A 65,118-nucleotide genomic window follows, 5' to 3' on the forward strand; every position below is an offset into this window, starting at 1 on the left:
CTTACGGGTTTATGGGGGGAAAAATTCGAAAATGCCAAAAAGTAGAAAGAGAAAAATAAGAATCACCAAAATCTCTCCTTGAGAATCAGGCAATTTATATGTTGGCTGATCTCCTCCTGGTTCTTTTTTCTAGCATGTATTTATATAGTTTTATTCTTTTTCTAATGGAGATATATTTGGCATATAACATTGTGTACATTTTATATTCACTTTATTCTTTTTACCAAAAAAACAAAACCCTAGAATTATACTGTTTAATAACCTTTTTCCCTCCCAACAATATATTTTAAACAGTTTTCCATGCTCTTGGAGATTAATATTTACTTTAGTACACTTCTTTTCAGTCTTTTTTCCATGTGATCATGAATAAGGTATATATTTTATAATTAGAACCCACATGGATCATATATAGGGGTAATTTATACCTTTTATTATTTTTTCTTATTTAAAAAGTACAACTTCCGTTGTAAATCAATGGAAAATACAGATAAGCAAACAAGACTACATGTGAAAACCTTATAGCCTCATCACTCTGAAATAACCTCTGCTGACATTTTAGTTTACAACCTTCCCATCTACTTTTCTGCATAAGTATGTCAGTCAGTCAGTTCAGTTGCTCAGTTCTGTCCGACTCTTTGCGACCCCATGGACTGCAGCACACCAGGCTTCCCTGTCCATTACCAACTCCCAAAGCTTGCCCAAATTCATATCCATTGCATCGGTGGTGCCATCCAACCATCTCATCCTCTGTTGTCCCCTTCTCCTCCCGCCTTCAACCTTTCCCAGCATCAGGGTCTTTTCTAAGGAGTCAGTTCTTTGCATCAGGTGGCCAAAGTATTGGAGCTTTAGCTTCAACATCAGTCCTTCCAATGAATACTCAGGACTGATTTCCTTTAGGATGGGCTGGTTTGATCTCCTTGCAGTCCAAGGGACTCTCAAGAGTCTTCTCCAACACCTCATTTCAAAAGCATCAATGGCATACATGTGTAAATATATGTAAACATACATTTGAAAATAAAATTGGAGTCATACAATTCATATTATTTTGAACCTGCAGTATCTGTTTACTTAACCACATTTCTTACGTTGATTATAATTGTTTCATCTGCAAATGACAGAAAACCCAAAGTTATAAGTTCATTACTCTCTCTAGGAAATGGTGTCCAGAGGGAAGCAGCCCAGACTGGTACATGACCATCGGAGACTCAGGCTCCTTCTAACTGGGGCTCCCCATCCTTAGCGCGTGCTTCCCACTCACAACCTAAGAGCTGTGCCAGAGGGAAGAAGCAAAGAAGGAGCCCCTTCTCCTCAAAGAACACTTCCTGGAATTCACACGCATCACTTCTGCTTATACCCTACCAGCCAGTACTCAGTTCCACAGCCCCTGGGAAATAGGATCTTTTCCAAGGAGGGCTTCTATTACTATGGCAAAAGGGGAGAACAGATTTTGGGGGACCACTGGCCTCTCTGCCGCATTTCACAAACATCTTTCCAATGCAGGTAACTCTGTATTCTGTCTTTTTTCTCTTATTTTTTTGGTGAAGATTTCACCACGTCATTAAATATTCTTCAATATCCTTACTTTTTAATGACTGCTTAATAGTCCCTAATAGGCATATAGCATTGCCTATAGATCCAGTGCCTTGTTACTTGATGTTGGGTGGTTTGCTCTGATAAATAAGCCTCTTCTATGGTTAAAACTTGTCAGAGGAAGAGATCCCAAGCTTTCCTCTCTAACCTGTGTGTATCCACCCAAGACATTTGGCTGAGGAGTCGGGTAGTATCTGCCTTGAAAGCTGGCTTATGTTTCTACACCTCCCCCCCCCCCACAGGGGAGCTTTATGGCAACAGGTGTACCCCACTGCTTCCACTGCAGGGGAAGTCACAGGGGCGAGAAAAGCTTAGGGGCAGTTCTGCTAGGGGAGGGGGAGGGGTTGGGGACACGGGGGGTGGGGGTGGTAGGGCGTGGACTCTCAGGAGCCAGGGAGGGCCTGATCCTGACGAGGCTTAGGGGTCTAGACAGGCCCCATTTCATTTTCATGCAAATCCAACATATGATTTCTGAGCCCCTGCTCAAGGCCGTGTCCTGAGCAAGGCTCTAGGGATGTCTCAGTGAACGCATGGTCCCTGCTCTCCAGGAGCTTAGTCAACTTTAAATTCTCCAGTGTTAGAGCTCAACGTGGAAAGTTGCCCAAAACACAGAATCGTAGGCCCCACACCCAAAAATCTGATGCAATAGATGTTGTTGGGCCTAGAATCTGCATTTCCTTCAGTCTCCCCAGTTGACCCCGATGAGGGTGACCAGGAAACTTCTAGGGGGTGAAATACTAGTCAAGGCTCTTGGAGAAAGTCTCTTATACCAGGCAAACCTGGAGCCTCTATCTGCTCAGTCTGTGAAAGTGAAAGTCGTGTCCGACTCTCTGCGACCCCAGGGACTATACAGTCATGGGATTCTCCAGGCCAGAATACTGGAGTGGGTAGCCTTTCCCATCTCCAGGGAATCTCCCCAACCCAGGGATCAAACCCAGGTCTCCCGCATTGCAGGTAGATTCTTTACCAGCTGAGCCACCAGGGAAGCCCAGGGATACTGGAGTGGGTAGCCTATCTCTTCTCCAGGGCATCTTCCCATTGAATCGAACCGGGATCTCCTGCATTGCAGGCAGATTCTTTACCAACTGAGCTATCACGGAAGCCCACACTCAGTATGTACTTCTTGCCTTTACTGAGTTTTAGGCGATACTAAAATAATGAGGATGCCTGCCAGATACACCTAACCCAAACCCTACTTCCATCCTTTGGTAGCTGAGTGATCTCAGACAAATTCTTTAACCCCTCTAAGCTTCAGTTTTCCCATCTGTAAAATGGGGATAATCACAGTGCTTCCCATGGGAAAATATACATTAATGCTTAGCAGAGAGTCCAACACTCAATAAATCCTAGATATTAAACTAATTAAAATTAATTTATTAAATAAAATTGCCTCTAGAAAATTAATTACATCAAGGGAGACAAGGTATATAAAGCTTCCTATACAATGCCTGACTCATGGTGTTAGGCACTCGATAAATGGTTATTATTATTATTAACATCCTCACATTCATTTCAATTCTAACTTTTATCATCTCTGAAGCTGTACCCACCACACAATTTTATCCTCCTGGTAGCAATGAGAAAATTGTGGATTCACGGCTTTAAAATATGGGCTTCATGTCTGCTCCTAGGACCCCAGCACGAAAGAGACTTTCTCAGGTCCTTCTGGAAGGATGTCCAGGAGGCAGATAAGTAAGCATGAGTGGGAACCACAGGCCCCTACTTTCAGCTTTTAGGGGAGCCCAGGCCTGGCCCTGGGCAATTCACGCAGCCCCAAGAGTCAGGGAGCGGTAGAAGCCCAGGGCTGCTGTGGGGTAGGAAGGAAGCAGCAGGTTGCTGTTGATAACTTCCTTTTGAAATGTTCACGATGACATGGTTACCATGGTGATGCTGGTGACTCTGAGCAAGCTGTGGCCCTCTATTGAGTTGTGAGTCAGGTTCAGTTTTGTTTATTAAAAAAAGAAAACCAACACCCTGACCTGCGAAGGACAAAGCAGAGCTCCACATGGAGGCTGCAGCATTCAGTGCTGGGGGTGATTCAGCAGTGCTGCTCAGCGGCCACCAGTCTCCTGGCATCAGCTGGCCCAGCCAGCCACAGGGCCTGGAAGAGCTCACAGGGGTAAGTGGGGAGGCCGGCTTCTCGCTCCATGGCCCAGGAGAGGCAGCACAAACAGAAGCCACACTGCCGCTGGAAAGCTCTTCCTGAGGAGCAGATTCCATTTTCTCAGCTCTGACCCAAGCGCCAGACTCTCCCAGGTGGCTCTGCCCTACGCTGGTATGGGAAGCCACAGGGCCCCCGGGTGAAGGCCAGGGCCCGGTCCGGAGGCGAGCGGCGCTAGCTGACCCCCCACCAGTGGGCACACACTAGCAGTGCCCTCCGTGAGGAGCAGGGTCCTAGGAGGACAGGGGAGCCTGCAAAAATGTCTACTCAAGGCCTGAACTGGGGAGCGATGCCCCTTTCTCAGCACTCCTGCAGGAAAAGAGGCGAAGGTAGTGAGAATTTGAGCTGCAGGAGAGATGTCTAGAGGAGCCCGCCTCGTGTCAGCGCGCCACGGGGAGGCCCACAGTAAGAGCGCCAGAGACACACTGCATTCTTCCTGAGCTTGGACACTGTCCCAGAATCCCAGACCTATAACTGCAGGGTTCTTCAAACCTGCTCGTGTGTTTGGGCTCACTGTTGATCCCATTGACGGCTGTCCTGGAGGGCCCACCTCCTGTTCAGCTCTGGACTCCAAACCCTTGTCTCCACCCACTGTCCTCAGCATTGAGCGGAATACTGGGTGCTGATGTCAGGGTTCATGGATTGAAGCCTTCCTTCTGCCACTTATTAGCACAGTGACCGAGCCTCTGGGCCTCCGTCTGTAATACAGGGACAATAACCATAATAGCACTTACTCCCAGGGCAGCTATGAGGATGAAATGCGACAATATTTGCAAATATTTATCACAGAGCGTGGCTGGCACAGTGAGTGCTGGAGAACGGTTGGCCGTTGTTAACTTTGATCTGGACCTTATCACATCCCGCCCGGATAACAGCAGCAGCCTCACAACTCTACTTGCCAATCCTGCTCTTACTCACCCGCAATCTATTGTCCACACCACAGCAGGGTGCTCTATGGAAAAATGACAACCCCGGTCATGCTGTTTTCCTCTGTAAAATCTGCCAGGAACTCCCGTTTCCCTTCAGGATGGCTCGTAGCGTCCCTTAGGAGACCAAGATGTCCTGTAGGACTGAGCACTTGGCTACCCTCTCCAGCCCTACCCCTCACCACGCTCTCACTGATTTGGAAAACTTCAGCCATACCCAACTGTTAGCAGTGCCCCAGAGGTGCCAGGCTCTGCTGTACCTCCAGTTTTTTGCCATTCTGTTCCTTGAGCCCAGAATGCTTTTTTTCTTTTTCTTCACCTAGCAAACACCTGCTCATTCTTCAAGACTCACATCAAGAACCCCTTGTACTGTGAAACGTTCCTGTCCTCCCTTCAAATGTAGGGCAGACCACTCCCTCTTCTGAGCCACTTTGGTTCTCCTCATAAAGACATTTTATCACTTTATGCCGTAATTGCTGCAACTCCTGTCGGTGACACCTTTCAACTTCTTGAGGACAGCACTGATTTTTTTTTTTTAACCTTTTCTTTTTCTCTTTTTGCTGCGCTGGTTCTTTGTTGCAGCAGGCGGGCTCTTTGTGGTGGCACACAGGTTTCTCTGATTGTGTTGCGTGGGCTTAGTTGACCTGCTGCCTGTGGAATCTTAGTTCCCCAACCAGGGATCAAACCCACATACCCTGCATTGGAAGGCGGATTCTTAACCACTGGACCACCAGGGAAGCTCCAGTATCACTGATTCTGATGAATGCCTGTATCCCTAGAATATACCAGAGTACCACAGCAGTCACAAGAGTTGACTGACAGAATGAATGAAGACAAAAACCCTGTTTATAGAAGAGAAAACTGAGGCCCACATAGGAGCAGTGACTTGGCTAAAGTGGAGTTCAGAAGCCGTGTAACACCAGCCCTTCTGATACAGGGACTGTGGACAAGTCATTCATCCATTCATCACTATGAAGCAGCCATCGCACACCGGACATTGTATTGCCTCCTGGGGTACAAAGAACAAGGTGTAGTCTCAGCCGACCAGCAGGAGCCCACAGGCAGGTGGGACAGAAAGACAGGTGTATAGACAGTCCCCACACTTCTTACTGTGAGCTGGGACTGAGGCTACAGAAGGAGCTATGGGAATCCCAGGGGCCCCAGTATGGATGGGAGGAGGGAAGCCCCTGTTTCCAGGTCTTCCACGCCCTCACCCCAAAGTCTGGAGGTCAAGTTCTCATAGACCACCCGGCCAAGGCAGCAGCCCTCTAGGTTCACCTGTCACCACAAGTAAACAGATATGCATGCAGGCTCACACATACCTAAGACAGGCGGCACAGGCGAGCTTGCCCCGTGGGGCAGGACAGCCAAGAGGACACATTTGTGCCTCGAAGCAGTGATGTCAAGAGCTGTCCTGGGAGTGAGGACAGATGAAATCAGACAGCAAAACATTTCCTGACACTTGCCAGGGCACAAAGCCCCTCTGGATACCAGGTCTCATTGGAGGCCCACCAGGAGGGCTCCGACAGACAAGACAGGAATTATCCTCTCTCCTGTTTCTAGATGGACAAGCTGACATTCAGAGAGACCTCAGTGACTTGCCCAACCTCGCTGCCTGGCCAGTAGAAGTGCCAGAACCAATTCCCAAGCTTTGCGGGGCCACCAGTTGTGCCAGGCCCTCTGCTGGGCGTGGGGACACTGAGGCAAGTGGCACGCAGTCCCTGCCCCTTGTGGGAGACAGCAGCATCGTTGGGATTCTCAGGTCTGACAGAATCTGTGTTTAAATCTCCACGTCTCGTCACGTGAGTGGAGCCGGCTGCCAGCCCCTGCCACTTCCATTCTGAGTCCGGCTCTTGCTCAACCCCTCCAGTTGCTCCCATCACACTCAGAATAAGCTTCAAACTCCTCAACAGACCCCATAAGACCAAGTTCCCGCTCCCTTACCCAGCGCACTTCCTATCACTGCCCACCTCTCGTCCTATGGGCCTCCTGACGGTGCCAGGAACAAAACAAGTACCTCCAACCTCTGACCTTTGCCCTTCTCTTCCTTAGTCATATGGCTAATTCCTTCCCTCCACTCAGGTGTCTGTCTCTACACATAGGAGGACACTGCTGGGTCCAGAGTGATGGCCCTGTCACTCCAGACAATTCTTTTCTTCAAGGCTGTATCTTTATGCTATATAACACGATACAGTATGTATTTGATCATTTGTTAATGACCCGTCTCCCCGACCGATACAGCCGGGTAGAAAGGCGCCCACCTTGTTCACTGCCACTTTCTCAGTGCCTAGAACAGGACACATAGTAGGACCCCAATAAATGTTTATGAACACGAATAATCCGCAGTTTCCGCTCCTTTGAAATGATACCCACAGCACATAGTTGTGAGGATTAAATGGTATTAGAAGATGCTTAGCCTTGTGCCTGGCACTTAGTTGGCATGCAAGAATACTATCCTTCTTCTTATTATTTTAATGTGCGCAGTCTCATGGGGGAGACTGGTGTGAAAATAAAATTACACAATGAGTTAACCAAGCTCTTACTTCCGAGCCCTCTCCTCCACTTTGGGGCCCAGGCAGAAGCCCCTCCATCTGCCTAAAGGTCAAGGCCCAAAGCTCTTGCCCTGTCTGCTCAGGTCAGCCTGGGGGTCTGGCTCTGATGCTTGGGAGACCTCTGGGCCCCTCCTGGGCTGGGAGCAGTGGGCAGAATCCAGACCAGGCCTCAGAAACCCTTGATTCCTGCCCTGGGAGCAGGCCCCACATCAAAGCTAATCTCAGAGGGGCGAGTCCTCAAGATAAATGGAAGATTAAAGAAGGCGAGGTCTCCATAGGCCACAGGGAGAGGCAGCCGGCAGGCGACCACAGCAAGAGGCCCTGACGCGGCCCTGGCAGCCGCCATCTTGGGGGGCAAGAGCCAGGAAGGGCTCTGAGGCCTGGGCAGGTGGAGCCAGGGAGCGGGTACCTTAGCCAGAGCCTACCCCTACCCCCATCATTGCACCTGGGCCTGTCCCTCCAACCCCTGCCGACAACTCCTTAACCCTTTCCCAGCCGGGCAGCTGCAGTGATGTACATCAGAGGAAACCCTGGGCCTCTCTTCGAGAGAGTTTGTTTGGTCATTGGGTTCGGTCATTGGGATTTGCTCCCTCCAGCAAGTAAGCCTGTAATGAGGACCTCCTGGCCTTGGTCTTCCTCCCCAGGGAAGGTCTGTAATTAGTGCAGGAGGCGAGGCTGGGGAAGCTCAGACAATGTCATTTGAACCAGGATGAGACAGGGCTCAATTGCTAGTCTGTACTTTTTTTTTTCTGGTGCCATTTCATATACAAAACTCTGGCGAGTTTAACCCTTTCTTGGCTGGGCCCCGATGCTGGGGACCTGGCGTACCATCCTTTCCTATGTCTCATGGGCCATTCTCACCTCCCTGATACACAGGCCTCAATTCAGGTGAGCCCTGGTTTCCAGCTGCGCTAAAATCCAACAAGCCTGCAGGGAGTGTCACCAGATACGAAGCACCAAGCGGAGGGGGCCCGGAGGAAAGTCTCCCATCGTGCCATCAAAGAGATTACAATCCTCTGAGCAGCAGAGGCATGCAATTCGGGGGACACGGGTTCGATCCCTGGGCCAGGAAGATCCCACATGCTATGGAGCAGCTAAGCCCGTCATCATCACTACTGAGCCTGCGTATTGCAGCTACCTCAACCCGTGTGCCCTAGGTCTGTGCACCGCAAGGAAGAGTAGCCCCCACTCTCTGCAACTGCAGAAAGCCCACTCACCACAAAGATCCAGCACAACCAAAAATAAAATAAATATACATAAATAAAAAGAAATGCACAGCAGGGTAGTGGGGACCACCACAGGGCAGGGAAGGAGGCTGTGTGGGGGCGGGGCAGACAAAAATAAGCTCAGAGAAGACTGAGCATTCTGTAAACAGGGACTGAGGGGGCCATCTTCCCAGAGCAGGGCATTTCCGTAGCCTGAGGGCTGGACCCACAGGGAGAAGGGAGGCAGGCAGAGCCCTGGCAGCTCTGAACCAGCCCCAGGCTAATGCAGATGTCAGAGTCTATTGGGATATAGACAGTGCCTGTTGCTTCCTGCCACAGGCTCCTGAAGCACTCGTTCTGAATCCCTAAACTACATACAGTTCATCTCCCACTGGACCACCACCTGTCTGATCACAGATGTGGTACCCTACTGCACTTCCAGCAATCTGAGAACTTTGTCTATTCACCCCTGGTTTCAGGTGCCTGAGCACTGAGCCTAGCACTCAAAAGATACCCAGTGAAGGTTCCTTGAATCAATGGCTGGGCTTGGATGAGAGAGTGGAGGCATGGGGAAGAATCCACCTCCACAGCCTTTCCCAAAGGGGATGCCAACTGTGGCCCCACTGTCCCTGCAGATCATATCAAAATCTCCCTAACATATAAAGAGCTCCTAGAAATCAATAAGACAAGACCAGCCACCGATTTTTTAAAAGCCAAAGAATACAAACGGGATCTACAGAAAAGGAAGCATAAATTGTTTGAGGACATCTAAAGAGACTCTCAACCTCATTAATGATAAGAGAAAGGCAAACTGGAAACCATGCAAAAGTTTGATAATGTCCATCATTTGAGAGGCTGTGGAGAAACCGACAATGTTATATACTGCTGGTGGCAATGTAAATCGATATGAAATGTTTACCAATATCTATGGACATTACCAGCTTCCCGGTGGCTCAGCGGTAAAGAGTCCACCTGCAATGCAGAAGTCGCAGGAGATGTGGGTTCAATCCCTGGGTCAGGAAGATCCCCTAGAGGAGGGCATGGCAACCCACTCCAGTATTCTTTCCTGGAGAATCTCATGGACAGAGGGGCCTGGTGGGCTAGGGTCCACGGGTCACAAAGAGTCAGACACAACTGGAGCACGCATGCACATGGACATTACAAATGCACATTATGTTTGACCCAGCAGTCCCACCACTGAGATTTTATCCCACGGATACACAGTACCTGAGCAAGACTGTCATTAGAGCATTATTTGCTACATTAAAAAACTGGAAACAAGCCAAATGTTCATCAGTTGGGGACACATAAATAAATTATGGTACAGTCACACAATGGGTAGCTATGTAGCTATTTTAAAAAAACGAGGAAGTTCTCTATGTACTAATGTGGAAGATTTCCAAAACAGAGAAAGTGGGGGGAAACAATATAGAACAGTGTATGCTCCTTTTCAGTTAAAAAAAAAGAGAGATAGAAGATGTATATAAAGACACACACACACGCCACCCACAGAAGATGCCCAAGAAAGTAATAAAATTAATCATATGTTGGTTGAAGGGTGGGAACTTAGCGGTTAGGACATCGGATACAGGGATGAGAGGATTATTTTTCATTATATTTCTTTTTTTTTTTTTTAACTTATGATGTATTAGCTATTCGGCAAATTTAAAAAGACAAAACTAAAACCAAACAACTCTTCTTCCTAGATGTTGGGGGTTCTGGGTTCTCCCCAAGTTGCTGAGTAGAGAGGCTTTCACCTTAGCTGTCTGCTCCTCACTGTCCCTCCCAGTCTCTGCTAGGCTTTCCTGAGGCCTTGGCTCCCCATAAACGGTGACTCTCCTCTGCACCTCAGCAACACAGACTGTGAAGTCAGACCAAGACCCTGTGTGACACTGGGCCAGTGTCTTCCCCTCTCTGAGCCTCAAGAAAACAGGGTAATTATGGTGTCGGTCTCCAAGGCTTAAATGAGAAAACACAGAGGATGTGCTTAGCAGAGACCCTGGGACATGATAAGTGGTCAGGTATAAATGCACCAGACTCACTGTTCATATTCTTTATTTTTATTGGATTGTTGGTCTTTGTCTTATTGATTTATAGGAGCTCTTTATGGATTCAGAAGATTGAGGTACGCACTGCAGGCTGGCAGGGCGTGCAGGGGCAATGGGCACACAATAAGTGGCAGTTTGTGAAAATCATTATTTCCATGATTATTTCTCCTCCAGGCCATGTGTGCTTGAGTCTGAAGGTGTTCCACATGGAGACCTCCGGGCTTATCTGGAAAGTCCTGAGCAAAGGAGTCTTTACTCATGGTCTCCATGTTGCTATCAGTGTGACAGTGTCCCCTGGGTTGTCTGACACGCATTTGCCACTGCGGCTTTCAGAATAACAGCATCCCTCCCCCCTAGATTTGGCTCATCCTTTGTGCCCTCCCTAGGTTTGTGGAGCACATGTGTGGTGCCACCCCCGTAAGGAATGGATTCACTGGGATAAGTAAGTATAAGGCCTCCCCAGGGAATCCCAAAGTCTTCATCCAGGGGCTGCCCACAGGAGACACATCCCAGGTGGGCAGGTCCGAAGGGCTCTAGCAAGGGATCAGGATCCAGATGCAGGATACGCAGGCTTGGAGCTCCTTACCCTGCTTCTTGGGACGCTTGCTGCTTGCTTGTCATAGAACCGAGAAAAAATGTGGCTCCCCTGGGCCCCCATCCTTTCCTTTTCTCCAGGGAACTGGTCTGCCCTTCAGCTCTGGAGGCTCCAGAAACGTTCCTTGGAGCAACTGGAACATATATTTGTTTCCACTGGTGATTGCGACGGTCAGCTCTGCCGGTTTTCTGTTTGTTCTGTTTAGCTATGCGGTCGGGGGCTGGTCCTTGAAGACAGGGGATGCCCAGGATCCCCAGAGCCCCCTTTTTGACCTGGGATGGGAACCCCTACCTGAACCTGCTCTTGAAGGAGTGGAGACTGGATGAGGGCTGGTGAGAGTTAAAGGCTGAGTCTGCAAAGACTTCAGGCTCCTCTCAACTCCCTGAAAGCCCCCTGATTGCTGTACAACTTGTCCAGTCCAAGAATCTGGCTCAGTTAAAAGATTAGGTCTAACAAATCCAAGATCAAATTCCCAACAGTCTAGCTTCATACCTGCGTGACCTTGGGCAAATAACATAACCTCTCTGAGCCTCATCTTCTTCATCTACAAAAGTAAAAATATTTTTGTATTTACACCTTATCTCTCTTCAAGGTGTATTAAAGTTACTTGAGAAACCTGACAATGTAATTAAATGGCTTTTAATAGAAGGGAAAAAAGATATGAAGAAAGGGGGATTCAAAAGCTAAGAAGAAGCCAGGGAGGCAGTTAGCTTGTGAAGTGCATCCCCATGAGAGCCTGCTGCAAGAGGCTGGCCCCAGCAAATTCCTCTCTGAGTTTCCTGACACCCCAAGTGGAAAAGGACATGCAGTGAGTTACAAAATCCAGAGTGTACATTTGGTTAAAAATAGACCCACCTCTCAGAAGCAGCCAGTTTTTCTGGGCCCCAAACTCAAAGAAAAATATTCTGACCTGTATCCCCGAAAATGGCAAGTTGCAGAGGGGAGAATTTGTGCGCAATGAGGGTGACACTATCTCCTAGGCCTTCGTGTGCTTGAAATGAAATAAAATGCCTGACGGTGACCCTCGGAATGGCCAGCGCTTGGCAGGTGCTTCAAACGTGCCTACTTTCCTTCCTCCTACTCGGTTCTCCGTCTTCTCCCAGGTAAGAGTATCTGTGAGATCTCTCATGCACACAAGCAGTCAGCTATTTAATCATTCGTGCCACATCAAGTCGCCTCAGTGGTGTCCGACTCTTTGCGACCTTATGGACTGTAGTGCTCCAGGCTCCTCTGTCCATGGGGTTCTCCAGGCAAGAATATTGGAGTGAGTTGCCATTTCCTTCTCCAGGGGGATCTTCCTGACCCAGGGATCCAACCCACGTATCTTATGTCTCCTGCACTGGCAGGCAGGTTCTTTACCTCTTGTGCCACCTGGGAAGCCCCATTTAATCATTCAGCCAATATTTATTGAACACCTACTATGCTCCAGGCTCTGAACTAGGCAAACATCAGAACCGCCCTAAACCTCACTAGTATCTCCCCCACTGTCCCCAGATCCTGGATCTCAGAAGCTCTCTCCCTGCCCTGCCACCCACCCTTAAGGATGTCAGGACTCTGCCTCCCCTCCAGTGTGCCTTAAACCCCAGGGACCCCCTTCTGTGGCTTCTCCCTCATTCCCCACATAGCTTCAGGCTGCTCCCTCCGACCACCACATTCATGGAGCTCAGCCACGTGCAAAAGCACAATTAATATTCCACTCAGTCTCTCCCCCCCAACCCCGCCCCCAGCCCAGCCGCCTATTGGAACAAGATGGAAACCAGATTTGCAGCCGCACGCGCTGGCATGGACGTGCACAGCGGGGTGGGCCCGCTCCTCCCCGTGAACGGGCGCTCTCTTCTCCGGAGGATCGTACATGCGCACGGATGGCAGGAGCCCCACGTGCAGGTCCACACCTCCAGACGCGGGATCACCCGCCCAGCAGCGGTCACACCACCGTGGGCGGCACACTCAGCCTCTCGCCAAATCGATGCCCGGAAAACACACGGGCTCCTCACTCACAAGGCCCATATTTGCTTTCTGGGCAGAAAGAGACAGAATCATAGCGGTTCAGAGCCGGTAGGATGGAATTTGAGAGACTATTCCGTCCAAAACCCTCCTCTGACTGGGAAGAAGCTGAGGCCCTTGGCTTAACCTGGACGGCGATCAGTCCCCGCTGAACTGAACCGTGCCTGGTGGCATTTTCGCAAAGCGTTTGGTTTAAACTCGCAGCGCTGCCTCTCCGCTTCCCGGTGACGAGCCATTCAGCCTCACCAGCCTAGGAGGCTGGGGACAGCGAGGCTCTGTACCGGGCAGAGTAGGGGTCCTTGGCAAGGGCAGAAGGTCATCGGCAAAGTCAAGCCTCTGGCTTTCCAGGCCTCTGCCCTTCCTCTGAGATCCACAGTCCCGGCTCTGTCAGCCCCCGGTGAAGCAAGAGTGGCAGGGGAGCATCCCCGACGACACGATGGCTCACTGAGGCCGAAGACTAGCTCTGTCGGCTTTTCTCCCCTGACTTTACACTTGGGAGAGCGAGCAGGATGCAGGACGATATGCCTGCGTGTACGTCCTGGGGGTTGGAGCCAGCAGCCTGGGTGACAGAGGCATCTAGAAGCCCAGCTGGTGCAGGTGATTCGAGGCAGAAGAAAGAAGGGGGAGATCAGAGCAGGACGCGGAGCAGAGCAGGAAGTGGGTGGAGCTGTTCCCCAGGCCGCGGGGCGGGCCCTGGGCCAAGAAGGGGCGGGCCTGCCTGCCCCGGGATGGGAGGGCCGAGCCGAAATTCAGGGAAAGACAAGCTAAAATAATTACCAGGAAAAGGAGCTGGAAGGGAGACAAGTGTTTTCTTAGTCCTTAAGGAACTTCAGTCTTCAGAGAATTTGGAGAGGGAAAAAAAATTCTATCTCTAAGGCCCTTCTCCAAGGTAGGGTGGCCAGTGACTCACTCGCCGCTGAGGAAGGCCCTCCCCTCCACGCCTGCCTCTCCCTACTGAGCAAACCCAGTTCATCTGGGGTGAGTGGAAAGGGCCCCGGGTGAGGAGCCCGGAGGCCCGGATTTCAGGCCCATCTCTGTCTCACTGAAGCTGGCTGACCGAAGGAAAGCCTCCGAGGCCACGAGGGCTTGGTTTCCTGCAAAATAAAGGGCTGGTTAAGTCCGGTGAACTCGCTGAGCCTCCGTTTTCTCATCTGCAGACCAGGGATGATGATAATATCCTGTTTCATCGAATCTAAGATGTTATCAACCGTACGCCATTTGTTTGGTACTGTACATTAAGAAGGAAAAAAAAAAAGACACTGTCCATTCAAGCATAACATGCTCCCGATTGTAAGACACTTTCTGACTTCAGAGATGTTCAAATGTGTTTCTCAGAATCAGTGAATATGATATTTATCTCCCCAGCGTGTTCCAAGAATTAAACGAGATGATACAAGTCAAAGTATTTTGTGCCTGGCACAAAGCAAATTCTCAACACCACTCAGGTATTTTACGGTTCCTGGTGGAGTGGGGAAGGGACCACAGGCCAAGACGATGGCGAGCTGGGGGTCTGAGGTGCACCCTCACCCTCCTGGCAGGGCGCCACCCCAGGGACTCCACTTCTACCCCAGTGGGAGGTACAGGGAGGGCAGCCATGTGGCCCCAGTGAGGGAGCCACAAGAGAACAAAGGGCCCCGTCTGTGCCCCGGAAGTCAGCCTGATCTCCAGGATGAATATGCTTTCATTTCTCAGAAGTTCCTGGTACAGTGTGCCAAAGCGTTTTTCCCTTTACAATCCAGGCAAACAAGGCAGGTTTACTTTGGGCAACCTTCTCACCACCACCCAGGGCCTGCCTGCCAAATGTAAACACCCAGCCTTGCACCCTCCTCGAGGCTCCAGGGCCGAAGCCTGGAAAATCAGAGCACCGGGCCTCCTAAGGAGGCAGGCCCTTCACCCCATCTCCCCCTACTCTCTACCGTTCCTGGCCTGCTAAGGATACATCTGGAAAGTGCTTGGAGAAGACAGGACCCTAGGCATCATTAATACCTCTCCCATTTGACAGATGTGAAAACTGAGACCCAGAGAAGGGCAGTGACTCTCTAAGGGTGTCAAAGTGTGGGAGTACCCAGCCAGGCCCCCTACCCTCACAGACACACACACACACACACACACACACGCACATGTACACACCTTCCCTGCTCACAGCTCGACCTGGCAGATGCCTCTCTCCCCACCTGACCTACAGTGTCTGGGACAGGCAGGAAGCTTATCTCTGAACCTTCTCTCCTGTGCGTCACTGCCTGGGTTGGGGCATTTTTATGCGTTACGCTTCACAGCTGGAGCTGCTGCAGACAACACCAACCGGATGTTGCTGAGCCCACAACCGGAGGGGCTACAGTCTGTGAGCTTTTCCTGACCTAGAGCATTTGGGGATGTTTGAAACACCAATCTGGGCTTCCTTTCCCCACCCCTTCAGATGTACAGAAGGCGCCTGAGGCTCTGAGGTGTGGGATCAGCCCTGGCCTCAGGACAGGCCTGGAGGAAGCAGACCCTCCCTGCTGGGTCAGAGCCCAGGCTGCAGACCCAGTGAGCTGTCTAGTCTCCTTTTCTGGAAAATTTAAGAGATATAGATAACGGGGCCTTCGATGGCCATCCAGTGCTTAAGAATCCGTGCTTCCACTGCAGGGGCGCAGGTTCAATCCCTGGTTAAGGAACTAAGATCCTTCATGCCCTGCGGTATCGGGCGGTGGTGGGGTGGGGGGAGAAATAGATACAGAGGGGGCAGCTGCTATAGAAGCCTTCAGGTGGGCCCTCAAATCTGAACAGGCATAGTTCTTTTTACCACTTGAACAGTGTCAGTGTATATGTATATATGGCCTCGGGATTTCACATTCATCTTCTCTCTCCCAGGTCACTGCCTACCCCTCCCAGTCTTTCTCTTGCTTTCTCTTCTACTTGCTGTTCCCTCTATCTGGAATGTTTTTCCCTCCATTTTGCCCCATAAATAACTTCAGTTCTCAGCTCACACATCACCGCTTCAAAGAAGCCTTCTTTACCCACTCCATCATACCACACTATTTCCTTCATAGTCCTATCACTATCTGAAATTAACTATTTATTTATTTTTGTGCCCATTTCTTCCTCATTCACTAGAATATAAGTTCTGAATCATCACTGTGCCCCAGGGCCAGGTCTAGGGACTGTTCACAGGGGCTCAATAACACCTGTAGGACGTGTGCAGAAACCTCCTGCCATCCTCACCTTGGCTGGTGACGTGCTGGGCTCTGCACCACCTGTTTCTCTTCCCTCCTTCTCTCCTCCCCCTATTGCCTCCCCCTAGAAATTCTCTTGGAAGCTCCCACCTCTCAGACTCCACAGGAGGTGCCAGAACCAGAGTGTCTCCCCAGGATTATTTTCAATGGTTTCCTGGGGTATTCACCTGGGTAAGAATCAGGAAAGAGAGGACACTCTAATCTTATTTATCTAAAACTATATAATCTTCCCCAATCACTTAAGTGGTGCCTGTGTCTCTAATTACAGAGAAGGCTGGGAGGAACACAGGCACAATTTCCAGCCAACCTCAGGCAGAGGGGCACTTTTGCTCCTCCTGGGAGCCTGCAGAGACTCCAGCTCAGGAGCAAGGACTCCAGACACCTGTAGTCGCAAAATCGCCCACCATGGACTGGCTTGTCCACCTAGCCAGAGATCACAAACCCCCCCACACCGCCCCCATGAAGGGTCAAATTCTCAGTGTCTGACTGCTCCCCAGTTGGCCAGATGTGACACACCTGGGGAAAACACCCAGAGTCTCAGCACCCTTATTCTACCTGCCACTGTTTAGAGAGTAAACTGATTTCTTTCTGGCCCAGCCTAACTTTCAGAGGGCTTCCCCGGTGGTCAAGAATCTGCCTGCAATGCAGGAGATGGGGGTTCAATCTCTGGGTCAGGAAGATCCCCAGGAGGAGGGCATGGCAACCAACTCCAGTGCTCTTGCCTGGAGAATCTCGTGGACAGAGAAGCCTACAGTCCACAGGGTCTCAAAGAGTCAAACACAACAGAAGCGACTTAGCACATAGCACAGCTTCTCAGAGTTGCGTTGCTGGTGAACCTGTCCCCAGAGCATGGGCTATATCCCCAGCTTCTTAGGAGCAAACTCTCCAGGAGGTCCAGGAGCTAATAGTCATATGACAATCTGGAGGGTCAGAACTTCATTCTCCAGAACTATGTCAACTGGATCAGGAGATGGGCAGAAAGCCACGTGCCTGCCAGCCTACCCCAGGCAAGCAAACAGCTGCTATCTCAGCCTAGGTGTGCCCTTTCCCCACCTTGGCACTGAGAGAGCAATCTGGGTGACATCTCGGGCTTAACGGCAATGACATCTCCGCTTCTTAAAGGCCTTTTGGTTCCTGAGCTAATTAAAAGCTCCAAACAAGGAGGATACACTTAATCCTATTAATGACTTCTGGGCAGGAACCATGAGCCCAGCCCTCTGAGGGAGTGCCTTTCTGGCCATATCCATTTGCTCAGGTGCCTGGTGATTGTTTATCAGCCCTTTCAAGAGATTAAGCTGTACTCTGGAGCGAGTCACTTAGGTAATGGATCCAGGGGGCCTGGGAGTGTCCCGTGACCATGGAGCATGCAGCCAGCCCATATCTTGGCTCACACAGACTACATGGCCACTCTTCTCCAACTTCTAGCTCTTCAGAACCATTAGGGGTACTTGATGAGAAGAGAGGTCCTTACCTCATCTCTCCTGCACCCCCACCCCATAACTTTCACACACAGGAAAGCCTGATACAGTCTTTGCTCTGGGGATCTCAGAGTCCAGAGGGGTCAGAGACACAGGAGCAAACAATGACAATCAAGGAGGTATCAAGGCACGCCATATCCTGTGAATGTATAGCAAGGGTAACTGCTTCAGTCTGGGGTCAGGGAAGGCTTCTTGGAGGAGGAGACTTGAAAATGCCCCCAATGAGAGGAGATTTGTGGAGGGGCCCATGAGATGGAATTCTCTGACTTTGGATTTGGTTCAGACTCCTGCATAAGCCTAGAGGAATAGAAATAACTCAGCTCCCTCGTGAACTTATGGGAGTGTGGTTGGCAAAGCCTTAAGAAGCTGAGGTTCAAGGAACACGGTTACTGGAGCTAGGAGATGTTTGCTTCAAGCCCCTACCTTGAGCAACAGAGATTTGCAAGACTAGCTCGTAGCTGTCTCTTTAAAAGAGCAGGCAAACGATACTCTAGGCCACGCCCCTCCTCATTAATATGAAACTATCGTGAATATTGATGTGGGAGGCGTGGCGCCTCGGCCAGCTGGGCTAACCAGCCCGGGGTTCCCGGCTTCGCAGCGAGGAAAAGTGACAGAAGCCGTGCAGAGGGAGACGCAGAAAGAGCGGAGCGCCCAGCAGCCACCCAGTCTCGGGGGGGAGCGCTCAGCTCCCCCGCCCCCGGCTCCCACCCTGTCCGGGGGGCTCCTCAAGCCCTCAGCCCCGCTCCCGGGTTCCCCATGGAAGCCAGCTGTGCCCCGGGAGGAGCTGGCGGAGGAGGAGTCGGCTAGATGCCCGCGGTGCGCCCGGGGCCCCTGAGCGCAGCCCGCTCTGCGCCGCTGCCCTAAGGCCTCCGCGCCCCCCGCGCCCCCGACCCGGGGCCGCGCCGCCTCTGCCCGCCCCTCCCCCGGGGCTTCGCCCGGGACCTGCCCGCCCCCACCCCCCGCCCGCTTGCCAGCGCTCGGGCCGGAGCTCTGGGCCGGGCGCGCCGCCGCCCTGGAGTGAGGGGAAGCCCAGCTGTAGGGGGGGTCTCCGGAGCCGGCCGCGATGGACGCCGTCTTGGAGCCCTTCCCGGCCGACAGGCTGTTTCCCGGATCCAGCTTCCTGGACTTGGGGGATCTGAACGAGTCGGATTTCCTCAACAATGCGGTAAGATGAAGGGTCTGGGCTTCGCCTTCCACCACTCCTTACGCCTCTTCGCGGTGCACCTGGGGCCTCCAGAACTGGACTATACACATCACTGGGCAGAAGTGGGGGGAGGGCGGCTCGGCGCTGAGTCCCCTTGAGTGACACGTACTTAGGGCTCTGAGATTCGGTGACACCATCTCTCGACACTTCCCTGGAACCCCGAACCTGGACCGCAACCTCTGAGCTTGCGCCAGACCGCTCCTCCTGGGGGCTCCGTCCGTGTGGATACACTGGCCTCGGCCTTCCAGGGGAAGGGAACTCGTCGAGGAGTCGGGGCCATCCGATCCCCGAATATGGGCTCAATAGACACCGATTCTGCCCCTGCCCGGTTCTCCTAGTCGTCCTCCAGCCCCCAGCCCGGGGTTTCGGGGCCAGGCTGCGCGCAAAGTGGCGGCGCCCTTCCCTGCGCCTCCTTTAGGACCTCGGTGGCTCTGCCTCTGGCTCTCCGCTGGGGGGCGCACAGGGGAGTGTTCGAAGGGCCAGAGACCAGACGCCCGTTGCGGGGTGCGGAGGGGAGGGGGCATCCAGAGCCAGACCCTGATTTTGAGCCAGACTCGGAAATTCAGGGGTGCTGCCGTGCCTGCTCCCCAGGAAATCAGGCCAGAGATTTCCCCCAGGGAGGGACCTGACCGTCAACTGGTCGGGGGCAGCACAGGGTGATCGCTCAGGGGGCGGGAGGTCTTTCTCTAGGTCTGTTCCTCGGTCCCTGGAGTCTCTCTCTCCCTGTGGCTTGTAACTAACTATCCGTGTCTCCCTCCCGGCTTGTGCTTCTCTTCTGTTCCCCCACCCCCACCCAAAGAAACGTGGCTTCTTTCTTCTCTCCTTCCTGCTCTCAGGGCTCAGCCTTAAGGCGCTGGGGTGGGGGGCAGGGTGGGAGGTGGGTTCTGTAAGGGGAGAAGATATTGGGGATCAGAAGGGCCTGCAGAGTTGAAACGTGGGCACCTTGGGGGATCTGAGGGGATCTCCACCCCAGGCAGTGAATTGCCTCTCTCTCTGTGTCTCATACACACAGTAATCATCTCAAGGGTCTCTATTTGCTGACCTCTAACTCCTGGGAGTACCATGAATTTGGTAGACTAGAGTCAAGTGCATGGACTTAAGGGAATGGCATCTTGGACTTCCACCTGAACTGTCCCATGCTGCTGGTGGGTAAACAAGCCCAAAGACAGGACCCCGAGTCAGGGAGGCAGGGGGTGAGAGGTCCCCTGGTCCTCCATTAAGCAGCAGATCCAGGTCACCCTGTTCTCCGAGGAAGGTCCCGGGTGCCAGTCAGAGAAAGCACACTTCTGCAGACAAGGAGGAGGGGAGAGAGCTTGACCTGGTAGCGGGGAGACCGGAGTTCTAGTCCTGCCTCTGCTTCTGCCTCTCCCTGGGAGCCTGGGCCACGCTTTCCCGCCTGTGGCTGTTTCCTCATTTACAATACATGGAGAGGTTGGATCAGTCTTTCCAAGGATGCTGTGGCCCAGGGATCTGGGGTTCCACACACCCCTCTTGAAGTTGGTGACAGACACTGGTCGGAGGGAGGGGGCTTGCTGGAGCGCATGCGTTTGTTGGTGGAGCCCCCTGTATGGTTCCCTGAGCCCGCAGCAGCTCTGATTTGGGCTTTCTTCTGAATGAACTCTGCTGCCTACAGCCTCCTGCTGTGGCTGCATTTAGCCTTGTGTCCCCAGCTGCTCATCTGGGCCTTGGTCCAGTGCAGGAAAGGATGTGTGATTGTGATCAGACAGTGGTATCCAGTACTGGGCCTGGGGAGGAAAAACTCTGCTGAGGGAGCTCCTTATCTCAGGCCCAAGCAAGGCCAGGTGAGGCAGGGGGAGAGGAAAGAATTTCTAAGAGGAAAGAAAGCTCCTGGGATGGGAATCAGGTAACTGGGTTCTAGCTGTGCTTCTGCCACCAGCTAGCTGGGCAGTTCAGACAAGTGACTTTTCTTCCTGTGGGCCTTGGATTCTTTATCTGAAACATGGAGATATAGAAGGCTTTCCCATAGTGTTATTATAGAGATTTAGTGAGAAAATTGAAGATTAATGTAGGATGATGCCTGCCAGGTAAGTTTCTGTAGGTAACATTCTCTGGAGACTAACGGGGATGGTGGTGAGGACTACTCCGGTAGGAGTTGCCGGAGTTGCCGTGTGTCCCTTCCTTTTCCGGTGCCTCCCTTTAAATGTCTAAGGTCCCTCCCAGTTGGGAAGCCATTCCAACCCCATCCCCAATGCGCTCTTCTTTTTGCATAAAGATAGGAAAGTGTTTCCAGGGTTAAAGATGGGAATGGGTGAGATCTGTGTGCTTCTCAGTCTGGCAGATGGAGGGTAGGTTATTCACTATCCTTAAAAATCCAGATAAAGGCCATGAAGTCACAGTAGAAACCAGGTATGCTCTATTATTCTATTAAAAAGGCAAAAATCAAGGATGCTCACCCTGAACACACATGTGTAAGAAATATGCATTCTCTTAGAGACAGGAGAATGAGTTGCATACTTTGCATAAGTCTTGTGTGCTTGGAGGTGGCCAGAGGTGCTGTATTTTTCCTTCTATGAGGACATCTTTATCCTGTGGCAATCTCGTCTGTGTGATTCTCAGAGATATCCCTGGGAAGGAGCTGCCTTTCCTTTCCGATGAGGGGGCTTCTCCTCCCATCCCCTCCCCACTATCCCACAGTTCCTGATGTGCACACCCCCCCCCCCCCGCGCCAACTAGAGCCCTCTTCCCTGGAACCCTGGGACCCCTCAGCCCCTGGGCAGGTAGGAGAGAGGGCCTGGTGTTCAGAAAACTGGGATAAAGGGCTAGAGGGAGAACAGGTCATGTCCCCAGAGAGAGATACCAGCTCCATCCTCTGGCTCAGGGGAAAGGATGACTCTGGTTTCTCTAGAGGGAAATGGCTCTGCATCCCAGAGAAGCCCCACAGCTGGGAGGGTGTGGGGAGGAGGGGAAGGCGGAAGAAGAGTTCTGTTGTCTCTGAAGGGCGGGCGCAACAGGAAGCTGCAAGGATGTTTGCCCAGCACACTCATTCACCTCCCTGCAGCTGGGGAGGCCAGGTGTGGGAATGACTGGGACCAGGGACCAGGCCTGGAGAAGAGGGGCGTGAGAGCTAAGCTTGATCCCCAGGCCCCCAGCCTGGCTTCTCCTGCACTAAGCAGGGAACCACTACCATCACCACCCCAGCCTTTGGGGGATTTAGGGAGATTAGAGAAGTATGTGCATTTGGGTGTTTCTTTGTCTGTGTGTGGGCCTTTAACAGCCCTTAAAAGGGGAGGGGTGTGTGTGTGTGTTTCTCTTTAAATTTTTACCAACAGGAAAGAGGATCCAAGGAGGAAAGAACTCTGGTCTCCAAATAAAATCCACTAGGAAAAAACTAATAGAGAAAAACTAATGGAGGAGCCCAAATCTCAGAGCCCCCATTCAGGAAGGGAGATCACTCCAGACACCTCCTCCTCTTCCAAAATGCTGAGTTTGTCGTGGCAGCTTTGTATTTTGTTTTTGCTCCCCCTCCACCCAGCTAGGATGTGAGCTCCTTGAGGGCAGGTATTTATCTGTCTTGTTCATTGCTGTGTCCCCCCAGTGCCTAGCACAGTGTGTGGCACAAAGGAGGCTTCAACCAACCACTGCTGATGAATGAAAGGGAACCCAGGCCAGGCCGCACATTCTTTAGGGAAGAGGAAAAAGGATGCTCACTTCCTCCCAGCCATCAGGGTCCTGTGGCCCACACTGTCTCTGAAATTCAGGAAGATTTCCAATAAATTATCATTGCCTTGCATCATCCCTACCCTCAGTACAGACTCCCATAGCTCCTGGTCTAGGGCAATCCAGAGCTGACTGATCCACAGCAGATTTGAACTTGTGGCTTAGGCCTCATCCTTGAGCACTGGTTGGCTCCAGGGCTTCCAGCTTCCTCAGTTTCCCACTGTTCAGGTTGCTCTGGGATACCTGGATCTACACTCACCCTGCCCCAGGGCCTGTGTACATGCCAGGGCCTCTAGTCCTGCCCCAGGGCCTGTGTACATGCTATTCCTGACCTCTAGAATGCTTTCCTTTCCCTTCAGCTCTCTCCATCTCATCTTCCTCAGTTTAAATGTCACCTTGTTAGAGAAGCCTTTCCAACCACCTTAAGTAAACCCCTCCATCATTTCATTTCAGTCCTTTGTGGCTGTTGTTGACCATTTTGCATGGCATGTAGGATCTTACCTCTGTGACCAGGGATCAAACCCCTGGCCCCTGCAGTGGAAGCCTGGAGTCTCAGCCACTGGACCACCAGGGAAGTCCTTGTTTCAGTCCTTTAATTTCTTAATAGCCCATATCCCAGTTTACAGTTATCTTATCAGCTTATTGTCCATTTCCTCTGTGAGTAAGCAAGCTCCCTGAGAACAGAGACCATGTCAGTTGTGTTCATCACCATAAACCTAGCACAGTACCATGGCACAAAATAGGCACTTAATATAGTAAAACTCTGCCTTAAGACAATAAGCCAAGCACAGAAATTTTCAATCACGTAAAATGCGGAGTTATGTTATTATAGGGTCAATGAAAAGTAGTATTTTTCAGTTGGTCTGTACTATCACAAAAAACACAAAAGTAAAGATGTGAAACCTTAGTACATGCAGCAGACCAAACTAAGGACGTTCCAAAGAGCACAAGGCAGTCACTTCTACCAGCTCCACAAAGATAAGAGTTTTGCCCACCTTTATTTGAGATTGGGCCCCAGGTATAGGACAGAAGCCAAGTTTGGGTCATGTTGCAGTGTACTTTGCTCCATTTCAAGGGTTTACTGTATTTGTAAAGAAAATGACTGCAGATCAAGGCAGTCCTTGTAAGGGAAGGGGAGACAGTTTTCGTAAAGACAAGCCTGAGTGTTCAGGATGTGTACTGATAATTCCAGAGGGGGCCCTGGATTCTCAGGTCCTGGCCTGGCCAGCCCTGAGGGTAATGGGGTACTGGATCCCACGAAAATGCTGTCTATGCCCCATTTTGCTGTGAGGGCCCTCCGGCTTCCCTGGACTGGCCGGAAATTTGCTTGGTTATTCTTCAATACACACATCCCATCTTTTAACAACTGGGAGCTAAAGGAGCGCCAGTGCTGGTCACCGTGCAGAGTGACCTCCAGCCACTCACGACCGAGTGAGAGAGACAGACAGGGACGTGGACAGAGCGGCACCGCAGGTGCCACGATGGAGCCCCCACCCCCCCGCCCCGGGCTGCTGGTCTTGGAAGACTCAGACGAGATGACCTCCACTCCCTCCCTCTCCAGTATCCCCATCCTTGTTGGCAAAGGACTTACCTGGAGGCATTTCAGGAAGGAAGACTGGGGCTGTGTCCATTTTACTGAGCCTGGTGTATAGGCATTATTGTCCCTTGTGAAGATGAGAAAACTCTCACTTACGGAGGAGGGGCGATCTAAATGCTGTTCTCAGGGCAGGTCCCATGGAGTCAAGGGGGGAGAAAGACCTGTCTTCTCTACCCTTCTTGTTCTGATTTGAACTTTGCCCTCTAGGGCAAGTAACGTTTGAGATCTCAGATAGCAGAGGGGCCTCGCCTTCACCCTCGCCTACTCCCATCCTAGAGCTTTAAGGGCAGAGCCAACACATTGCCTGGCCTGTGAGAGGAGAGACCCCACATCCCTTCCCCTACCTTCTCTTCATCCTCACTCCCTAGCCCACCTAGGAACTTGGAGCTTTGCTCTCTGCAGCTCCCAGGACTCCCCAAGAAGGTCTGGGTAGCCACTGTACCAAGACAGGGAGGATGCAGGACACCCCACTTTGTGTCTTCCCCTCCCCCATTCGGTGTTTCTCCTGCAAGTCCGGGTACCAAGTCCTCTCAGAGCATCCCTCTGTGGGACACGGCTTGCCCTTGAACCTCCCTCAAGAAACCAGCTCCAGATGCCGGAGAACAGACTGTTCTTCTGGACATCTCGGCCCTCCAAGGGGGCAGGGTGGAGGAGGAAGGTCTGGGTGGAGTTAAGTCAAGACCACGAGCATTGCTCTGGCTGGAACACGATGTAACCCGCTTCAGCAGGCACAGTAGGTAGTAGAACCCTGGAGCAGGACTGAGAAGGTAGGCCTGAGGATGTCTGGTTCAGGGGCAGCTGGGAGGGGCAAGATACAGCCCAGATCTCTGACCATGAGAGAAAACAGATCAAAGGTGATATCCTTGGAATGTCAAAGATCCCAGACCTTATGACCTGGACATACCATGTCGTCCGAGAGGCCAGCTTCACGGCTGGAGCAATACTGGGCTTCCCTGCTGCCAGGCTCCGTGAGCCTCGTCTCCCAACTCTCGCAGGACAGAGCCCTCACTGTGGCTGCCCTGACCCCTTGGCTCTGGCCCCAGGAGCCACTTCACCCATCACAGAGCGGCTGACACATCTGGGCTGGGCTGTGTGGTCCGACTGAACAGCTGGACAGCAGCAGCAGCTGTCCCCCGCTTCCCCCTTCCAAAAGAATAACAGAAATGAAAGCAGCAGTGGGGAAAGGCAGGCTCTTCGGGCCCTCACGGAGAGCCAGGAGGCAGTTTTCTTTTCTTCTCTTTTTAATGTTTATTACTTCTTTTTGGCTGCGCTAGGTTTTCACGGATGCGTGCTGGCTCACGCTAGTTGTGGGAGCAGGGGCTCCTCTATTGTTGCAGAGCATCGGCTCTAGGAGGGCTGGTTCAGTAGTTGTGATGCAGGGGCTTCGCTGCCCCACAGCATGTGGGGTGCTCCCCACCCCCCAGCCAGGGATTGAACGTTTGTCCTCCGCATTGACAGGTGGATTCTTAACCATCGGACCACCAGGGAAGCCCCTGGCAGGCGGTTTTAAAACAGCAATTGAGAGGACTTGCTGGGAAAGCAGACAGGGCTAAGCCTTTTCCCATGTGTTCCCCTCTGCCAGGAATGTCCTCATCGCTCCTCGCCTCATCTCCCTAGCTCACTGTGTGACCTTGGGCAAGTCACTTCCCCTTTCTGGGCCTCGGTTTCCTCATTGCTGAACTAGACTGAGAGTTCTTTGAGGGTAGGGCAATTATTTTTGTCTATGGCCTAATCATAGCCATAGTGATTGAGTGCTCAGGAGATGTTTATTTATTGAATAGATGGAAGGAAGGAGTGAGAAAGGGTGATGGATGGATGAACAAGGGGGTGGGTGGGTAATGGGAGAAAGGGTACTTCCACCCGTCCAGCTTTGATGGTACTTCAGGTGGCTTTTGTTTATTTATCAAGTAGTGAAGCTTCACCTAAATCCCACATATGCCTTTTACTCTATCATGGGCCTTTTCTTTCTTTTTTTTACAAGTTTTATTGGCATATACTTGATTTACAATGTTGTGTTAGTTTCGAGTTTACAGCCAGGTGAATCACTTATACATATGTGTATATATATATATATATATCCATCAGATTCTTTTCCCATATGGGTTATTACAGAATATTGAGTAGAGTTCCCTGTGATACACAGTAGGTCCTTGTTAGTTATCTACTTTATATATAGTAGTGTGTGTATGAACCCCAATCTCCTAATTACGGTGGCCTTTTCTATTATGAAATACATCATGCACATAAGAGAATATATATAATGCATATATAGGAATTACAGAGTATAATAAAATGGACACCTAGGCACTCACTACCAGCTCAAGAAAGTGACCCAGCTCTCAATATCCTGGGCTGTCAAAGTTGCACGAGTTGGTGGAAAAGTTGAGCAGCAGACTCTAAATCCACACTCCACTCTGTGCAGATCCTGGATAGGAATCCTCCTGAGACCTGGTGCCTATTCCCAGACCCCACCTGACCAGACAGCACATCCCAGGTCAGACGGCAGATACCTCGAAAGCCCTGGGAAGCCAAGCCATACCTGAGGCGGGGTGGGGTGACCATTAGTGGCCGATTTTAGCCCTGTCCGGACCTGGGAGCAAACTGTGGCTCTCACCACTCATCATCTGTGTCAGTTTGGACAGGTGCCTTAACCTCTCTGAGCTTTTTTCCTCATCCGTAAAGGAAAGATGACTAGCACACAGGGTTCTTAAGGACTCAGTCAGCTAACTCTTGCAGAATCTAGCACAGCGCATGGCATATGGCAAGCCCCCTATAAACAAAACAGTAGTTGTTACTGGTGTTTTTATCCTGATTGTCATTGTCAGAAAGGCAGGTCCCCAGCACAGCCCTTGGAGGAATGTTCCAGCTTCATCCCTTTGCCGATCCCTAACCATGGGGATTTTATTTGCCTGTCTGTTTGACCTCTCTGAAGCTGAAAGGCTGTCTTCTTTGGGTAAAAGCAGAAGACCCCAGGCCCTTTCTCAGGGCTCTGTCTCCCTGGACATCAGGAGAGGGATGGCCAGCGATGGGCAAACCCGGAACACCAGGTGAAGACCCAATGCATGGAATGGGGGTCCATATTTTGTATCTGGCCCTGTACTAGTTGGGGCTGGGGCAGCAGAAAAATCCATCATTCCTTCCACATCCAGGGTTGTCATGTGTTCTTCAGAGCACAAGCTCTGCAATCAGAGCTTAGGTTCAAATCCTGGCTCAAACAGTTGCTCACTTTCACTTCTCTGTGCCTCAGTTTCCCCAACTGTTAAATGGCAGTACTAACAGTACTTACCTGATCTTCTGAAATTTAAGTCAGGTACTGCACGGAAGGAGTTAGAACAGTTGTTGTTGTTCAGTCGCTAAGTCGTATCCAACCCTTTGCGACCCGATGAACTGTAGCACACCGGGCTTCCCTGTCTTTGACTATCCCCCAGAGTTTGCTCACACTTATGTCCATTAAGTTGGTGATGCCATCCAACCATCTCATCTTCTGCCACCCCCTTCTCCTTTTGCCTTCCATCCTTCACAGCATCAGGGTCTTTTCTAATGAGTCGGCTTTTCACATCAAGTGGCCAAAGTACTGGAGCTTCGGTACCTGGCATATAAATATTAGCTATTATTATTATTATTATTAGGTTTACTATATGCCAGGCCTATGTGAAGCCCTACAGTGGGTTCAAGGATAAAATCCATCCTATACCCGACCCTCAAGGTGGTTAAAGTTCAGAAGAAGAGATGGGCCCCACTGTGGATAATTAGAGTTCAAGGCATGATATTAACCAGTGACCTAACCATCTATGAGTGCTACAGTGAAGATGGATAGGATTCTTCCTGCTGGATGATCAACGAAGGCTTCCTGAGGGAACTGGCACCAAGTTGCACCTTAAAAGATGATAGGAATTAGAATGAGGAGATAAAGGGTAAAGGCCTTCCAGGCACAGGGAATGATACAAGCAAAAAGCCCTGCAGCCATGGAGCTTCCAGCAGGTTTAAGGAGCCATCCAAGCAGGCTGGAGGGAAAGGAAAGAGGAGGTGTCCCAGCTACAGAGGGAAGTTGAGATCAATCTGTAACAGACCTCCAATGCTGTGCTTAGGAACTGGGAGTGTTTTCAGCTGGCAGAAGGGAGCCAACTCAAGTTTTCAAACAGAGGTCTGAGCTGGACAGGGTGGTGGTCCCAGCTGTCCTGAACCGTCTCAGTGCTAGGAGGTCTAGGGTCCATTAGGATAAGCCAGCTGCCCGCCTGTCTGCATGAACAGGGCCTCTCCCCCAAGACAGACAGCACCGTGGGCCCTCTCTGTGCCAAGCAGGTCGAGGCAGCAGCAGACCCCAGGGCCCTTCTCTCTTCTGATTTCTACCCCCTGCCCTGATGTGACTCACACACTGGCCAAGAGCACCAGTTCCCTGCTGACTGTCTCATCCCCAGCACTCAGGGCCTGGCTGACCTAGGGAGGCCCAAGGCAGCTCCACCCCTTCAAAGATACAAGCTGTCCTAGCTCTGATCTGAACCATGTCCTGCCTCCTGGCCCAGCCCCAAGACTTTAAGGGGGTTCCCTTACCCCCGCATTACAGTTCGAGACCCTCCACTATCAGACCAAGCGTGTCCTTATTGACCTCAAAGGAACCTGGAAGGATCTGAGCCCTCCCTCTGAGCCCAGCCCAGGTTGGTACCTCCTCTCCTTGGCCCTTCCACCAATCAGCTGGGACAAGATACCCAAAGCCCCTTCCATCACCCTCCCAGAGAGGAGGATCAACCCTGCCCTCTACCACCCCAAAGCCTTCACCCCTCTCTCTCCCAGGGCTGCAAATCAGTTCCACATTTGGGATCTGGCAGGCATTATCTGCTCAGAACTTTCCCCTCCCAGTTAGCTCAGGCTTCCATCTCCCCACCATCGGTCATGGTCAGCCCATGGGGTGTGTGGAAGGGGAAGGGCTTTTTTTTTTTTTGCCTTTGGCGACCCCTTCAGAGGCCTGAGAGGGAGCTGGACTGAGGCAAGGTACCAGAGGGACAGTGGACGCGAGGCTCTCCCAGGGAAAGATGAAAGAGGAAGGGTAGGGGGTTGGGCAGAGGCAGAGCTTGAGCAAGCAGATGAGGGGCTGAGGGGCTGGGGGTGGTGAGGGAAGGAGCGAGGTAGTTCCCAGCTCAGCACATTCCTGAGACATCTGGACGTGCTGGAAGGGCCCCAGCTGGCCTGGATGGCTGTGGCTCCAGCTTCTCCACTCTGTGATGTCAGGACCCAGCATTTTCCTCTCCTCTCAGAGTCCCACTGGCCTAGGGTCCACCTCGGGGCCGAGGGCTGGGGTCTCCTCCCTGGACCTCTCACCCCAGTAAGCAAGAAAGAAGCCCGTGGGGCAGTGGAAGAAATGCCTGAGTCAGAGGAGGGCCTGGCCTGATGCACGAGGCAGATATGAAAGACCCAGGGGTTTGCCCAAGCGACTGACTCAAGGAGATTCCTCCTCTGGGCTGATGCCTGCCCCCTCCCTTCTCCTTGGAAGGGAGATGGAGACCGAGCGGACACTCTGGGAACGGCTGTGTACCTTGAGCGATGTGATCCTGGGCAAGTCAACTCCCTTGCTTGACTCTCCGTTTCCCTCTCTGTAATAATAACAACAATAATAACTACGCTGGAAAGGAGCCTTCTACGTATCCTGCACTGTACAAAGCACTTGACAAATGTGACCTCATTGGACCCACACAGCAACCTCACAGGTGCTGGGGTAGGTATAAATACCCCTAGTTTATAGCTGAGGCAGAGGCTCAAAGAGGTTAAGTAACTTGCCCAAGGCTACACAGCAGGCAACAGAGCCAGGATTAGAACAGGGTCTGTCCGCCACTCTCGCTCATAACCATGAAACTCCACTGCCTCCACAAGGAAAAGGGGATGGACGTGATGATGCCAGAATTCCTTTCAACTCTTAAGATTGTAATGATTTCTTTTGGCTATCGTGGAGCTCTTTGAGAAGGGCAGGGGCAGGCATTAGTCACACGCTGGGTGGGGGAAGGAGGGTAGAGGCCGCTGGCTTTGAAGCATCAGATGGGTCAGGCATCTTTGGAGGTTCCTCCTCCAGAGAAGTCCAACCCCTCGGAGTCACAGCCTGATCCCCAGCTGAGCCCAGGGGTCCCACACCTTCCCTGAAGGAAGGGAGTAAATAAGGAGAGAGAGAATGCAACTGCTTCCAAAAATAAAACCTGAGGACAACTCAAACAGGCCGGGACCGCTGAGGAAGCCAGAGGCCAAACGCCGAGCGCACAGAGGAGAGGGAAGAGGCCAAGGGAATTCCAGCCAGGGCCCAGCGGCAGGCTCCGGCCCGAAAGGGCCTTCCAGCTGGCCAGGGGCCGGGAGAGCAGCCTGACCGGCTGGCCTCTGGGCTCCATTTATACTCTTGGGCCTGGCTGGGGACAGTGCCTCCAGCGCTGAGGCGGGGGCTGTGTTCCCCGGGGACCTGGTCTGGCTGGGGCTTAAGAGAGCAAAGCCTTGGGAAGGAACAACCCGGAGAATGGGTACAACGGGCCCCACTAGGGAGGAGCTGAGGGAAGGCGTCCAGACACATGGAAACTCTGCCTGGAGCAGGAGCAAGCTGGCATCAGAGCGGAATTCAGGGCAGTTCATTCCTGGAGGCTCAGCTGCAGAAAAGAAGGCCTCCGTCCCTTTGCTCCCTGGCTCTTTCCTTCATTCACCCACTCGCTCCGTCAGTCACTCAGCAAACAGCTAAGCACCTATGATGTGCTGGGACTGGTGCTAGACTTTGGAGACACAGATGAGAACTGGACACAGCAAGACCCAGAGGTGACACGGCTGGATCATTTCAAGCTACACTAAGGAACTTCTCAACTATCCTAAGAGCCAAAGGGAATCATTAGTGGATAGTGAGCAGGGAAGTCACATCATCATATTTATATTAGAAGATCCCTCTTGATGCAAGGTGGAGAATGTTCCAGAGACAGATCAGAGTTCAAGCCTTGGACCTACCTTCAGAAATGGGTGGTCATACTGCTAGTCAGGAAGCCTTCTGTGAACAGGACCTGGGCTTGGTTCATCTCTGTGTCCATAGGGTTGGCGCACAGTAGGTCCTCAGTAAACCCTGAACAAATGCATAAATGATGAATAAGTGACAGGCAGAGGTACTCACAACTACACTAATGAAGATAAATGATGAATAGGCGGATGGGATGAGACACCCTTATTCTCCCGCAATCCCCAGTGCCAGTCCTGGCATTTAGTCTCCAGTGTCCTGAGCTGCCCACAGAGATCCTCTGCCCACTGCCTATGGACCAACATCTCTAGCAGCCAGACCATGGGCTGCTGTGCCCTCAGTGGTGCCAGTCACAGCTAATCCCAGCCCTGGGCGGCGGCGCTAACTGCCATCACTTCCTCCTGCCCAGACAGTACCTGGCACCCGCCCCAGGGTTGGGCCACAGCACATGGGCTGCCTGGTTAGAAGATGCCAGGGGCTGGCCAGGAACCTGCAGGCCAGCTCCCCACTTTCCTGAGGGACCTATGGCCTGGCCAGGGATGGGCTCACAAAGTCAGGAGGGGGAGCTGGAGAGCCTGACTAAGAGGGTGGAGGAGCTGGAGAGACTGTGGCTCCTTCTCTGCACAGCGGCAGCCCATGCTGGGTACCAGCTGCCCTTCCCTCTCCTCTTTCTTTTCTCTAGCACACAGACACAGAAAAGCTCATTCCCCACGCAGCCTCCTCCCCCAGTCCCAGGCCTCACTGTCCCAGCCCCTGGCCAGCCCAGGAATCCCAAGGCTCCTTCACTGGGGGTCACATGACTCAGGCATGTGGCTTGGCACAGTCAGCATTCGGTTCTGTGGTGTTGTGAGATGTTGTATGTGTTCCTGTAATAATGTGCACGACCACGTCTGTGACCGTGACTGTCTGGGGTGACCACACGTGTGATGTGTGTGCACATGGGAGTCTTTCTCTGTCTGATCACATATGAGTAGTGTGTCCTTGTTGGTTCTGTCTTAGTGGCTGCCAGTGTCCGCCTGTCTCAGCCCAGAGAGTGTATCTGTATTGATACAACAGCATCCGTGCCGGGCTGTATAGGGAACAGTCTGAATGTGTCTACAGGTAGGGATCTCGGGCTGTGTGGTGTCAGGGAGGTGGTGTTTCCCTGTGTAAGAAGGAACCTCACTGCCCACGTCTGTGTAGCATGTGCACACGCGTACACGCATGCGCACATACACACACAGGGAAGCGTTTCTGCTTATTTGGACTTGGGCTCTGTGGTGAAGAGTTCGTTCGGTAGGGGGAAAATATGAAACCTCAGCAGCTGCCTTCCCCGGGCCTGTGGGGAATGGGGGATGAGAGTGAGGTTGGAGGTTGGAACAATGTGCTTCCCTTCACCCACCATGCCCTGCCAGGAAGGCTCAGGGAGGGGCCGGCTCCAGGGATGAGGAAAACTGGCTCCATCCCTTCATGGTCCCCAGAGAGGCCAAGACAGAAGAAAAGAGCCCACTTTCTGAGGGCTAGTCCACTTCACCTTGTGCTGGCCATCCCTGCCTTAATAGGAACACGGACAGGGGAAACGGGCCTGGACAGAAGACCCCACCTGCGCCTGCCCAGATCTCAGAGTACACCTGGATCTTGAACTGGGGTCTCCTGAGCCTGAGTCCAGGACAGCCTTCCAGTCTAGCTCTGGGAGGATGCCTGGATCTCGCCTGTGACCCTCTCCCCTCAAATGACTGGATGAATGTGTGTTAGCTGCTCAGTCATGTCTGACTCTTTGCGACCCCATGGACTGTAGCCCACCAGGCTCCTCTGTCCATGGAATTTCCCAGACAAGAATAGTGGAGTGGGTTGCCATTTCCTCCTCCAAGGGATCTTCACGAATCAGGGATCGAACCGGGGTCTCTTGCACAGAAAGCAGACTTGTTACTGTCTGAGCCATCAGGGAAGTCAAATGACTGGAGGGTGATGCTTAAAGACTGGGAGGGCCTGTCTGACAACTGTGTGCCCAGGGGCCCACCTCCCTTCCCCAGGCCCCTCCCTGCTCTCTCTTGACCCTACCCCCACCCCACCCCCACACAGGGCACAACAGTGACTCAGACTGGTGGCCCCTCAGCTTGAAATGGGGGCAATTTTCTAGCGACCACGAGGCAAGTAACCGTCCGGGAATGTATGAGGGGGGTAGCCTGCGGGGGAGGGGAAGGGCTCTCCTCTCGTCTCTCAGCAGAGCTCACTCTCTCGGAAGGAATGTCCGGGCTCGGCATTTCCCACCCTCGCCCCACCCCCCAATCCTTATCCCACAGCTCAGCCTGGACCCACTCCGGTCTCCTCCCTCCTTTCCCCAAACACAGACTGCATCAGCCTGGACCGGGGGAGGGGCAGAAGCCTGTGATGGGGGGGCAGGCACGCCGAGCATCTCGGGGGCCTGAGAGAAGGAGGCGCTCTGAGGCTGCGGCAGCTTGGGGGGACACACCCTCAGCGGACAGCCGCGCCCCCAGAGCTTTCTCTTTGCTCTGCATCGACTCTCTGGGAGGAATTCGAGCTGGGGAGCCGAGAGGAACCTCAGACGGCACTATTACCGCCCCAGGAGCGTCTCGCCTCCCACCCCTCCCAGGGAAAGAGACCCCGCTCCCCATCAGTGAGCCCCAAGCTAGGATGATTCCAGGAGGGAAAGAAGGAGCTGGAAGAGCCGCGAAGGAAGTTAAGAGTTGGGATCCAGCCTCCCCTTTTCGAGCTGGGGATGCCCGAGGAGAGCCCCTCCGTCTTCACTTCCCCGTGCGGGGTCGAGGCCAGGCAAACTGATAAGGGACTCAGGGCACCGTAGGACTGCCAGGCCCATCGGCAAGCTCAGATGGGCCGTCTCTGCCTCTGCCCCAGGTGTAGGCAGGGACGCAAGACCAGACCCCGTCAATACACTCAGCCCTTATCATCCCCGCGCCGCCCGCGGAGGCCGAGGACCCTCCCCGGCGAGGGCCGGTTCCTCCTCCCACCTCCTCGCCGCCGCTCCAGCGGCTGGCCTCGCGCAGCCTCCTCCCATTGGCCCAGACCTCCGCAGATCCGACCAATGAGCAGGCTGGATTCCGGCACGGGGCGGCCCCCCTCGCGCCGGCGTTAACATCCCTTGGGCCAACGCTGGGCAGGCAGGACTCTGGTCCTTTAATCTTAAAGGGCCGGCTGCTGAGACCCGGCCCCGGGAGGAGATGCTGCCGACGGAGAGGGGTGTGCGGGACCTGGAGCCCCGAGAGCTGGGGACCTCTCCTCCAAGAAAGTGGAGCCGGCGCCGGCTGCGCGTGGCCGCCGAGAGGGAGCTTATGTTGGCAAGGCTGTTGGAAAAAGTCTTTTAACAAGGAGGGAAACAAACCATAATATTTCCTTCTCTGGCTTCCCACCCTGGTTGCTTGGAAAGGCACCCCCGTAAGAACGCTCACCCCCGGTAGAACTCTGTCCCCCTCAGAACGTTGACTCCTGCAGTCGGTAGGATCCTGCCTCCCACCCCCGTCGTGTCCATCAGGTAGTCTGAGACCTGAACTTTCAATTGATGGTATAAACTGTAACTGGCTGAGAGGCCAGGCATCAGATAGAAATAGGGCTGCGAAAAATCTCTCCAAAGGGAGGCCTTCTGGCATCCTCCCGAGAGCAGAAGGTGGGCCTGGGGGTGATGGGACATGCCCACCTTCGCCACCGGAGGTCCACCTGGCACACAGGGAAGTCCTGAGCACGGAGGCCCCGGTTCTCTGAGTGTCCCCCCCCGCCCCTCTGCCTGACCCTTGGCCGCCCTCCCCTTCCACTTGGCTCCCACCCTCTGGAAGCTCTGTCCTGTGGGCCTTGGCTGCTGTGTCCAGCAGGTGGGGTGGGGGCCACTCACAAAGTGGGGCCAACTGAGCTCCCTCAGCAGGTTTCCTATGGGCACCCCATAAGGGGTCTCTGAGAAGAACTGGCTTATCTGCATGGAGCTGAACCCTTGAGGGACCTTGGCCCAGACTGGAGGAAGCCTCTCTCCTCTCCCAGGCCCCGGAAAAGGGCTTGGCAAACCCTTATCGCCTGAGACCTGAGACGCAGCTGCTGGAGAAATACCTTAGCAGCTGACTCACTGGGCTCCTCACAGCCCTCTCCCACTGGGCCCCACACCAGGCCTTTGAGAGACCCCGAGAGAAAGCGAGGGAAAGAGAGAGAGGGGGCGCCCCCAGCTGGACTGGCCCAGACCCCGTCGAAGGTGCGGCCCGCACCGTTCTGCGTGTGGCTGAGCGTGTGGCTGGAGGGCGTTGCGCCCAGTGGATGGCCTTCGGCTGGGATGTTATTATTCTTAGAGACTTGCTCAGCCAATGGCAACCCACTGTAGTACTCTTGCCTGGAAAATCCCATGGACGGAGGAGTCTGGTAGACTACAGTCCATGGGGTCGCTACGAGTCCGACACGACTGAGCAACTTCACTTTCACTTTTCTCTTTCATGCACTGGAGAAGGAAATGGCAACCCACTCCAGTATTCTTGCCTAGAGGATCCCAGGGACGGCGGAGCCTGGCGGGTTACCGTCGATGGGGTCGCACAGAGTCAGACACGACTGAAGCGACTTAGCAGCAGCAGCAGCAGCAGCAGCAGCCTCTGAACTCCTGGTACTGCCTCACCTCAGGCATTGATGGATCACTGACATGCTATGGCGCTGCCCTCTGGGGTACAAGGCCCTGTCCCTCCACCAATAGTTGCTGAGTGTCTGTCCTGGGCCAGGGACTAGGACCCAGAGGGTGAACAAGTCCAGACCCTAGCTCAGGGAGTTCACAGTCCACCAGACCGGCAATTCCTGACCAGGGGAAAGTCCCCTGCCACTGGGGGAGGACTGGATGGTGGCGGGTTGTCGACCTTTCACTGCTCTCCTTGGCTCCCTGGGCCTCAGTTTCCCTATCTGCCAAATGTAGATATGCAGCTTCCTCTTTGGGTAGTTGTGAGGATTAAATAAAACGGTGCCTATGGAAGCACTTTAGAAAGTTAAAATCGCAAGACAAATGTAGGCTAGTGATAAGTTCTGACAAGCTGGGGAGAGGTGGCAGTGCTCAAGTCAATGGGTTTCTGAACTCATTTTATCCTGGATTCTCTGATTTGGGGGGGAGGACCAAACCACCTCCCTGCATTGGCTCCAGGCTCAGTTCACCTCAGACCCAAGGTTAGGCCTTTCATAAAACAGCAATTATTGAGCACCCACTGCATCCTAGGCCCTGTTCTCAGTGTTATAGGTATTTACTGTGCAGATGTATTTGTATGTTACATGGATACCTGTGTTTTATGTATTTCCTCACTTTATCCTCATAATCCTATGAGGGTAGCATTAAGCACCTAATGCATATTTGATCCTCATAACAACACTATGAGGTTGGAACTATTATTTTCCCCATTACAGATGAGGAAACTGAGGCCTAGAAAAGTGAATTAACTTAGCAAGGAGTGAGCTAAGCGTCAAAAGTCTTGACCCCCTGAATCTTATTCTCACACCAAGGGCTTTTCTGCTCACCCCTTCCAGACTAGGACAAGCGCCAATTATTCCAGGCCAGAAAGCCAACAACTCCAGAAGTCAGTTCTTACTTATTTACCAGCTGGGACCCCCCAGGGTCAGAAGCAAAACCCCAGCAAATTCATTCAGTCGGTGAAAAACGAATGAACAGGAGCTTTCCTGTGGTTAAGACTCTCTGCTGCCACTGCCGATGGGTGAGGCGGGTGGCTTCCATCCCTGACTGGGGAACTAAGATCCCGCATACAGCCCAGAGCGGCCAAAAAAAAATGAAGAACACTAACATTTCCTTACGTATTTATAATTCTTTAGAGAGAAAAAACAAGAACCTCCTATGTACCAGCTGCTTCTGGATGCTTTATTAATAAGAGGTTTGTTGAGTAATTACTATGTACCAGGAACTATTCTAAGTGCTTTACATATATTAACTTGTTTAATCCTCACAATAACCCTAGCAGATAAGAACTATTATCATCCCCACTGTACAAAGGAGGAAATGAAGCATAGAAACATTGATCGACTTTCCTAGGATCACGGAAACCAATATTTTTCAGACTATTTTGTTTCTGAGAAATATATTTTACATCCTTCTCATGAACATACACACACACATAACTGAGATAAAAATTTACCACGTATTTAACTTCCCTATGCGCAGCACACCCTGATATTTTTCTAATCTATTTTGTTCTGTTTTCTTTTTCCTTAAATTCTGGTCATGACCTGCTTCACAACCCGCTACTGAGTCACCCCCTGCAGTCTGAATGGTACTGAGTCATAGCGGGGAGCATCAGGGCCAGGATTCAAACCAAGTGATACGGCTCTGGAGCCTGATCTCTTGGCATAAAGAACATCTGGGAAAATGGGAACACTGGAGGCACGAGGGCAAATGAGGACCGTGCCGATGAGGGGAGCAGCTGTTCAGTTGCTCAGTGTCCGACTCTGTGACCCCGTGGACTGCAGCTCACCAGGCTCCCCTGTCCTCCACTATCTCCCGGAGTTTGCTCAAACTCATATCCATTGAGGGGGGCAGAGTCCTCGATAATCTCACCACCTTGCATTCCAGTAAAAGAGAGTAGAATACAAAAGTCACTGATAACGCCTTCGGAATGCAAACTTGCTGGCAGAGATAGAGTTATTCTTTAATAGTTAGTTCCTTAGTCCTCTTGTGACAGAAGTAGGGTGGACTGAGAAGCAGGCTTGGGCAATCTAAGCGATTTGACCAAGGTCACAGGGCCAGAATTATAGCCGTGTGTCCTATCGCTTGGATTCTTTCACACCATCCAGGGCACAACCTTGAGGATACCGCCGGAGAGGTTGGAGACGTTAGTGGAGGTGGCGGTGACATAATGTGCTGACGGGGTGACGGTAGTGATAGAAAGGATAATGGTTGGGGGACTTACCTGGTAGTCCAGCAGCTAAGATTACCCTGAGCTCCCAATGCAGGGGGCCAGGTTCGATCCCTGGTCAGGGAACTAGATCCCATCTGCCGCAACTGAGGGATCCTGGCCACGTGGGTTACACGGTTTCAGTGGGAAGAGTGATGGGGAGGTTGCAGGTGTCGATTAAAAAAGATGCACAACGGGAGAGTTGGGAGTTACGTTTTATTTGGGGGCAAAATGAGGACTGTAGCCCAGGAGACAGCACCTCAGACAGTGCTGAGAAACTGCTCCAAAGAGGTTGTGGGGGAAGATCAATGCATATGATTTTGGTGAAGGGGGCGTTTCATGAAATCAAGCACTTAACTTACAAAAGGTTTTCTGCTAGTCACGAGGAGCTGATGTCACCAATGAAGAGATTTAGTGCTTGTCTAGATATGAGGAGATGCAAGGATTGGGATCATGAAATCAGTTCCTGAAAATACCCAGCTCTCTAAAGACCTGTGTCACTCATTTTCCTGGAGCACAAAGTGCCTGATTCTCCTCCCTGAACTCCCGTCAGGGCGTGTCAAAGGTCAACACCTGCAGTAGCACAGGGTTCAGCCTCCACAGATGGTGGTTTAGTTGCTCAGTCATGTCCAACTCTGGGCGACCCTATGGACTGCAGCCCGCCAGGCTCCTCTACCCATGGGATTTTCCAAGCAAGAATCCTGGAGTGGGTGGCCAGATGGCAAATAGCCTTGGCAAGTGCCTGTTTGTCGTTGACACAGGGACCATGGTGGTGGCAGCACCAGAATAAGCTGACCCCTTCCTCCCACCTTCTCCTCCCCTAGCACTTCCCTGAGCACCTGGACCACTTTGCAGAGAACATGGAGGACTTCTCCAACGACCTGTTCAGCAGTTTCTTTGATGACCCTGTGCTGGACGAGAAGAGCCCTCTCCTGGACATGGAACTGGACTCCCCCACGCCGGGCATCCAGGCTGAGCACAGCTACTCCCTGAGCGGTGACTCGGCGCCTCAGAGCCCCGTCGTGCCCATCAAGATGGAAGACACCACCCAAGGTAAGAAAGGGTGGCGGGGCCCAGGACCCCAGACCCAGAGAAGCCACTCACAGCCGCCTCTCACGGGAGACCGTCCTCCGTGTTTTGGTCCTTCCTCAAGTCCAACCCAGAAGGGCACTTGTCAAGAGGCTCTTCCAGTGACTTGATGTGCAAAGGGGTAGGTCCCAGACCAGCAGCAGCACCTGGGAACTCGTTGGAAATGCAGGTTCTCAGGTGCCACCCAGACCTACCAGATCAGAAACCCTGACACCGAAAGCCCTGTGGGGAGGATCCAGCCTTCCAGGTGACACTGACTGATGCTGAGGTCTGAGAACCAGTCTTAGATGAAACAGCTGAGGGGCTGGGGTGGGGAGAATTAAACAGTAAGTGCGGACAAGTTACCAAGACTCTAGGATCTTACCACCTGCTCACACTGTGAGCTCCTCTGAAATGTTACCTGGGAGTAACACCGGCACCCCACTTTCATTCCCGAAGGTCTCCTCTGCCCATCTCCTCCCCTTTTATTCAAAGGACCCTTTGAGTCTTTCCTCTCAGTGATCAGCATTCGAGAACTCCAGCCTGTGTCCTCCCTAGAAATGGTTTCTTTGGGCATTTCCTCAGATACAGGTGGTGCTGGCTCCGTCCTGTTTGGCTGGGTAATCCTGGACTTAGCCTTTATAAGCCTCAGTTTCTTCATCTCAAATGGGAATAACAGTAAATGTTTTGATAGCACTGTCCAGTTTACAAAGTACCTTCGTGTTAATGTTTATTTCTCACAGCTCACAGGTGAGGTCAGAGTCACTTTTATCATACTCCCCATTTGTCTGGTAAGGAAAATGAGACTTCAGGAAAGCTGAGTTGTTTTGGTCACACACATAGTAAAATGCAGAGCAGGGACCTGGGAGCAAGCAGGCTGGCCCCCTGGTTCTAAACCTCATACCCTTGCCACCACCACACTTGCCATCCTTAAGGGGCAGTCAGGGGTTCTGGCTTTGGTGTACATCCCAGTGCCTCCACCAGCTGCTGTGTGACCTTGAACAAGTTGCTTAACCTCTCTGAACCTCAATTATCAAATGAAGACATAAATAGCTTGAGAATTCTGGCTCATATATATATGAAAGTGAAAGTGATAGTCACTCAGCCATGTTCGAGACTTTGTGGACTGTAGCCCGCCAGGCTCCTCTGTCATGGAATTCTCCAGGCAAGAATACTGGAGTGGGTTGCCATTCCCTTCTCCTGGAGATCTTCTGGACCCAGAGATTGAACCCAGGTCTCCTGCGTTGCAGATGAATTCTTTACTGTCTGAGCCACTAGGGAAGTCCCTATATAAATATATTTATGTGTGTGTATATATATATACATATATATTTGTTGTTATTCAGTCGCTAAGTGTGTGTGACTCTTTGCGACCCCATGGACTGCAGCATGCCAGGCTTCCCTGTCCTTCACTATCTCCATATATCTAATTTGTGGCTATTTCATTGTGTATATAAAGTCCTATTAAGACGTTAGTGGCTAGAACCGTGAGCAGGGTTCTTATTCCTCCTTCCCTTCAGAGGACAATGGTCTTGAGTGGAGTTTTTTAATTTTCTCATCTATTAAGTGGACAGAATAGCAGTGCTGGCCCCCGGAGTTGATGGTAGGAATACACAAATCCATATGCATCAAGAGCTTAGAATTGGTCTCAGTGCAAGATGTGTGAGCTGCTTCTGAGGGTCTTTGAGATTCCCCAAGGGAAGAGACGGGCCCTTATACCCCACCCTCGTCCACCCACTTGAAGGAAGGAACACCTCCTGGGGCTTTAAGAGGCTCCAGGGCTCATGGCTGTGGAGGTCCCAGCAGTTTCCCTATGCGCCCTGACCTCAGCCCTGCCTCTGGAGGTCACCTCAATGGGGCGGCGGGGCCCAGCCTGGGGAAGGACAGCGTGTGGGGTGGACCGCCTCCCAGCCCGGCAACTCCTCGCCACCCCAAGTCTATTTTTAGAGCAATTTGTCTGTGGGTCCTTTGCAGGGGGCAGCTTCCCGGAGGCCGGCAGGCTGGCCCTGTAATTTGGGAAGATTGTGGGTGTTCCTAGAGCCCAGGGCGGGGGCCCTCAGGCTCCCTGCAGGGTGGGGCCCGGCCTCAGAGGTGGGATGAGGCAGCTGCTGACCCCTCTCCCCACCCATAATGGGCCTCAAAGCCTCAAGTCCCTCTAGCCCTTCCATGCTGGCTCCTCAGACCTCAGCCTCACCTAAGCCAGGTGCTGGGGCCACCAGGAGCAGAGCTGACTTGGAGAGGAGGACTGTAGGCACCCATCAGGAAAAGGGGGGGATGCCCGGCAGCCCTGTGGCCCAGATGAGGCCAGGAGGCCCACGAGGTGGGCAGGAGGTGGACGCTGCCCTGGGAAACCTGAGCATCACTCATCCTCCCATCCAGGCACCAGACGGTCCCATATATTCTTCCTTCTTATCTTGTCTGCAGTATATTCTTCTCCACCCCTGCTGCCGCTGCCTTAGCGCGTGCCTCATTTCCTCTCTCCGGAAACAGCCTCCTGAGGATCTCACCACCTCTATCTCGCCTGCAGCCAGTCCAGGCTGCACACAGAGGCAGAGTGATCTTTTTTAAACTTACAAACCCGAGCGTGCTTAAAGCCCTCAGTGTCTCCTCGTTACCTTTAGGACAAAGTCACAGCTCTGAGTCCAGCCTCCAGGGCCGACCCATCCCTGCTGGCCTCTCTGACTCCATCTTCCCCCTTCCCTTTGCGTTCTAACTGCGCTAAACTGCTCGTAACTCTCTCCAGAACCCCCGCACCTAGCACGGTGCTCATTAGATGTTTGCTGAATAAATGTGATCGTATTCACAGGAGCTGCCATTTGTTGAACATTTACTTCTTGACCAGTACTTTTACAGATGAGGAAGCTAAGGCTCAGAGAGGTTAAGCAACTTGCCTAAGGTCACACAGCCAGGCAGGAGGGGTCTGTTGTCCAAGCCCACTCTGTAAACTGCTGGATGAAGAAGATGCCTCCCTGTTCTGGCCCCAGCCCACTCTGCCCTCCCACCTCACCAGCGCCACCCCCCCTGCCTTTCTCTACCTACCTCCCGGTGTACCCTAACATGTCTCCACGGCCCTGTCCAGCACAGGGGCCAGGAGGGGGGCTGAGCCCTCTGCTCTGGGAGTCCCCTGAGCCTGGGTCCTGCCCCCTTCTCTAGATGTGGAACACGGAGCGTGGGTGCTGGGACACAAACTGTGCTCGGTCATGGTGAAGCAGGAGCAGAGCCCAGAGCTGCCCGTGGACCCTCTGGCTGCCTCCTCGGCCATGGCCGCCGCTGCTGCCATGGCCACCACCCCGCTGCTGGGCCTCAGCCCCCTGACCAGGCTGCCCGTCCCCCACCAGGTGAGCCCGGGGCCGAGGGCGGGAGGAGGGGGGATGGATCTCTGTGGGAAGGGCCATCCAAAACCCTGTGCACCCCAGGGCTCTGAACAGGGAGCAGCGTGGCCCTCAGGAGCTCCCAGACCCGGTCTCTGCCCCCACCTTGGGTCACCCTTTCACCAGCCTAGAACAGACCCAGACCACAGCGGCCCTCACTGTGTGTGGAAGCAGATGAAGGGACCCAGGCAGGGCTGGGCATTGGGGACCCAGTCCAGGGTCTCGGGGTAGGAGGCAGCCCAGGCCACTTAATTTTCTCAGTGTCCGGATTTTTAAAAACGAAGAAACACCTAAATGGAAATATAAAAATTATACCCTGTTTCCATTGTTTATATGCATGAGTTGAATACCTTTAATCTACACTCCAGGCCAGCCCTCCCCCCGTGAATGTCTAGATACCATCGCTCAGCTATGGAACCAAAGCGGACATCTGCAGGCCCTTCTGGGGGTGCAAGGCCCAGACCCCCGCGCCTGGGAGAGGCCCTGCCTGCTCCCAGCTCTGCTCTCACCTGTGCTCTGGGCACGTTGCCTTCCTTCTTTATTCCTCAGCTTCCTTCTCTGTAAAATGGGAGCATGAACTACGGCTGAGGGGCTCCTACTCTTGTGTCTAAAACAGGAGTTGTTGTTGTTCTTTAGTCGCTACGTTGTGTCCAACTGTTTGCGACCCCATGGACTGTAGCCGGCCAGGCTCCTCTGTCCATGGGATTTCCCAGGCAAGAATACTGGAGTGGGTTGTCATTTCTTTCTCCAGGGGATCTTCCCGACCCAGGGATGCGAACCCGCATCTCCTGCATTGGCAGGAGCATCCTTTACCACTGAGTCACCGGGAAGCCCTTGAGTCGGGGTTTGGCTGGCACTGCCCCCTGCTGGCCACATGGCTCATCTGCTACGCATGTGGCCCAAGCGCTCAGGTGGCACCAGTGGTAAAGAACCTGCCTGACAATGCCAGAGACACAGATTTGATCCCTGAGTTGGGAAGATCCTCCGGAGGGGGAAATGGCAACCCACTCCACTTCAGTATTCTTGCCTGGAGAATACCACGGACGAGAGAGCGCGGGGTCGCAGAGTCAGGTGTGACTGAAGCGACTTAGCACGCACGCATAGGCAAGAAAGGGCATTCTCTCCTCCTCCACCAGGGACCGAAGGGTTCAGGGCTGGCTGCAGATGGAGAGGATCTTGGGGGACCATCTCCAGGGCTGGCTCTGTGACTCCTGAGGCCTCCCCAGCGCAGGAAGGGAAGACAGGATGGCCGTGGAACCAAGGTCATGGAAGTTAGGCGCTGGCCTCTGGGGAGGGAACTGAGAGGTTAAGCAACTTGCCCCACATTGCACAGTCGGAAGAAATGGAGCTGCATTCCAGACTCAGCCACCAGACCCCGAAGCCCACCTTTTCCACTCCAGTGAGGTCGAGACCCCCTAGTGGAAGGTGTGGGAACCAGGAGTTGGATGGCAAGAATGAGTGTGTGACCCACAGAAGTGGGGTCACCCCACTGCATCTCAGTCCTTTCACCTGTCACCTGAGGGCTCAGCTGGAATGTAGGCCAGGGAATCTGCAAGGTCCCAGCCAGCCTCCCCCTCCTATGATTCCGACTCATATGCTGAAATTCAGGATTCTGGGTCCCACCCACGATATCGTGACCTCTCTCTGCTGGCTTTGGACCTGGAGGGGAGAGATGGGCCTGAAATCCAGCACCCAACCCCGTGTCTTCTCAGAGAACACCCCTTGTGTGTGTGTTGGTACTCCTGCACAGGAAGCCACACATGCTGATGTCCTTTCTGAAACAGCAGGTTGGAATGGTGTGAAGAAATAGGAATGCGTGTTTATTTAAAGCCTCTAATTGTATCAGTCCCTTGCTTAAAACCCATTGTGCGTGTGTGCTAAGTCACTTCAGTCATGTCTGACTCGTTGCAACCCCATGGACTGTAGCCCACCAGGCTCCTCTGTCCATGGGGATTCTCCAGGCAAGAATGCTGGAGTGGGTTGCCATGCCCTCCTCCAGGGGATCTTCCCAACCCAGGGTTCGAACCCACGTCTCTTATGTCTCCTGCACTGGCAAGTGGTTTCTTTATTACTAGCAACACCTGGGAAGCCGCTGAAACCCATTAGGGGTCCTCCTTGTTTCAGACTTCCTTCTCTGGATTCTACTCCTCCCGCCACGCCCTCTCCCCAGAGCTTCTGGTCTTGTGTCTCAGCACTCCGCCTCTGACACAGACACCCCCTGGACACCCTCTGTACTCGCCATTTCCGGATCTAGCTGGGCTCTGTCTGGGCTCCGTGCTTTTGCAGATGCTTTTTCCTCTACGTGGAGTGCCTTTCCCCTCACCCACGTCCTGCCCCACCCTGTATCTGGAATACTGCTGTTTATACTTCAGGACTCAGACTTCAGCTGCCCAGGCACCTTTCTCTAATGCCTCCTTCGTCTGTGCTGTGGTTACCATTCAGTGAACAGCTACAATCTGCCAGACATTACATGATGTGGGTCTCATGGCAACCCACACACCCAGGCCTGCATGGCGTTCACAATCAATGTAGGGTCACCCTCCTCCAAAAAAGACAGCCCTGGCCTCAGAGGCCACAGAAAGCCCTTCTTCCCTGAACTCAAGAGCTAAAGGATGCTCCTTGGCCACCACTCTCTTCCCTTAGGTCTGACTTGCCTTCTCTAAGCACAAGAACTTGCCTCTGCTCCCTCTGGAATATGCCTGGAACCCTGAGCCCAGCCACTTTCTTAATGCTGTAGGGCAGACCCCCCCCCGCCCCGGGCCCAGGGAGGGAGGGCGGTGGGAGGGCATGGTGGGGACAAGCCCCCGGAGCTGCTGATGGAGCAGGCCCTGTCTCTCCCTCAGGCCCCAGGAGAGATGACTCAGCTGCCAGTGATCAAAGCTGAGCCCCAGGAGGTGAACCAGTTCCTCAAAGTGACACCGGGTAAGTGTGCCTGGAGATGGGCTCTTCATCTCCAGTCTTGGACAGACCGCATTCCTTACCCCTTGGTTCAGCCCACCTGTCTCCCTTGACACGTCCCTTTTCTCCCCATAATAGTCTCTCCTCCCTTCTGTGCCCGTTCTCTATCCGTCCAGTCCCCTTCTTACTCACTCTACAACTGTCATCACGATCACCACCTTCTCACCCTGTTTGCTAGTTTCCCCTCCCATCATTCACTAACTGAAGTCCTCCTTGTAGCCATCAGTTCACCCACCCATTCATCCATTTACTCATTTATCCATCCATCTGTCCATCCTTTCATCTATCCATTCATCCACCCATCCAACGAGAGTACATTGGGCATCTCCTAGTTCCAGGAACTGGGGACGCAGAGAGAGAAAACAGTTGCTGTACACAAGGAGCTCACACAGTAGTGAGGGTCACAGACAAACCACCAATTACACAGTTGTGTTATGGGTTAAAGATGACAGATCCTGGGAAACACCTCCCCAGACCTGACAGGAGAGGAGACAGCAAAGGGAGCTTCCTGGATTGAGTGGAAGGAGAAAGGACTGGCTTAATTTTTCCAATCCCACCTCGTTCATTCAACACTGATTAAGCATCAACTGTGTATCAGGCCCTGGACTAAGCACCACAAGGTTTAGGAAGATGAATAAGGCCCAAGTGTCACCCTCAAGTTACTCACAACAGCCTCTGAGAGAAGACAGAATTAACTGGAGGTAGAAAGGAACCAGTGTGAAAACACCTTACATCATAAAGCCTGGTCGCATCCATTAGCCCATTGCATCCTCCAAGCTCCATACAGGGAGTCATTGCACCCCCACTTCCACAGGGAAGTGAGGCTGGGAGGTGTTAAGTAAACATGAATGTAGGTCACATAGTTGTGGGGTACAACAGTCAGGACTTGAACTCAGGTCTGACTCCAAGTTCAGTGGTCTTTGCAGTATGGAATCCGCGAGAGGTAAATAAGAGCCAATGAAGAGAGAGGGGGCTCCTGTAGGGGCGGTGGTGGGCAGAGCCCGGCAGGACGCAGTGGTTCCCCCTCCCAGTCTCAGCCCAGCTCTGCGGTGCAGTGGGCTCCAGATTCCCGCGTGTGTGTGCACGCGTGCTCGGCCATGTCCGACTCTGTGCGACCCCAGGGACTGCAGCCTTCCAGGCTCTTGGTCCTCTTGGCTCGGCCCAGGCCTCTTCCTGATGCTGTGGCCAAGAGAGGCAGCCTGGAGGGGATGCTGGGGAGAGCAGTGCTCCTGGCAGGTCTGCTGAAAGCTCAGTGCCTGCTGCCCTGTTACCCTGAGGTTGGAAATGGACACCCTGGTGTTTTGAAATGGAAAGAAAGGGACAGAGGCTGACGCTTGCCCTGCCCGATCCCCATGGGTCTTGCTGTGGGCAGACTCCAGTCATCTCCTGGGGTTGCCAAGTTGGAGGCTCACAGACCCTGAGCCCTGTGAAGTGAGGGTTTAGTCACTAAGCCGTGTCCGACTATTGCAACCCCATGGACTGTAGCCCGCCAGGTGCTCCTCTGTCCATGGGATTTCCCAGGCAAGAACAGTGGAGTGGGTTGCCATTTCCTTCTCCAGGGGATTTTCCCGACCCAGGGATAAAACCTGGGTCTCCTGCATTGCAGGTGGATTCTTTACTGACTGAGCCACCAGGGAAAGGAGCCCCAAGAATCCAGCCTCTGTGTTATCCCTGCCAAGTGTTAGTATTAGATACTCAGTCATATCCAACTCTGCGACCCCATCTGTGGACTACACCAGGCTCTTCTGTCCGTGGAATTTTCCAGTAAAAAACACATGGAATTCATTCCCTTTTCCAGGGGATCTTCCCAACCCAGGGATGGAACACAAGTCTCCTGCATTGTAGGGGGATTCGTTATCGTCTGAGCCACCAGGGAATCCCCACCAAGAACCGGGTTTAAAGAAACTGGGCTCGGTGGAGTCAGAGATGGCGTGGCCCTCAGAAATTGTCTTCTGAGATGTCAGCTCTACTTTCTGACACGCTAGGGTTGGGGGCGGGGTGGGGGGGGCTCCTGACGTTATAGGGGTCAAGGCCCGAGCAGTCCCACATGCCTTCCAGACTGGCTTAGGCCCGCGCTGTGCTGAACTCTGTACGCCCAGAGCTGGGGTGCCACCCGGCTAACCTGGCTTCTCCTGCTCCCCGCAGAGGACCTGGTGCAGATGCCTCCGACACCCCCCAGCAGCCATGGCAGCGACAGCGACGGCTCCCAGAGTCCCCGCTCTCTGCCCCCCTCCAGCCCTATCCGGCCCATGGCCCGCTCCTCCACGGCCATCTCCACCTCTCCGCTCCTCACCGCCCCTCACGTAAGCAGCTGGGGCCGGATTGACCCCAGAGTCGAGGAATCCAATGTCTAGGGGGAGCCCGAAGCCTGATCCCTACCCCCATCAGAACGCAGGAGGCGCCTGCCCCACAGATGGGAGTGAAGATCTTTTAATCATGCTTGGGGATGAATAGGAAATGGGGAGAGAGTCCAAGCGTCCTGCTGAACCCACTGGCGGCAGAGCCAGGTCTAGCACTTGACATTCCTGACCTCCAGGGGGACGGCCCAGGCTGCCTCCAAGGAGCACTGTTTGGAGAGCAAAGTTCAGGATGCCCAGAAGCCCTGGGACAGGTGGGGGACCCCTCAGGTCTAGAGGTGGTAGGTGTCCGAGGTGGGTGCTGTTCAGGGGGCCCTGGACAAGTAAGCTCTGAGGCTGTGGATTCCAGGATGGGATCTAGGGATCAGCCCTTCCCAACAATATATTGAGGGCCTAACGTGCCAGGCTGCCAGCAACATCCTCAACACTTGTGACATGTTACTGGATTTAATTCAGATCCACCCCTTTTGCAGATGAGGAAACTGAGGTTCAGTGAGCTGAGTACCTTGCCCAGGTCATGCGGAGAGTAAATGGCCGAGCTTGGATTTGAATGCAGGGCTGTCTGGTTCCTAACTAGTATGTCCCCCTTGCCACAGAAATTACAGGGGACGTCAGGGCCGCTGCTCCTGACGGAGGAGGAGAAGCGCACCCTCGTTGCTGAGGGCTACCCCATCCCCACCAAACTCCCCCTCACCAAAGCCGAGGAGAAGGCCTTGAAGAGGGTCCGGAGGAAAATCAAGAACAAGGTAAAGCATGAGGCAGACCCTGGCCCTGCCCTGGGGCTTCCTTGGGGAGGGGGGGCTCTGCTCCCCTGGCTGTGCCAGTCCTGAAACCGGGGAGCCCAGGAAGTGGATACCTGGCATGTAACTCCCATGAGGGACAGGGAAGCCTGGCCTACTGCAGTCCACGGGGTCACAAAGAGTCAGACACAGCTTGGTGATTGAACAATAACAACTCCCGTTTGGGGGCTTCCCCCTCTAGATCTCGGCCCAGGAGAGCCGCCGTAAGAAGAAGGAGTACGTGGAGTGTCTAGAAAAGAAGTAAGAGGCCCGGGGCAGGTGGACAGCCCGGGTGGCCTGGGCTCCGCTCCCCAACTTGGCTTCCTCTCCCACCCTCTCAGGGGCAGTGGGGGGCCCACGGGGAGTAGGATGCTGGTGGGCAAGTCAAAGGGGGCAGCAGAGAGACTTCCCTGGTGGTCCAGTGGTTACGACTCTGTGCTCCCAGTACAGGGGGCACAGGTTCAAATCCTGGTTGGGGACTAAGATTCTGCATGCCACACCATGTGACCCCAAAATGGGGGGGAAGCCAAGTCGGGGCTGCCACTGAGCCTGTGCCTGCTTGGCCCCCACAGGGTGGAGACATTTACATCTGAGAACAATGAACTGTGGAAGAAGGTGGAAACCCTGGAGAATGCCAACAGGTGGGTGGTGCCGCCTGCGATCCCCCTGGCCCCCTGCCCTTCTGCGGCCAGTGGCTGGCTCTGCCATAGCTCTGGGAGGCAGCAGAGAGGAGAGGTCACTGAGTTCACGGTGATGCGAATCCCAGAAACAGGGACCCTGCGGCCTGGGACCCTCAGTTTCCCCTCCTTCTTTATCCACTCAGAGCTCTAGATGGGGCTGGTAAGATGCTGCAAGGAGGTAACACAGACCAGCAGGAGCAGCAGCCCCTAGTCGCCTCTTGAAGTGCTTTGTGTTCAGGCCGCGTGCCAGGCCTATTGAATCAGGAACTCTGGGAAGGTTCCACAGCCCATGTGTTAACAAGCCCTCCCGGTAATTCTGAGGCACCCTGAAGTTAGAGCACTGGGGTGCATGTTTACTACTCAGAGTGAGTTTCTCAGACCAGCATGTCAACATCAGCTAGGGGCTTGCAGAAGTGCAGAATCTCGGGCCTCTCCCCATACATAACTTGAATCAGAATCTGCATTTCAACAAGAGACTTCGGTGATTCACGCACACGATTAAGTTTGAGAAAGAGTCTGGAGCCCACACAGGGCCTGGCATGTGGTGGCCACAGAAAGTCACAACTCCGGGTGCTGTTTTTGTGATCCTGGGAAAACTGTCATGCGTCTCTGGGCCCCCATTTCTCTGTCTAAATGGAGACGATGGAAGTGGTATCTCCCCGGATTCGTGTGCCGATGCGATGAGACCTAGCAAGTAAAGGGCCAGCACTGTCCTTGGCATTTGAGAATGCTCCCTTCATGTTACCTTTTCTTCTTCTTTTTTTCTTGCTTTTATTCTGAATTCTTGTTAGTGACCAGTCATGAGCCCACAGTAGGTCTTTACTTGTTCGCTGGGAGTAATTAAAATAGCAGCCAACAGCTGGTAGGTAGCAGGTGCTCAACAGAAGGCTTTTCCCTTCTTTCCTTCCTTCTCCCCCAGCTTCTCCAGCGGGATCCAGCCACTCCCCTGATTGACCTGGAGAATGGCTCCCTGACTCAGGGAAGAGGGGGCCCTCCCCCCACCCCCTTCCTCTGGCCCAGATTCCTCTCTGGTCCCAAATAGGGCCAGGCCCTTGGAGCTATCCCGCCACCTGCTGTACATTCCGGGAACTGCAACCCCATGGACCAGCTGGGCGGGAGGGAAGAGATGATTCAATATTTGTTCACCAAGAGTGGGCTGATTCCTTGCTGGGAAGGACCCAGTCCCTGCCCTCAGGGAGCCCCCACAGTTAGCGAAAGAGACTGACGTCGTTGTTCAGTTGCTCAGTCATGTCCGACTCTTTGCGACCCCATGGAATGACATACAAATTTGTAAATAAACGAAGTGTTACAGGTGCTGCGATAAAAGCAAAAACAGAGACAAAATTAACAAAAATGGTAGCTACCATTCCCCGCACGCTCACTCTTCACCATGTACCAGGCAGCTGCCAGACACGTCCTTCTTATCAGCTCAGGGTAGAAGGAGGGAAGGTCAGTTTAGCTGCGGCTGGTGTGGGGTTGAAGAAAAAGAAGGTGACCTCAGCCCAGGTGGGCCAGACCCGCCTCCAACCTCCTCTTTGGCCAGGAGAAGCCTCACAGGGCTCCTCAGAGCTCCCACAGGGAGACCCAGCCATTCACCGTGAAACGGGCGCCAGGTGCCCCGGCCACACCACAGAGGAGCCAAGCGGGAAGTGACCTTTTCTGTCTTGAGTGAAATGGGCACCTGGTGTGGAAGCCAAGCCTAGAGCCAACCCAGGTGCCCCCGCCCCCACCCCGCACCCGGGGAGAGCTCCAGGAGGCAGAGACGCCTGCCTGCCGGGTCAGAACCGGCGGGTGACCGCTGTGCCCCCCTCAGGACTCTGCTCCAGCAGCTGCAGAAACTCCAGACTCTGGTCACCAACAAGATCTCCAGACCTTACAAGATGGCCGCCACCCAGACTGGGACCTGCCTCATGGTAGGTTACTGTTCCCTCACCGCAGAGCCGCACGAGGACCGATCTTCCCCCAGGCCAGCTTTCAGGGAAGGGGGGCGCGTGGTGTGCAGAGCTTTCAGGGACCGGCAATGTTGTAGGCAGCATCGCCAGGGTAAAATATCCTAATACCTGGTGTACTGGCTCCAGCAGACCCCAGCCTCTTTCACCAAAGCCCATGGAACCTTCCAGAACACGACCTTCCCTGACTGGTTCTGACATGGTGTAGATGTGTAGTGACCCACACGAACCCTGCTAGGGGGTGACAGTCCAAGTGCTGCCAGGAGGCAGCCTCTGAGGATCCAGTGGGGGGATGGGCCTGGGGCGATGCATGGAAATATGGTCCTGTTTCTCTCTACACGCATGGCGGGGTGCCCAGGCTGTGGCCCGGGCCTCTGCTAGCTCCTTTTCCACATTCCCTGTAGCTGTACAGCCTGTTGCCTCCGGGTTAATCACTGCCCCTGGGTCCTCTGAAAGCCTCAAGCTGTCAGGTAGCAAAGCCGGAGTAGAGGCAGGTGTTAGTTTGGGCTCTGTGACTCTTAGCTCCCCGTGCTGGCCAGTCTTCCTGGGAACCCTGCTGGGAATCTGGTGTGAAGATATGTCCCCGTCCCTTGCCCCAGCCTCAGTCTCCTCCGGCACCTACCCCTTCCTTCCTTTCCTGATTCCTTTCCGCCCCAGAGGTGATAGCCACACTGGCCAACTCCCTCTCTTTTCTGGTGCTGCCTGGGGTGGCCCCTCTCCAACGGGCTGAGATGGCCTGACAGCCTCCACCTTCTCCTCCACCATATGGGCTCTGGGATCAGATTTCCTGAAAAATGATGAGCCTTTGGCCCCCACTGGCTATGGAGCGGGGAGGGGGGAGGGTTTTGGGGGTGGCCAGAGTTGCAGCCATTCCCTGGCCCAGCTCTGCCCACCACACTCTCTCCACTACCAGGTGGCAGCCTTGTGCTTCGTCCTGGTGCTGGGCTCCCTCGTGCCCTGCCTCCCTGAGTTCTCTTCTGGCTCCCAGACTGTGAAGGAAGACCCGATGGCCACTGACAGCGTTTACACCGCCAGTCAGAGTGAGTGCGGGCTGCCCTCCCCCCGATACCAGCCCCAACTTCTGGGCAGAAGACAGACACAAGTGAGGAGCCGGGTCTGGGGGCTGACACCGTCTCCTTCTACCTCCCCATTTTGCAGACGGGGAAACTGAGGCCCCTCCCAAGGGTCTGTGATTTGTTCGATGTTAGTTGTAGAATTAGGACTACAAGGCAAAGTCCCTTATTCCCAACCCACCCAGGAGCGGCTTGGCCAGGGGAGAAGGTTTAGGGAATAACAGGAATGTTCCTACCCTAGCCCCCACGTATTATGGTGCCGGTTGGTAGGGAGCATCTGCTAAGCCACCATCAGTATTTTACAACTGGGATAGCAAGTGAGTTTCAGCTCTAGGGCCATTTTCCATAAGATGGTAGTGGCTGCATGAAGCACTTTTAAGAAGGACTCTGAGGCCCCGTTCAGGATCAACAGGAAGGAGTGGTGAAATCCACTGGTAATGTCTGGGCAGAAGCGTGGGAGTGGTGGTGTGGACTCAGCTAGTTACCACCCCATGGGGCTTGTGAGGACTGTTAAGAACATGGAGTTTCCGAGTCAGTCATATCTGCCACTCGCTAAGTATGTGACCTCGGGCGTGTGTCTGAAGCATGCTAAATTTTAATCTCTTATCTCGAAAATGGGAGTTACCAGTTCCACGCTTAATGAGCATGTTTGCTGTGAAGACTAAATGACGTGGTGCATGAAGGGTCTCGGTGCAGTTCCTGGTGCACAGCAGGCTCTTACTAAATGAACAACAGTCGCTCCCTTTTTGATGGGCTCGCAAGAGGAGAGAAAAGACACAGCACGCAGTGGCAAGGGGAGAACTGGTGCGGGGGCAGCAAAGAGCAGTGTGGATTCCAGAGGCAGAGGACACTTCAGACAGACCTCCAGAGCAACTTCCAGACTCCGCTCATGGCCCCCTGGAGCGAGTCATCCAGCAGGGCAGGAGGAGGACAAGGAAACAGATGGGAGGTGGAGAGAGAGAAGCTGGGGGGGGCGAGCGTTTCAAGGAGGGATGCTGCGGGGAGACTGAGTAGGGCCTGCAGGGCCTTGGGAGGGAGCGGCCGTGGGGAGGGTTAGGGGAAGAGGAAGCAGAGGCGGGGAGCGAAAACCCCTCCCTGGACCAGAACAGCCAGAGAAGCAGAGAAGAGACAGTTGCTAAGGGAGGTGGGTGGCAGGGATGTAAGATCCTGAGAGCCACGTGTCCGTTTTCTCAAGGCTGGAGGGTTATGTGTGATGGGAGGCACAGGGGACTTCGGACAGGAAGGAATGGAAGCTGGAGCCTCAGTGATCTGTTCTGTGAAATGGACCTAAAAATATCTCATTCCAAGAGTTTCTGTTAATGATTGATATAGGTTAAAGGATGCCAACAATGTCTGATAGGCATGGTAGATATCCAGCAAATGTGTTTTCTCTTTTCTTCATCTCCATGAGGGGTAAACCGGGGCCTCAAATGGGGAAAAGATTTATTCAAGGTCTCTCGGGGAGGGAGTGGCTCAGTAGGAGGAGAACCCAGCTTTCAGATGCCCCAGCCCAGTGCCCCCTGCTCAGGGAGCGCTAACTTGCTCGGAGTACAGTTTCAGTCACTCTGTTATCTCCTTTAAACCTCATATCAACAGGAAGTTGGCCCCTAGGATTCCTATTTTACAGATGAGCAAGCTCAGAAAGGTGAAAGCAAAGGCATGACTTGCCTGCAGTCACACAGCTGGGAGTCATTAGAGCTGGATTCAGATCCAGGCCTGACACAGTCCAGGGCCCAGGTCCTTGAACACTGGGCCCTGACTGTGGCCTAGACGGGGAGGGAGCCGCCTGGCACCGTGGCTCACCCTGAGCTCCTTCTCCAGTGCCTTCCCGGAGCCTCCTGTTCTACGATGAGGGAGCAGGCTCATGGGAGGATGGCCACAGTGCCCTGCTGCCCGTGGAGCCCCCGGATGGCTGGGAGATCAAGCCCGGGGGGCCGGTGGAGCAGCGACCCCAGGACCACCGGCAACATGACCACCTGGACAGCACCCACGAGACCAGCAAGTACCTGAGCGAGGCCTGGCCAAAGGACGTTGGCGGAAATGGCACGAGTCCTGACTTCTCCCACCCTGAGGAGTGGTTCCATGAGAGGTGGGTGGGTGACCCCTTCCCTTCCTGGGGTCCCCGGTTCCACCCACCCTCTGCCCACCCCTGGTTCCCGCGTTGCCAGCCACACCCTCCCGAGGCCGCATCCCTCCCAAGTCCAAACCCAGCTTGCAGAGGGGCGAGAGGGTCCTCCCTGGACAGAATCATCCCTGACTTCTCTTCTCTCTCCAGGGATCTGGGCCCCAACACCACCGTCAAGCTCTCCTAGGCCATGCCAAGACCTGGACACAGGGCGTACCCTCTGGTACTCAAAAGAGGGGTCGTCCTGCTCACCAATCCGGATCCGGCTCGTACCCCTGCCCCCTGGGGTCCCATCCCAGGAGAAAGGGTTCCACTCCCCCCACCCCACCAGCCCCTCTTTGCCCCAGGTCTTGACTGGGGCCCCCCTTCACCCCACATTTGGACTGTTCCCTTGGGCCAACCACTCTGTTCTCACCCCCTCCCTCCCACAACCATCCGTCCTTCTCAGAGAAACCACTCACTGGGTTACCCACCTCCCTTCTCACAATGACCAAGAGGACCACTGCCTCCCTGCCCCACCTCGACCACACACACACACACACACATCAACAGACCGACACACCAAGCCCCCCCCCACTGTACAGAGACCAAGAACAGAAATTGTTTGTAAATAATGAACCTTATTTTTTATTATTGCCGATCCCTAAGATATTGTATTTTACAAGTCTCCCTCCTACCTTCAACCCTCCCTTGTTTTGTATTTTATGAAGTTAGTGCGGGCTTTGCTGCTCCCTGGCCCAGGAGAGAGGGTCCGCCCCAACCCCTTACCTGGCCTCCCCCCTGCCGCTGCCCAAGCCGCTGGGCCTTTTTAATTGCCAAACTGCTTCACCCATCAGCTCAGCACATGCTTTAAGAAGGCAAAAGTAAAAAAAAAAAAAAATGATGCAGCATCAATCCCTGACTTTGTGCCTTTCTTCATGGTAGGGGTCGTGGGGGGTGGGACTGAAGGTGAAGGAATAAGAAGGGTACGTTTATTTGGGGGCTTCCCAGGTGGCACTAGTGGTAAAGAACCCACGTGCCAACACAGGAGACATAAGAGATGCCGGTTTGATCCCTAGATGGGGAAGATCCCCTGGAGGATGGAGGCTACTCACTCCAGTGTTCTTGCCTAGAGAATCCCATGGATAGAGGAGCCTGGTGGGCTACGGTCCATAGGGTTGCAAAGAGCTGGACAGGCCTGTCGGACAGGAACAGGGACTTAGCACACACGCAAGTTTATTTTATATTCTGATCAGTAATGATCGAGGGTGAGGGGTTTGAGAAGGCATTGGTATTGGGTTCCCCCTTCCAGCCAGGCACAGAATTCAAATTAGATGGCGAAAGAATTCTGCTGCAACCCCGCTACCCCAAGGCTCCTCCCAGCTCCCACTACTATTGTGTGTGGAAGCAGACAGGCATATAGGCCACCGAGTTGGCCTTTAAGGGTGGGAACTGTGAGCACTGAGTGTCCAGAGAGGCCAGACACTGGGCCAGACACTGTACACCCAGTACCCAGGTTGGTCCTCCTCATTCCTGCCAATTTCTTAGTTTCTTGTATCTTTGCCTCATCTGGATTAGAGGAGCACATTTCAGAATAAAATGAGCTGCCTTTGGCTCCTGGAACTGCCGCTTGCTAGCTGTGTGCAGTGGGCAGAATTCCAGTACGGGCGCCAGGGATCCCGCACCCTGGGGTGCACACCCAGTGTCATCCCTTCCCCGAGGGTCTGGAGGGGACCTGTGTGTGTCAGGGATGCCACTGTCATGATTAGGTGACCTTTCATGGAAAAAGTAAAGGGATTTTGCAGGTATAATGAAGGTCCCAAATCACTTGATTTTGAGTTAATTAAAAGGGAGGGACTGCTCTGGTGGTCCAGCGACTAAGACTCCGTGCCCCCAAAGCAGGGGGCCCTAGTTTCGACCCCTGGTCAGGGAACAAGATCTCATATGCCACAAATAGGATGTGAGGTGGCCAAGTAAATAAATAATGATTTTTTTTTTTTTTTTTTTACGGGAGACCACCCTGGGGTGACTTAATCGGGTGAAAACCATTAAAAGAGGGACTGAGCCCTCCCCAAAGAGAAAGAGAGTCTCCTGCTGGCCTTAAAGAAGCAAACAGCCATGTTTCGTGCCACATGGAGGGGGCAGCCTCTAGGCTCTGAGGGCCTCACGTTCCGGTGCCAAGGCACTGGATTCTGCCGACAACCTGAACAGCTTAGAAGAGCACCTCGGCTCCAGATGAGGCCCCCGCCCAGCCAACACCTGGGCACCCACCCGGGAAGGGCCTGAGCACAGGAGCCAGCTGAGCCGTGCCCGGAGCGGCAGACACTGAGGTCACACCTGCATTGTTTTAAGCCGTTGTGTTTGTTGCAAACACAACGTTATGCAATGTAGGAAACTAAGACGCCACGTAAGCTGAACCTCCCTGAGCCTCCACTTCCCCACTTGTAAGAAAAGAATATAAATAACATTCAGGACATGAGGTTATGGGAATCGGTGAGATGAATCACACAAGGTGTTTAGCACAGGACCCACCGCACACTGACTCTGAGAAAGATTAACTGGGCCTTTGAAATACATGTGTGTGTGAGGTGCTCAGTCAGGTCTGACTCTGTGACCCCATGGTCTGTCCGTGGAGTTCTCCAGGCAAGAATACTGGAGTGGGTTGCCACTCCCTTCTCCAGGGGATCTTCCCAACCCAGGGATTGAACCCAGGTCTCCTACATTACAGGCAGATTCTTTACCAGCTGAGCTACCAGGGAAGCCCTTTTTAAATTACATATATATATGTATATATATACATATGTATAAACTAATTTATCTATTTACTTGTTTGGCTGTACTGGGTCTTGTGTGGCATGTGGCGTGTAGACTCTTAGTTTTAGTATGTGGGATCTAGTTCCCTGACCAGGGATCGAACCCTGGCCCCCCACCTTGGGAGCAGAGAGTCTTAGCATTAGGAAGTCCCTAGCTGTGCCTTTACAGACAGTATTCATACCATGAGCTAAGGGCCAAGCTATGGGTGCCTTCCCCAGACAAGCAGCAAGAGCTTCCCGGAGTAGGTGACGTGAAAGACTGTTGGAAGTAGGCAGGAGACAGAAAGGGCCATCCCAGAAAGAAATGGCGCGGGCAAAGCCCTCAAAGGTGGAAGAGAGAGCAGGAAGACTTCAAGAAATCTCAAATAGTTCAGAATAGCCGGAAGGTAGAGAGCAAGAATGCTGAGAACTGAGGCTGGATAGTGATCAGGGGCCAGAGCCAGAAGGTCTTGAATGGCTGGATCAGTCCGTCGACCCTTATCTCACAAGCATGGTACTTTCATACTCGGAAACAGGCGCTGTGGTGGGATGGCGCCTGGGTCAGCTGCCCACAAGGGGAGAAAATGGACAAGACCAGGCAGAACTCTAGAGCTTTGGAACTGGCCTTCAAGGCCCATCCTCTCTTCCCGTTCTCCCAGAGCCTCATCTTGACCACTTCATGGGGACCTCATTGCCTGTTGCAGGGCATCAGTTTTAACTACTAAAATACGCAGGCCTTTTAAAACAAAGGCATTAAAGTCCGGGCTCTGGGCCAAAGCTATGATTATTATTAACAATAACTTTTAGCCCAACCCCCTTTCCTGATTGATTCATCCATTCCCTCTATTAGTCATTCAACAAACTGCTTTCAAAGGTCGCCCAGGATTGTGGAGGCAGCTGGGAAGTGAACTAGTCATCAGGCCCAGTGTGATGGAGGGGTGCTAAGGAAATTCAGAAGAGTGTCATGTAGTTCAGATTCCATGGATCAGGGAGGGCAACTTGGAGGAGGTGGCCTTTGACTGAGTCTTTTTTTTTTTAATATGTACGTATGTATGTATTTGGCTGCATCAGGTCTTAGTTGCAGCACTCAGGATCTTTGTTGCAACAGGCAGGGTATTTCATTGAGGTGCACGGGCTCTCTAGTTGTGGTGCACTGGCTTAGCTGCTCCGCGGCATGTGGGATCTTAGTTCCTTGACTAGGTATCAAACTCACACCCCTGCATCGCAGGGTGGATTCTTAACCACTGGACCACCAGGAAAGTCCCTTGACTGATTCTTAAAGGGTGGTTAGGAGTCGGCAAGGTACAGAAGGGCTTAGAGTATTTGGGGTGCAGAGAATATCAGGCAGACATGTAGCCATAAAGAGCAGGGCTCGGACTGGGGTGAGGCAAAGGGGTGGTTAGGGTACAAAATTTAAGGAGGCATTTGTACAACCCTGGGAATGAGCACCTCCTTAAACGTGGCACTCTAAAGTGTCACACTTGCCCCACCTGCCTCCTGGCCCTGATGGAAGTATGGCCCTTGCAGGGATCTAAAGAAAAAAACATTTTATCCTGAAGGTGATAGAGAGTTACTGAATGTTTTTAAACCAGAGAGTGAGATAATCAGATTTGCCTGCCCTGGGGCTCTACGGGGGATAGAGCGAAGATGAGACGGATTCCAGAAATAATTAGAAGGAATTATCAACAGGCTTTGACATCAAATTGGCTATGGGGTACAAGAGTGAGGCTGGAGCCTGGCATGACGTTTAGATGTATGACTTTGAGGCCATGGTGGCGGATAAGACCGTTCACTGAGACAGGGAATGCCGGGAGAAGAACAGGTTTGGAGAGAAAAAGAATTCATTTTAGCACATCTTGCATCTGAGCTGCCTGTAGTGTTCACATTAGCATGCAAGTCTAGGACTTGGCGGAGAGGGATCCCAGGCAGAGATTAGGAAACTGTCAGCATCCAGGTGGTATGTTAAAATCTTGGATCTGTGTAAAGGGAAGAGAGTCTTGGGGCGGAACTACAGGGAAGATGGACATCAAGAGACAGTGGAAGAAGAGTAAACAAGAAGGCTGTGCAGGAATGGTCAGAGAAGGAAGAAAAACCGGGAGAGGTGAGTGTCTCAGAAACTGATGGAGAGAGCCTCCGGGAGCGGAGCTCACAGCTGTCAGATGCCATCTGAGAGGTTGGGAAAGATCAGAAGACTAGGCGTCCATTCTCTTTGATAATGAGGTCACCAGTGGCTGTGGCTGGAGCTGTGTAGGGGAGAACTGGGGCAGAAGGGAGACCAGGGTGGAAATGAGAACAAGTGGGATGGATGTGAAGACTGAAGCAGACGGGGGATGCAGTGAACACACGTCACCAAGGGTGCCTCAAGAGGGGCGATCAAGAGCACTTTGGGACTGCTCTTTCAGACAACGGAGAGTTGACCACGATTAATTCTAGAAAAACACCTTCTTCTGCTTCATTGACTACGCTAAAGTCTTTGACCATGTGGACCACAACAAACGGTGGAAATTTCTCAAAGAGATGGGAATACCAGACCACCTTACCTGCCTTCTGAGAAACCCATATGCGGGTCAAGAAGCAACAGCTGGAACTGGACATGGAACCACACACTGGTTCAAAATTGGGAAAGGAGTATGTCAAGGCTGTATGTTGTTGCCCTGCTTATTTAACGTCTATGCCAAGTACATCACGTGAAATGCCACGCTGGATGAATCACAAGCTGGAATCAAGGTTGCCAGGAGAAATATCAGCAACCTAGATATGCAGATAAAAAAACAGATGACACAGATATGCAGATGATAATGCAGAAATCGAAGAGGAACTAAAGAGCCTCTTGATGAAGGTGAAAGAGGACAGTGAAAAACCTGACTTAAACTCAACATTCAAAAAAACAAGATCATGGCATCCAGCCCCACCACTTCATGGCAAATAGGTGGGGAAAAAATGGAAACAATGACAGACTTTATTTTCTTAGGCTCCAAAATCACTGCAGATGGTGACTGCAGCCATCAAATTTAAAAAACGCTTGCTCCTTGGAAGAAAAGCTAGACAAACCTAGACAGGTATTAAAAAGCAGAGACATCTCTTTGCTGACAAAGGTCTGTATAGTCAAAGTTATGGTTTTCCAGTAGTCATTTCTGGATGTGAGAGCTGGACCGTAAAGAAGGCTGAGGGCCAAAGCACTGATGCCTTCAAACTGGTGCTGGAGAAGACTCTTGAGAGTCCCTTGGACAACAAGGAGATCAAGCCAGTCAATCCTAAAGGAAATCAAGCCTGAATGTTCATTGGAAGGACTAATGCTGAAGCTGAAGCTCCAATGCTTTGGTCACCTGATGCGAACAGCCGACTCATTGGGAGAGACCCTGATACTGGGAAAGATTGAGGGCAGGAGGAGAAGGGGACCACAGAGGATGGGATGGTTGGATGGCATCACCAACCCAATGGACATGAGTTTGAGCAAACTCTGGGAGATAGTGAAGGACAGGGAAGCCTGGCATGCTTTAGTTGATGTGATCACAGAGAGTCGGAGACGACTGAGCAACCAAACAACAACAATAATCTCTAGAAGACAAGGAGTTGACAGAGACGGAAGATGATGGCTGGTGGGAGGGGGAGTGGAGGAAGGGAAAGGATCCAGGGAGTAGGTGGACAGATCCACTTTGGCCTGGAGAAGCCTAGATAGAAATGGAGGGCACCGTGTGACTGAAGAACATGGAGAGACAGGAAACTGAGGGAGGCCCCCACGACTGTGAAGTGTGAGGACAAGACAACGGGGAGGCTGAGCATGAGAGTTGCCCTGGGGGGCAAGGGGCAGAGTTTGAAATAGTTGCTCAGAGGAGTGGGACCCACAAATATTCATAGGGTGTCTCTTATGTGCATGGAACCATGCTGACCTTGGAGCACAAACAAGACCAGGTGCCTGACAGCAAAGGGCTTGAAATCTAGCATCCTCTCATTGATTTGTGACCATCTGCCAGGCACCGGACTGAGAACTTGACAAGTCCCAGTTAGGGTGAGCATTTTTACAACTGAAGAACATGGGGTTCAGAGAGGTGAGATGACTTCACCAAGATCAAACAGCAAGTAAGTGGCAAAGTGGGTATTTGAAGCAGGCTTTCCTGCCGGCTCAGCAGTAAAGAATCCACCTGCCAAGGCAGGAGACATGGGTTCAATCCCTGATCTGGGGAGATCCCACATGCAGAGGAGCAACTGAGCCCGTGAACCGCAATTACTGAGCCCACGCGCCCTTGAGCCTGTCCTCTGCAGTACAAAGAGCTGCCGCAAAGAGAAGCCAGTGCACCACAAGTAGCGAGTAGCCCCCGCTGGCCACAACTAGGGCAAAGCCCTTGCAGCAATGAAGACCCAGCACAGCCAAATATAAACAAAGAAAGAAAATGCAAAAAGCAGACAGATCTGTTTGGCTTCAGAGCTCATGTTGCCCCTCCGGTTCTCCAGCTCTCACCCCAGCACCCCTTCCACCTTCCTTCCCCCCAACCCAGCTCTTAATCTTGCACAAGATCCAAGCATGCTAGGGCTTCCTGGAGCCCAGGGTTTGGCAAGCGGGTCAAAGCGTGGTCATCTGCAGTCATGACCCTGTGGCCATCCATCCCAGGCAGTCCTCCCTGCCTGTGTTAGGAAGCAGGATTACCTCCTTTGTGCAAGCCACCTGTTGACACCCCGCCTCCTCAGCACTGTGTCACTGTCCCTAAGGGGGCCCCTCCCCAGTATGTTCCCAGTGATGGAGCTGCAGCCTTCGCACCCTATTGTCAGCCCTGGCAGCTGGCACTGCCACACACACACACACACACTCGTGGTGGCTTTCATGAGGCCAGTCACCCTGCTCAGATCGCCACAACAAACCCTTTGTAACACCTGGAAACCAAAGCTCTGTCAGCATGGAAAGCAGCTGTGAGTGATGCCCTGGAGCTGGGATGCGCTGGGGCAAGGCTCCAATTCCAGAGAGTGGACCACCCCAGAAGCCATCTGACTAAATGGGGCACCTATTTGACGAGGGTAACAGGTGCCCCTTGGGGCACTAGGAGGGAGGAGACAGGCTGGGAACTCACCTCCAAAGAAGCCTGAGTCTCTTGGTCATCAGAGTGACAGTTAAGAGCACGCGTCTGACGTTCCTGCATCACTTCTGTGCGTGACCTTGGCAAATGACCAAACCTCTCAAAGCCTCAGTATCCTCGTCTATAAAGTAGTACCCCCCCTCAAAAGCTTGCCCACAAAGTTCTTAGAACAAGGTCAGTTAGTCAGTAAACACTCAAAAGGGATTAGCTATTATTTTCTGAGTGCAGAGGCGAGCGAGGAGCGAGCTGCAGCTGGGAGAGGCTGCAGAAGGTGGTCAGGCTGGTGGCGGAGGAGGGGGGCTTTCATTTTTCCCTTGGATTCTTGGAAAGAGGGCAGAGCCACACAGCTAAAAAAATAACACAGTCAGCAGTTGGTCCTAAGTGGGGGAAGTGTGAGGACAGAGGGCAGAAGCTTCCGTTTAAGAAGGATTGAGAGGGGAGAGCTGGGCAGGAGTCGACCAAAAAACCGACCTGGAAACTCAGCAGCTAAGCAGCTGCGAGGGAATGTCAAATCCAGCAGAACGACCATAATTCTCGGTATAGGAGGCTACCCTGGGCCTGGCTGTTTGGAAAGTTAGCAATCCTAGAGGCTATCTCAGAGGCAAAGATGTGGGGGCAGGGAGGAACTCTCAAAGGCCTCCCCCGCCCCCGTACCCCATATCCCCCTCCCCCGCCCTCACCCTACGACAGGACTTCTTTAGAACTTGGCTTTCCAGTGCAAGCTCCCCAGTGGTCAAGACGCTTAATGCAATTCCATTTATTCCATTCATCCAAGATGGAATTGATAGACCAGAAGAGACAGGGAAGGCAGAATGGAGGCAGCTGCCTTTGGGGCATTTAAAGATGAGGGAAACAGGCCAGTGTGAAGCTGTTACTGTGTGGCAGGCAGCCCATGGGGAGTGGAAAAGGGCATGAGTTCTGGGGCCAAAAGACCTAGATTTAAACCCTGGCTCACCATTCACTCACCTCACCTGAGCCATCTTGGAGCAAATAAATCACTTGAATGACATCTCAGGGTCCTCATCTATAACATGGAGGAAGCGATAGCATCTACCACCCGGGCTTGTGGTAAGAATCAAATGAGTTGTTAGTTATTGTTAGAGGGTGAAGGGGAATGCCCGGAGAGGGGCCCAGGAAGCAGTTACGAGGCTGTAGGAGGGAGACAGCGTCTGTAGTGGAGTCTCGGGGAGGGCCTTATGGGGGATGTGGCATCTGAGAATGGCCTTGACAGATGGGCAGGATTTCAGAGAAAGGGACACACTGCCGGCAATGGGGACAACACGAGCAAAGACACAGAGCAGGACAGCCACTGTAGCGCTGGTGAGAGTTGGAGGAGCCTTGAGCAGTACAGCTCTCCCCCCTCTGTAATCCGTTCTCTGCCTCTGAGAGTCTGGTCCCTCCCACCTTCCGGTGCTCACAGTCAGTGGGGAAAGATAAGACAATCTAGACCAGACACCGGGTGCAGAGGGCAATGGGGCCTGGGAAGAAAAAGAGTGCCTTTCAGCTGGAGCCATCCAGGGAGACTTCCTAGAGGTGGAGGCATTTCAGCGGATCCTCCGAATTTGAAGTACAGTGATAGAAGATTTCAGATGAATGATGTTATACAGGGCTGATGCCAATTCCCAGAATACAGAGCACAGATGAGTGGAAGGAAACGGATGGAATTGGAGGATAGGATGTGGGGAGGTAAAGGCAAGCCTTGAATGCCAGGCTAAGTACAGGCAAGCTTGGGAGGGGTGCACTAAATACTGCAGAGGGAGAGTAAATGCTGTGGTCAAAGTGAGGCAGGAGGTAGATGGGCCCCCCACTTTCCCAGGGTAAAGCGATTGGAGATTCATTCCCTGTGGACCAAAACTCCAAGAGGAGAATAGCAGGACAATTAAGAGAGGCAGCTAGGCTCTGCCCAGACCGCATATTTCTCGTTCTCAAAGTCAGGAGACCTGCTAGACTACACAGGTGCAGAAAAGGCTCCTTGGAGGTCAAAGGGTGAGTTATGTCAAGGGATGTTCTACCAAAGGCCTCTGCAATAGAATCCACCTTGGCTTGGAGAAATGTGTCCACACATTCAAGGATCTTGAGATCTGCCAAATATGGACTGTGAACCAGGCAAATCAGAATGATTGGCCAAAGGAAAGCCAGGAGAAACACCCCATGCAAGTAATTCAAACTGCCACAGGGGCACGACTCAGGGACTCTTCCTCTAGCCTGCCTGTGTATCTATCCACAAGTACTGTACTCTTTTCCTCTTAATAAATACTCCACTTGCTTTGATACTGTCTGTCTTGGGCGAGGGCCCTTGGTACTGATCACTGGTTTAGGGGCTAGGATCTGGTGCTTTCACTGCCACAATCCAGCCCCAATCTCTGGCTGGGAACCCAAGCCCCGCTCCAAGCCGTTGCAGGCCACCGGAGATCAAAAGGCAACTTCAGAAAGATGAGTCTAGGGTAGTGGATAGGAGGCATTAGATCTGAGACGTTAACCGGGGTCCTGCCATTGTCCAGATGAAAGGTTCAAGTGCAGAACACCCCAAGGACAAGAAGAGATGCTGTGAGGAGGAACCATGGGATTTCCAGGGGGAAGAAGATGAACCTCAAAGAGACCTCTAGCCTTTCCTTCCTGAGTTGCGCTCTCCCCTCTCCCTACCCAGAGACGGATTCAATCTTCCGGGAGCCCCTGGCCCAGGCCTTTCAGGGGACAGGTCACAGGAGGATGCAGGCTCTCCCTCCCACACCCACTGGCATCTGGGCAGGGTTCAGCAGAGAGCTAGGCCTAGAGAGCTAACACTTTACCTGCAATCAAGTCCATCCTCAAATTCAAGGCATCCTGGCCCATGTT

General features: G+C 52.9%; 1 protein-coding gene and 1 long non-coding RNA gene across 7 annotated transcripts; one reads left to right on the top strand and one right to left on the bottom strand.

Moving 5' to 3' along the window:
• Positions 1–18,359: 18,359 nt before the first annotated feature.
• On the top strand, positions 18,360–55,337 carry CREB3L1 (cAMP responsive element binding protein 3 like 1). 6 transcript variants are annotated; one of them, XM_081538410.1, is made up of 13 exons: positions 34,278–34,610; positions 37,008–37,066; positions 38,908–39,136; positions 42,305–42,489; positions 45,366–45,444; positions 47,626–47,783; positions 48,434–48,583; positions 48,819–48,877; positions 49,189–49,257; positions 51,110–51,209; positions 52,159–52,285; positions 54,140–54,407; positions 54,594–55,337. In XM_081538410.1, exons 3-13 carry the CDS (start codon positions 38,944–38,946, stop codon positions 54,628–54,630), a joined length of 1,425 nt encoding a protein of 474 aa, XP_081394536.1. In that variant the 5' UTR covers positions 34,278–34,610; positions 37,008–37,066; positions 38,908–38,943; the 3' UTR covers positions 54,631–55,337. The 6 variants fall into 6 exon arrangements, with proteins under 6 accessions (XP_081394533.1, XP_081394538.1, XP_081394536.1 ...); XM_081538409.1 differs by having other exon boundaries at positions 34,310–34,707; XM_081538411.1 differs by having other exon boundaries at positions 34,339–35,867.
• LOC145525481 (uncharacterized) lies at positions 26,210–31,738 on the bottom strand. Its single transcript, XR_014068235.1, has 5 exons — positions 31,214–31,738; positions 29,781–29,838; positions 28,037–28,126; positions 27,537–27,839; positions 26,210–27,020 (listed from the first exon to the last, which is right to left on the bottom strand). It is a non-coding gene; the product is annotated as an uncharacterized LOC145525481 (long non-coding RNA).
• Positions 55,338–65,118: the final 9,781 nt, after the last annotated feature.

Source organism: Giraffa tippelskirchi, chromosome 11 (genome assembly GCF_054371585.1).
Source record: "Giraffa tippelskirchi isolate mGirTip1 chromosome 11, T2T-mGirTip1v1.2.pri, whole genome shotgun sequence".
Taxonomy (NCBI): domain Eukaryota; kingdom Metazoa; phylum Chordata; class Mammalia; order Artiodactyla; family Giraffidae; genus Giraffa; species Giraffa tippelskirchi.

Bases quoted from the DNA above. Each gene is read 5' to 3' on its own strand.
- CREB3L1 (XM_081538407.1), top strand. From the start codon at position 18,835: ATGGACGCCGTCTTGGAGCCCTTCCCGGCCGACAGGCTGTTTCCCGGA. The intron at 47,784-48,433 runs GTAAGCAGCTGG...CCCTTGCCACAG, and splicing joins CGCTCCTCACCGCCCCTCAC to AAATTACAGGGGACGTCAGG. The intron at 52,286-54,139 runs GTGAGTGCGGGC...CTCCTTCTCCAG, and splicing joins CGTTTACACCGCCAGTCAGA to TGCCTTCCCGGAGCCTCCTG.